Source organism: Cololabis saira, chromosome 10 (genome assembly GCF_033807715.1).
Source record: "Cololabis saira isolate AMF1-May2022 chromosome 10, fColSai1.1, whole genome shotgun sequence".
Taxonomy (NCBI): Eukaryota; Metazoa; Chordata; class Actinopteri; order Beloniformes; family Belonidae; genus Cololabis; species Cololabis saira.
Window position 1 is genome coordinate 27,976,764 of NC_084596.1, and position 72,089 is coordinate 28,048,852.

Consider the following 72,089-nt stretch of genomic DNA (forward strand, 5'->3'; position numbering starts at 1 on the left):
ATACAATAATTATTGACTTGCAAGGCATTTGGGGTGGTCATATTGTAAAATAGCTTCATAACAGTATGAGGGAATGTTCATAATCAACATGAAATCCTAATTATGGTCTCTAAACGGTGGATGTAGCTCTCACTCTGAGATTATCCAGACCTTCAGTCTCAGAAGTTTTAATCGTCCACAAAACATCTGAACATCTGAAATGATCCACAGCTTTGCACGCAACAGCTTTTGTTTGCACAAAGAGCTTTCAGCTGGAGTTATTGTCATCTCGGGTTAGTTTTTTTTTTTAGACAACATGTGGAACTTGATGCAAGTTTACATTGTTGAGATGCTGAGCAAAGATTGAATAGTTTGCTCACACATCTTAAATATTCTTGAATTCGTAAGTTGATTCTTTATTCTATATTCTAAATTTTGAACTGAAGTTAAAAAATACATGGACAGTCAAATGTGTGTGGTCATATGGAGAGTTCAATATGTGAGGATTATCAGTTACCGTTAAAAATGTCATTCAAAGTAACATTTCTTGTTCAACATTGCGCACATGCTTGCTGCTTGCTTAGCCACGCTTCAAAGACAAAGTGAAAACAGAGATATAATTTAATGCTCTACTCTTTCCAAAATATATGTCAATTTGTCAAAAGTAAACTTATTTCTCATATAGTATTTGTATGGTATGGTATTTGAGACATAGTTTTCAATCTTATTTCTACAGTATCATTGTTTCATTTTATAACATAACTCCTAAAAGGAACTGTAGCATTAGGAAAATCGATGTAACTGTGGCATTATTGTGCTGTTATAGTTACCATCATAGCATGCAACGTTTGGTGTTGAGCTGTTTTCAGCCACAGCTTTGTTCTTACAGTCAACTAAAGCTGTTTACTCTTGTCATCATACACTCCAACAGATGACTGGAAAACTATTTTCCTCCACAGACAACAGGGTACACCAAAGTTGTTTCAATTGTGACTGTGTTTGTTTCACAATTTCCAGAACTGGGCTGAGTAAAGATACTGACTTGAACAGCTGCAGAGCTCCAACATGTTGCATTTGTCCAAACCAGATCAGCACTTCCTCTGTGACAGAAGAGGACTTTGTCAATACATTCATACATATATAGATTTGGAGAAAGCTTATAGATTCCACGGCAGCCTCCACAAGTCCCGGTACATTTGCATCAATTCAGAATTTTTCAGTGTGGAAGCTTGACCTCTTACAGGAAGCATCGTGTTTATTTGTAGTGGATTTCCATGCCATCATTCTGACGTCTTGTGAGGAGGACACTTGACTGGTTTGATTAAGAACTTTTCTCACAGACAAAAAAGATTGAGGCTATCCCGGGAGGACAAATATGAGTATCTCAAGATCTTGTTCACGAATGGCAGGAAAAAGCACCAAGAGATCAACCCTTGGTTGGTCTGTTACGTCTGTGTGCCTTACTTTTGTGGTGAGAATGATAGATGAGTTGTTAAGCAAAGATCTGGGGTTGAATGACGTTTTTTCTCAGCTGACGTTTACAGACTGTTCTGAAAGTTCTGAAATCCAGTAGCAGCTTTAAGAAAACCTGATATCCCTCTGCTATCCCTATGTGCTGTCCCTGCTCTAATAACCACCCAAAGTACTCACTGTGGATGTATTTAATGGATGTAAATTGCAGCCGAATGAATACGTTTCTGAACTTCAGGGACAGCTATGTCAGCTGCAGAAAATCATTGCGACATGATTTATCTCTAAACTTCAAAAACCATGAAAGGACAATTACTGGACACTAAATCTTCAGAGTGAAACTCTGTTGATAGGTATGCAACTTTATCTTGTCTAGCTAACATTTGACTTATTTCCACAGCTCGTGCTAGCAGATGTATACAGAACAGCCATTACTGACTTACTGAATGCATTTTTCTCAACTAAATGTGTTCTTATGAAAGTGTTATTTTTAATCTACACACTTCTCCTCAATGTGATCTGGGTCATGACCACGAACAGAGCAATAAATGAGTTGCTCTGCCATCACTTGTGTATAGACAAGCATAACTTAATTTTACTGCAGTCATAAATCTAGCAGTGTTTTATTATTTTGGCATCAGTTAGGAATTCAGTGTATTAGCAATCACTTGACTGTTTGTCACACACAGTACGTCTGACTATTCATGACTGAGTGTTTCTCATTCCAACACTTGAAGATCAATACCAAACCCACATTAAACTATACTTTAAATTAAACTCCCTGTCATGTGATAGATGTTGAGTTTGTCAACAGTGTAAAAGAACTGCTGTAAATGATCATTATTGTGCACCTGAAACAAAAACATATTCATACTGTAAAGGGTTTAAAGGTGGAGTGCTTGCTGAATTGTGTGATTTAAAACTGAGTGTGTGAAGAATGAAACATGTTATTTGGTAGTGTCTGCAAAAAGGATAACACTTTCACACTGGTGCCAATAAACCTCAGTGCATGAAACAAATAGAGCAGGACCATTGATCCTCTCGTTAAATTGACTGATGAAATTTTGGCTGTAGAGAAAATGTAAGAAATATCAAGACCTTTGAAGATACATTAACATCTCTGCAGTCACTGCAAAAAGCCTAAGCTGTTGAAAACAAGCCCTGATGTCCAATAGAACACATATGATGGCCTTGCAAGCTGCTGTTGCTTATAGTGAAGCATTATGAATACCTCCTGCTTGGATTCCTGTTGTTGTGTGGGTGTTTTACAGACATTTACCGTTGACATTCCACCTTTCAAAACAATGACTTCACCACAGATTCAGTGACACACTCAACACAGCAGATTATTACCTCTAAGTCAAAACATTCATTCCAATGCAAATGTACACATTGACAGCTGCAGTTTACATAAACAGAAGCAGAATACCTTGATGACAGCATGTCAGTGGAATGAGTGTGATGTCTGATTTCTGCTGCTGCAGGTATGAGGATGAAAACACAGAGTTCAGTCTCTGCTGGTGCATTTACCCGATTGCCTTGTCCACTTAATTGCACACCCATCTTCCTTGGATCAGAAGTGGGCCCCTTCAAGTCTTCCAAAACCTCAAGGCAGTTTGTTTACAAAGGAAAATAAATCAAAACAGGTCATTTGCTATTAGAGAAACCAACAGGAAAGGCAAGTGTTACGATTTATTTAGCAAGAAAACAATATAACACTGATTTATCTGTAAGTTGTAGGTTGGCACAGACATTTGCAGTTTTCATCTCAGCAATAAGCATTGACGTGAGATATTTCTGGAGCACTTCATTGTCTAAATTCTGCTGGCACAGGGAGCATCTTTTCTCAGGATTGTCTACATTTTCCACTTTAATCTGCAGAAGTGGTTCATTATATAAGATAATATATCCCCCATATAAAAAAAGAGCTCTGGTAATGATTATGGTTCTTTCTGACAATAACAAATGAGACTACCTGCAGCCTCCACCTTACAGTGGAGATATACGCCCCCTGCTTGTCTCAGGTGAAACAATCTCAAGGTGTCTAACAAAGCGCATTTACAGGTGGGACAGAAAAAATGCATTTAATTGCGAGGTTGATGAAAAGGCATGTTTTGCTTTCTATATCACATTATGTAGAGATTGCGATTATTTCATTATATTACGAAGTCGATTATCTTAATCGTCTCGTGAAGATATTTTGGGACGATCAAAATGTTTTGAAATCTTCTGGCTCCGCCTTGCCGGGTTGGCCGCGAGGTAGTCGGATATAAATTGCCGCTCACACACGGTATAGGTGAGACGGTCTTCAGTGTTTTGGCAGGTATGATTGAAAAAACACGCTGCATTGGAAATAGTTCAAGGACTTTCACGTCTTGACGCACAAAAAAGGCTTTCCGCGAAGAGCTCTCTTGGACTTTAAACGGATCTGTTATTCTCAACAACAAAAAAAACCTGTAAAGATGAAGCTGGAGGTGTTGCGTGGGGGCTTATATGAGATTAAAAACACCGAAGTGTCCAGTGATGCAGAGAGCAATGCACAGTCGTTTGTGTGTGCAGAGGAGGAGCTGGGGTCGGATGGAGACTGCGCGGCGCACAGCCCTCCACCTGTCAGTGCGTGCGGGGGCAGCAAGTCCAAGCCCTACACACGGAGACCCAAACCCCCGCTGTCCTACATCGCTCTCATCGCCATGGCCATCCGTGATTCTCCCTCCGGACGCCTGACTTTGGCAGATATAAACGACTACCTAATGAAGAATTTCCCGTTTTTCAGGGGCAGCTACACTGGCTGGAGAAACTCGGTGCGACATAACCTGTCCCTGAATGACTGTTTTCTCAAGGTGCTTCGGGACCCTTCCAGACCCTGGGGAAAGGACAATTACTGGATGCTCAACCCGAACAGCGAGTACACGTTCGCTGACGGGGTGTTCCGGCGTAGAAGGAAGCGCATTAACGGAAAACACAGCCGGGAGAAGGAGGTGTGCGAGCCGGCGGAGGAACCGGGGAGCTCCGGGCACCAGCCCGCTGCTGCGACCCCCGCGGCTCATCCCTCTCCCAAGTTCACAAGCTCATTTGCTATTGAGAGCATCCTCAGCAAGCCGTTTAAAAGGGACTTGAACAAAGAATATTTCCCTATATTTCCTCCCATCTCCTGGCAGCCCTACACTGAGCTGTTGGTGCGTCATTCAGAAGCCCCTACGTCATATAAAGCCTCATTTATGGTTCTGCGTTAAATCAACGCAGGGCCTACGCCGTAGGGTACGCGTTATGTAACGCAGTACCATAAATCATCATTAAGGCATCCTGTCATTTGTACCCCTGCGTGCAGAACAATTACGCTGCTGGGCTTTCAAAGATGAGCAGGAAAAAGAAAACCTTTTTTTTTTTCCTAACGTTATGTTGAAATCTTAATTTGCATTTGACTTAACTGTGGGGGTACGACTTTTATTTTAAACCACCCCGACACTGTCTTTATTTAATCCTCCATTAACTATTTGTTGTTACTGAAAAATATATAATTGACGTTGCTATTTGTTGAACAAACAAGAGAAAATGTGAATTTTGACTGTTATGCTCTCCTTTTTTTTTTCTTTTTGTAAAATGTAAAATAAAAAGCAACTCAATGACTGGCCAGTGTGTTTGTCGTGTCCTAACTTGCAGTCGTTATGGTTGTAGAGCAAAATAAGGTCACCTGAAAGCTGCTGCCAGTGTTGTAACATAATGTTTAAGTGTGTTTATTTGTCTACCATAACGTTCAACTGATTTGTTGTAAAATTACCAGGAGCTTATTCAGGCTAAATGATAATAATAGCAAGTTGGCCAAAATCATCACATGTGCAAAAGGTATACAAATGGCACATCCTACACAAACTTAACTCCAATCCAAAATAGAAAGAAGTGTCCTCAAATTGCTCCTGTTCTCTTTAGACTTTAAATCCAGCATCCCTGGATGTTGCTTGGGTACAAGTTTGATGCTGCTGATGGTCCTATAGCGCTTTTAATGTTGGCAACTGCTTAAAAAAAAAGAATTTCCAGATTGACAATGATTTGAGTTTGCTAATTCATGTGTCCAGGGATGTTATCCAGGCTCTGAGAGGTTTACTGACACTTGGACGCTGTCTGTGTGGTATGTTGGCAGCGCTGATGGAAAAAAAGCATGTTTCTCATGTCAGAGCACTAACCCTGCGCAGATCCCAAACAAATCACAACCCAGGAGTGTATAGGCTTTTAAGAAACAAGCTGCCATGGTTGCAGAAGAACACACGCGAGGCCAGAGGGAATCTTTTAAATACGTTCAAAGTCTGTCACTGTATTCCCCGGGGTTCTTGTGTTTTGGCAGTTTGTTCTCAGAATCTGACATTGATGCATTAGTCTGCTGTGCAGATGTTATATAATCGCTGCACTCTCTGGGCAGCTTTGAAACTCACCCATATTCAGAACTTGCAAAACAGGCTTCTAAAACTTTAAATTACTGTAAATTAGAGCATGGCTGCGGTTTTGCTTTTGGTGAAAAGTTCACAAAGGTGATATTGCTGTGACATGTTCAACAACGCTGCGAGGTGGACTGTCAAATAAGAGAACCAGACTCGAGGTCTACCTGACTCAGTAATGTCCAGTTACTTTCCCTTGATTTGGGTTTAATAGGCCTAAAATAGCCCTAAAATTAGAGATTAAAAGAAAACACTAATAAAAATTACGTTTATAGGCTTGCATCTCATTGCGTAAAAGATGCTCCATGGCGGGGGTGGTAGCAAAGTGAAATGTTACAGCTCTCTAGTGAGGGATGGTTTTGGAAAGTGAGTTGTGGGAGGAGATTTATCTTCCCGTGGCTGCCTACTGGACCGCGGCCAAATGGGGAGGGCGTTGTTCCTATCGAGTTCTTGGAGGGATTCGTCGGAGCGGTGATGGTGGGGTTGGGGGGGCGAGAAAGATTTGAGAACTGATAGGTGGTCGAGTTGTGTTTGGCCGGGTGGATACGCGCAGGCAAAGCCAAGGAGCTTTATCTCCCCTCTCTGTTGGGATTATTGCCAGCAATGGACAGGGAGAGAGAACCGGAGCAGCGGCTGGTGTATTTTGGTGGCCACTGTTGTAATCTCGTGGAGCCTCGCGCTGCAGGGACACTACATTTTTAAAAATGCCGTATTAAGATAACTTTGATAGTACATGAAAAGTTACCCACGTGTCATAGACGCCTTGACGTGTTGGAGTCTAATAAGAAGTGCAAATATGACGACCGAGATTCCCCAGCAACATCTGGATCTTTCCAATCCTATCATGCGCTCCGGCCAGACTGCGAGCGCAGCTCTGCTCAGCGCGCAGCCAGTGGTGGAGAGCAGCAGCAACCCAGCCAAGGGGAAAAGGGGGAATTCAGGTTTGAGGCGGCCAGAAAAGCCTCCCTACTCCTATATAGCTTTGATTGTGATGGCAATACAAAGCTCGCCATCCAAAAGGCTCACTCTAAGCGAAATATATCAGTACCTTCAGGCGCGATTCCCTTTCTTCAGAGGAACATACCAAGGATGGAAAAATTCCGTTAGACACAACCTGTCTTTGAACGAGTGTTTTATAAAGCTGCCCAAGGGGCTGGGTAGACCCGGGAAGGGCCATTACTGGACAATCGACCCAGGTAGTGAGTTTATGTTCGAAGAGGGCTCCTTTCGTCGCAGACCACGGGGATTTCGTAGGAAATGCCAAGCTCTGAAGCCAATGTACAGGATGGTGAATGGCATCGGGTTCGGTGCGTCCATGCTGCCGCAGAACTTCGATTTCCAATCTCCACCAGGCCCGTTAGCATGCCATAACAGCTACAACTTAGACTTGATGGGCAACTCGGTTCCAGGTGGGTTTGAGGGACTCGGAGGAGGGTACCACGTCCCACATATGCCATCAAGCTCCGGGACATCTTATATGGCTGCATGTCAGTCGGCCTCTAACGCAGACTACTGCCCGGACAGCAGCAGCAGCCCCCTGCAGTCTCCCCCGGCGATGGACTGTCAGTCTGCGTATGCAAATGCTGCTTCGCACTGGAGCGCACCTGGAGTGTCCTCATACATCAAACCGCAGTCTCTGGTATCAAGCAGTCCCAACTCCTCTGCTGTGTCCAATTACTCTATGGATCAGGGTTATCTGCACCATAATGCACGAGAGTCTTCTGACATTTCAGGTAGAGCCTCGCTTATATCTTGTACATAGCTTTTTCTTTTGTGTTTATACGCTTCGATTCAGTCCTAAATTCAATAAACAGGCCTCGATGTGACTAACGGATCTCAGCAAAGACACGTCACAAAACAGATGTTTCTTGTGGAAGTGATCATTTGCGGGGGAGAAAACAATGTATAAAAAAATGTTTATCTTGATTTATTTTAATTTTATTAAGCTATAAGTTGATCAGAAAAATCTATTTTGGATATGAAATATTACATCCATGAGCCTGCGGAAAAAACACAAAGAATAACATGCGATGAAAAATGAAATGAATGAAGAAAGAAAGAATGAATGACTTAATGAAAAATATACATATAAATAAATTGAGAAAACAGCTCTTTGATTTTTTATATTTCTGTGGGGGATTTTGGTTTGAGTGATTGATAATTTGCATTGTTTTGGCCGGCTCACAATTTGTTAAAATATGTTCAATGGCTTTCATTAACTATAGCTCAAGAAAAATGGCTATAAGTCACAACAAAAGTAAGCTACTAAATCCGCAAATATTATTAGAAATGAAAATAAAACTTCGCAATATAAAATTACAATACAAAGGTTATTTTTAAGGCTTTTAAAATCAGCTACATCTGCCTGCAGGATTATTGTATTAGGGCCTCTGGTATTATTGCACAGCCCCTTTCATTGTCTTAATTTCCAAAACCGGTTCATACACCAAAATAATTCAGTACCCCTATATGATTTATAAAGGTTATATGAGTCATAGTTTTGATTCAATATATCCCAAAAATGGATAATTCATCCGCAATCTTTGAATTAATCTGTTGATTTTCTTTCTTGATTCTGCTTCTCATTTTATTTTACATTCTAAAATTCAGGAAATTAAACTTTTTTGCCACGTGTGATCAAAATTCAAAATTTGAAACTTTAATAGATAATCAAACATAGTTTTTAAAATACGTTTATACTTATGTGTATGTAATGCTTTACTAATTTTCACCAACAGATGTCAAGAACGTTGTTGCTCATAATAATTTTCAACATATCACCAAACTTGTTTTGTCAGTTAGTTGTTTTTGTTTGTTTGTTTTTACAAATGTCGGATAAATAATGTATAAGACAATAGCTACATATTTATAATCATGAACATATGAGTACAGATCTTGACACTGTTTTGTAAAGGTCACCCACCGTTTTACTCAAAATATTAATTCAAACATGCATTTTAAGTAAAAGACTACTTAACATCAAATGCCATGTATTTAATTTAACGACAATGCATACAGTTTAACCGAATACATGCTGACAGTTTGTGACCTGTTTGTTTACAGTGGGATTGTCTCGATATTCCGGACACTCAGCTGCTTCTGTGCGTGACAGGAAGGAATTTGTTTTGAACTTTAACGGAATCTCTTCCCTCCATCCCAGCACCGGAAGATCTTACTATCCCCAACCTCATCACCACCACCAAAGCGTCTACCAGGACGTGAAGCCATGTGTAATGTGACAAGAAGAGGCAAACAGTTTCTATCTGAACTGAATCCGGGCGAAGATGAAGTTTTACAAAATATTTTCCTCATGAAGCACCGACTAAGTTTGACATTTAAAAAAATATACAGTTTCTTCAAATAGTGGTTATGATGTGGAAACTTATGACACTTCATATTCTCCTTACAAGTCTGACTTTATTAATAAACTACAGGCTGTCTGAAATGTATGCATACCTGAATAATTCATGCACTTACGTTTTGCAATTGTTGCTGAGTTTGTGCAACAACTGTTGTTTTGAAGGATAATTTTGTATGTGTTATGCAGGGAATACATGTTGTGTTCCAAAAATTGAATATATAGGTATTTTCTCTGAAAGAGCACATAGTACTCTTTGTTTCTTTTTTCTCTATTTTTATGCGCTGCAACAAAACCAAAACCTGTTATCCTGTATCAAATCACATAGTTTTATAAAATCACTCTTTATATATGTAAGAGATTTCCAAACTGTACAACCTGTAGATGATTTTTATCACTCCCTCTGTTTCCCTTTATTCAAAGGTCTTAGAAGTGTTGGATTTGAAAAGTTAATTGTCTGATTTGAGACAATAAGAAGCATAAAAATATGTGACAAAAAACATGTAAATGCTTTTTTTGAAATGTCAAATTAACGTATTAAACTGACACTGTCACCTCAGTGGGCATACGTCATGGAATATCACTGTGAGCACTTACATCTAATTCTCTCTCCGCAAAGCTGACTTTAGTCCAGTTTATCGATATGGAGTATATATATATATATATATATATATATATATATATATATATATATATATATATATATATATATATATATATATATATATATATATATATATATATATATATATATATATATATATATATATATATATATATAGTTCCATTTACATGTAGACTACCTTCTGTGGATCACAGCTCCGTTCCGGTCTTCCTCGGTTCTGTTGGTTTGGTCGCACTCCCATCTAGTGGTGACTCAGTTTAAGCAGGCTAAACAGAACCTGTAATAGTTTATATAGCAGAGTAGTGTTTTACTCTTACAGTATCTGTATCCGGGATATACACAAACGGGGTGTTTTCGGTTAAATATAAATGTCGTCTATCAATTACAGAAATAAACCAGAACAACATGATGACATGTTTAATTGTTCCTCTCATTCGGGCTCTCAGTCCAGGATTTAAAACCAAACATTCATTTGAGAAGATTTTCGTTCAGTCACGTGAAAATGAACCCACTTTAGCTTTTGGAAAATGATATACTTTTTTTCTGCCAGGTCGTGTGAAATGTAGTTCGAAGATGTTACAGGTGTAGAGCGACATTCCCCCACTTGTATATTCACAAGCATCCATCTCTGCTGCATTGTGCCTGTTGTTCAGCCTATTCTGCCCCTTTCCTGAAGAGTGAAGTCACGGGAGTCTGCTTCATGCAAGGCGTTTATGAAAGTTTCTGCTGTCCATGGTGCTGAAAATAGCTGTAAAATGCAACTTTACTACAAATTAAGAAATAGGCGTTTATAAAATGGCACAGTAGAATGTTGGCTGAAGTTTCACAGACTCGATGAACATGAATTGAACAACAAACAGCTGTGTTGCATTCACTCTCTTACAATGATCCCAGTTGTGAAACAAGTCAAGTCAATTTTATTTATAAAGCACACTTCACATTACAAGCATGGACTCAATGTGCTCAAAAATACATAAACAAACAAATAAACAAAATTACAAGTTTACAATAACAGAAATAGATAACGAGTATGACAAGAGAAAAAAAAACAATAATAACAACCATAATTCCATTTTAACAAAAGTGCAATCACCCTGCATAAGTTTAGGCAAACGCCTGTGCAAAAAGGAACGTTTTTAGTCTGCTTTTGAAAGTGAGCACTGTTGGAGCAGACCTTAGTTCCTGTGGCAAGGAATTCCAGAGAGTGGGACCGTAGTGACTGAAAGCCCCACGAGCAGATAGTGTGGATTCTAGGAATGATTAGAAATACTCTTATTTGATGATCTAAGGCTTCAATAAAGCTGTTAGCTTCATTCAATGCCATCATCATGTATTTGGTTTAGGAGATGCTTTAGACACACGTGCATTCAGTCTGCCAAACCAGTTCATCCGTCATCCAGCAGCATACAAACCCCTATGTGGCAAAATAGCGTTGCAGCCACGGAGTCATAGGTACATGCGTGTGCTATAGTCGGTATAAGTGGGGCAACATTTATGTTTTTGCAGGTGATATCGGTTACTTGCCACGCACAATGTGTAAATTATCCCAGTTCCACGTTATTGATACTTTGATTTAATGAGCTGGGTGGATTATGGACGTTTTCCACACTCATATATCATTTACATATTTATGTGAAAAATTGGAGTTGGTCTCTGGCTTTTCCAACCAAAACTTTAAACCAATAATATATTTTTTTAAGAGGCATGTTAGATAAATACATGAATATAATCTAATATCTGTAGACGCCGCTATGGCTTATTATATCCGTGGTCTGATAAGGTCAGAGTTTTGATTTCAACATGTCAGCCCAGCAAAATATGTGTGTTACCGAAAAGGCAGGCGTTATCTTTGATATATTTTCCTTTGTTCATACAAAAATGAATCACAAATCTGAAAGATTTAGGTTAAAGAAAGCGTTTAATAGTTGTAGACCCTTTTGATTTTTGGGATTCGAGTAAAGAAGATTAAGTGAGGTATGGTTGTAAATCCTTTGTTAGAGTTTAAAGAAAGCAGAAATTGATGTTAAAATAAAGAAAGAAAAAAATAGTGTTCAAAACTGACTCGTAAACAGATAGCAAGGGCAAGAATAAATGTTTCCCCTCCTGTTGGGATTGTTCAAACCTGTCAGCGCATAAGCAGATCATTTTTTTAACATCGTCTTTATAAACCATTGAAATAAAAAAGCAGAAAAGAAGACGGAAATCAAATTTGTCTTTTTTGTCATGAAAAGTGAATATTGTAAGTAACAACTCTGTCTATAGTTTTAACTAAATTGACTTGATATCAAATTAAAATAACAGCTATATTAAATATCCATCCATCCATTATCTATACCCGCTTTATCCTTTGCAGGGTCACGGGGGTCTGCTGGAGCCTATCCCAGCTATTTTCAGGCGAGAGCTATAATATAATATATATAATATAATAGACAAACGTAATTCAAAAAATGTGAATAGGCATGATTTGTCTTCCTATAAGATGGAGGGGAAAAAATGTTTGATCTAATATCAAAAGAAAATGTTACACGATGAATCAAAACTTGTCGAGAAGAAGATGAGGATGCTCACTCTTAGTTCTAAACAAATTATTTCCCACCCTTGTACACCATTGGTTGTGTTAACGAAACCAAAGTATCAAATTAAGATATATCCACGTAAGAGTGAAATGAATAACAGACTCTTGCCATTTTTACATCTCTGGTGTTTTTGATCTGGTTTGGAAGGTCACAGGAAATAAATAAATAAATAAATAAATAAATAAATAAATAAATACAAATCCGTACACATTAAAACATTTAGACACAGTAATTTATTATGAAATACCTGAGTTGCTTATTCTACCTCCATTGTTGTTTATAGCAAATGAAAGTATTTTGTCTTTGGCTATGACAGAGAAAACGTTCCTTTTTTTAAAATCTTAATTGCTCCCGTCTTTCACTCGCTTTTTGCACATTTCACACATGCAGACACCGTCGATAGTTTTCCATGTCATGGCGCCTGCAGCTCTTCTCTCTCCAGTCACTAGAAGGTTGTAATACCCATATGAATCGTGAGGTGGCAGCACACTCAAATAGATGTTCTGCAACTTCACTCCGCTTCAGTGTATGGAGGACCAAAAATGACAAAATTAAAAATAAAAGCAGAAATATATATATTTTGTTTTTCCTTTTCCTTATAGATGCATTTTCATCAAGAAATATATATATAAATATATTGTTTTTCCTTTGACCATATATATGCATTGCTTGTTTTTACATTCCTTTGTCTCCTCTTTATACTTTACCTTATGCATATCTGCCTCATTATGCAAAAGAGAGGGCTTCCCTTCCTGGTCCAGCTCCTCTACTATTGGTTAATAAACAGGAACATGCAGGATTGGACAAAATTAAGATTGTTGTCCTGTTAAGGGGTTGAGATATCTTCAAGTTCCTGCTATCGTGAGACAGGTTAGTTTTACCCTGATGATGTGTTGTTGCAATAGTAATTCTTTTCAAGACTAAAACTGATAGAGGAGAGGAGATTGTGTGGTCCAGTTTAGGAAATGTGCTTTTAGCCAGTCTGCATTTTCAATCAGGGCTGCTCGTGAGTGGAACTTCGTACCAACTGAGATTAGAAACAAATCAAATTATTCTTCTTTTAAATTTTATCTAAAAAAGTGGTTAATTAGTGGCCAAGGTTGTCAACATAAAATTTCAGTGCTTAATTTCCCTGGCTTGCTCCCCTGCCTGTTGGTGTTTGTCTGATGTCACCTGTCATGTTGCCTGTTTGTCTAGTTACAATGTTGCTTTTTGAGCATGGCTTTTTATTCTGTGTTTAGTGCTTTTGTCTTGTTTGTTTTTGGCCTGTTAGTGTGTTACTGTGTCTTGTGTTATTAATGCTGATGTTACTGTTGCTGCTTCATGTTTTTTCTGTTTTCGTTTGTAGCAATTGTCTGTTGTTGAGCTTATGTTAACCTGTGTGTGAATGTATTTTAGCTTAGTCTCTTACCTTTTAATCTTTATTCTGATGTAGCCTTCTTATTCTGAAATGTTTTATTGATTATATCTTAATAATTTTTCTTTTAGGTTGACTATTTTACACCAGTCCAGGGACAGCAGATGCAAAATAGCCTTTTTGGCTAATTCTGGCATATTTTACATTTGTTTAAATGTATTATTAATGTGCATTGTCCCTGATAACTAAACATTTAAATAAATAAAATAATAATATTGATCTCCAGATTTATAGTTACTGGCTTGTTGGTTTTATAATGTCCCTTTGACTAACTCTACATAACATTAATACATCATTTTAGAAATGCACCCATTAGCCAATATTCAGTCTTCAGTGAGGGCTCAAAAGCACGAGAGCAAATTCTACATACACTTCAACGAATGTAAGGGATATTTATCCCACCCCTCCTCATTTGCATAACGAAGCCGAAATGCATTAGGTTAAGTAAAAAGAGGAGATGAGGGAATGTAAAGAGAAGGAATGCATAAGGAATAGGATAATGAAAAGGATATACAGGAGTACAAATATATTTCTTGATGAAAATGCATGTATAAGAAAAAGGAAAAACAATATATATACAGTACAGACCAAAAGTTTGGACACACCTTCTCATTCAAACAAATAGGGATGTGTGTCTAAACTTTTGGTCTGTACTGTAGCCTATATATCCATCCATATACCCGCTTTATCCTTTGCGGGGTCACGGGGTCTGCTGGAGCCTATCCCAGACAGTCCACATATAGAGACAAACAACTAGAAACACTCACACTCACGGGAAGTTTAGAATAATCAATTAACCTAATAGCATGTTTTTGGACTGTGGGAGGAAGCCGGAGTTGGAGGGAACCCACGCAAGCACGAGGAGAACATGCAAACTCCACACAGAAAGCCAGGGAGTTGAACCGGGAACCTTCTCGCTGTGAGGCCACCGTGCTGCCCTTACTGTATATATTTCTGCTTTTATTTTTAATCTATAGGCTAGTATTAGTATTATTATTTTTGGTCATCAATCAGTGGAGCTAATTAAATACAATATTTTGAAATTAAACTGCAGAGCAGTAAAAAATAAAAATATAATTCAACATATAGGTGTACGAACATGTTCGTTACGTAGAAAAATAATAATAGCAAGTAAATAATTAAATAAATACATGTTGGGCATTATATAACAGATAAGTTACAAGACATTCTTGGTGTATTTGAAGTTATTTGACTGGGCATTTTTATTAAATGAACATGATATTAAAAGTTAGAAAAAAATTAAAGACTTAACTTTAATACATTTCAGAAATAATCTGTATGCAAAAATTTGAAAAGTGCGACGTGAATATGTCCTGCCTGAATTACAATGCTGTACCTCCTCAGTCCACCAGAGGGAGCCAAGTTCATAATTATGACGGTAGACCTCACATCTCCTTCATTCTCCTCTATTTCAGATTTACTTCAACAATGCCACTGCTGAGTTTGATTTTATTCTGGGTCACCTTTTTTGTGTTAGAATGTGATTGTTTGAGGCTTATATTTTCTTATTTGATATTTATATAAAAGTCAATATTTAATGAAACTTTAGTGTTGCTTTTGTGCTACTTATGTTAATAGTTCCTTTTTGTGGTTACTTGCTGTGATGCCACTGGATTTGAAAGAAAAGTTTGAAGTTGCAGTTTAAAATAATCAAACAAAAAGGCTATAAAATGAACATAACATGGCTTTAATGCTACTCGAATTATGAAATGAATTACATTCTAGAGGAGAACGTGTTGCAACGCCGTTGCATTTTTTTTATTGTATTTTTTGTGTTATTAATAATTAATTATAATTTTTGCGGTTAAAAGAATAGCTAACACTTAAATAGTAAGCCTTGTTTAGCGCGTTCATTTGAGTTTGGCTGTGCTTTTTCATTGTGCTTCAGTGCTGAATACTTGAACTAATGAGGAGTTAAAGAGGGCTGGGTGGGCAGACCGTAGTATTAAGTAAAAGGCCCGTAGTGAATTGTACAAACAGCCGAGGGCGGTGGAAAAAGTTCATGCCCAGGTCCATGTAAGGAGAAACCGGCGGAGCGCTGCAGGCCACTGCACGGACGTGTAATTAAGACGACCTGCGGAGGATTACAGCGATATTGGGACTGTAACTTTGCCTCGCAATGATCATTAACAATTTCATGCGTCGTCGCTCCTGAGCTCCAACAGCAGAGAGCCGCTCATGGGGGAGTTGTTCAAGCTTTTTTGTGTTTTAATCAAAAGTCTTAAAAATAATAATAATAAATAATAAAAAAATAAAAATTGCTAGCCTCCAGGCATCAGCATTGTTTCCTACAAATATGGACTGCTGGATAAAAAGAACAAACAAACAAAAAAATAACAACCTCTGATACTTTAAAATGAATTTTACAATTACATTGCTATTTAAGGAGTGACTTGTGAAAAGAAAAAAAAATGTATCTTCAGTCTTTATTCACTTCTGGGCCTTTAACAGCCAAAAGAGAAACATTCCCAAGATATTCCAACATTTTGATGCAAACACCCCTGAAGGGCCTACTGGTCCCATTTGCTTCCGTGATGTGTTAAGATGCTTTTCTTGAATAAACTCACACATTTACCGCCTGTTTCAGCCCAAACTGTTTTTAATTCCCATTGTAATGAAATCACACTCAGCCGCCCTCTGCAAATACCGGGAGCCCCCTTTTCCTGCTTTGATCTCACCCTGATCCGCTGCTGGTGTTGACTTTTTTTAGCTACTCTCTGGACGTGTCAAAATGCACGTAAACCACACCATTTGGTTTGAAAAGGTGTTTCTTTCTCATTCTAGTTAAAATCAAACACGATTGATTACTCTTAATTATTTTTAAATCTCCTTTTTTTATTGAAAAAAATAATAAGCTAATTAAAGGCATTGTGAAATCAATTTATAACATATAGCCTATGAATTCAAAAACATAAGATGAAATTATTTAAACTCTCTGTAAATAACTGTAAATGTGAAATGAGTGAAATCTGCGATGTGTTTTTCCTCTTAAATCCACTGCTCGTCTAGTGATAGTGGATGCAGTGATCAGGAATCCGCGTTCACTGATTTGACGGCCCGCTTGTAAGTTGCTCTGTCACGTCTGAAGGCTGATTTATAGTTCCGCGTTACACCAACGCAGATCCTATGGCGTAGTCTCGGCGTAGGGTGCGCGTCGCCGCGTAACCCTACGCCGTAGGCTCTGCGTCGATATAACGCAGAACCATAAATCAGGCTTGAGGGTTTTGGCAAGAGGAGGCTGGGAGTTACCGACACCTCCTCCAGCTCTGCAGAGCCCCGAGTGCAGCCCGGCGGCTCCGCCATCCCCGGCCTCTGATTGGTCGACCTGTGCACTTTCGTGGGCGGGGCTTGCCTGGCAGCAAAAAAAAAGGGGGAAAGAATTTAACTGCGCACAAGTCCTGTGCGGTGACGGATGTCCAAAGTCCCAGAACTTTTTCAATGCGCGTTTCATATGCTCTCAATGATGGGGACAGCTTGAACACGGCACACAGCGCTGCTACCGGGAAGACTTTTCTCTCCCTCTTTTTCTCTTGAAGCTCCAGCGAGGAAAGTGTGACTTTAGTGCGCCCCAGCCCCTCAGAGGAGAGGGAGACTCTCTGCGTAATTTTTGGAGCTCCACTTTTTTGCGCCCCGGCCGGATCCATCCAAGTGAAGACATGCAGGCTCGCTACTCCGTGTCCAGTCCCAACTCGCTGGGCGTCGTGCCATACATCGGCAGCGACCCGAGCTACTACCGGGCCGCGGCCGGCGGGGGATACACGGGCATGCCGGCCCCCATGAACATGTACTCCCACGCCGCGCACGACCAGTACCCGGCCAGCATGGCCCGCGCGTACGGACCCTACACCCCGCAGCCGCAGCCCAAGGATATGGTCAAGCCTCCCTACAGCTACATCGCCCTCATCACCATGGCTATCCAGAACTCACCTGACAAGAAGGTGACCCTGAATGGGATTTACCAGTTTATCATGGAGAGGTTTCCATTTTACCGAGACAACAAGCAAGGCTGGCAGAACAGCATCAGACACAATCTGTCTCTGAACGAGTGCTTTGTCAAAGTCCCCCGCGATGATAAAAAGCCCGGTAAGGGCAGCTACTGGACCTTGGACCCGGACTCTTATAATATGTTTGAGAACGGGAGCTTCCTGAGGAGGAGGCGGCGGTTCAAGAAGAAGGACGCGCTGAAAGAGAAGGAGGAGCGGCTGCAGAAAGACCAGCCGCCGCGGCAGCAGCAGCAGGCTGGCCGGGAGCAGTCCGAGCAGCCGGTGCAGGGCTCCCAACCCGTCCGGATCCAGGATATTAAGACTGAGAACGGGACGGTCACGCCGCCGCAGGCCAACTCTCCTTCTCTCAGCGCCGTGCCCAAAATCGAGAGTCCGGACAGCAGCAGCATGTCCAGCGGGAGCCCTCACAGCATCCCCTCCGGCAGGTCCATAGGCATGGACAACTCCGAGCACCAGCACCAGCAGCACCACGCACAGGCCTCCACGCAGGGCTTCAGCGTGGACAACATCATGACTTCACTCCGGGGATCTCCACAAGGGGCCTCGGAGCTCAGCTCCGGTCTCTCCGCCTCCTCCAGGACAGGTATAACTCCATCTTTGTCCTTAAACTATTCACCGAATCAGACATCCGTCTATAGTTCACCCTGTAATCAGAGCTCCATCTCCACTACCTCCAACGCCACCTATCATTGTAACATGCAAGCCATGAGCCTTTACGCTGGGGACAGGTCCAGCCACTTGGCACCGAGCACCACCGTGGACGAAACGTTGCCAGATTACTCAGTCACAACCACCTCATCCTCCCTGACCCACGCTAATCTAAATTCCGGAGGGCAGGAGGGCCACCATCCCCACCAGGGGAGGCTGGCCTCATGGTACCTCAACCAGGCCGGAGACCTGAGCCACCTGGGCGCAACTTACCCAGCGCAGCAGCAGAACTTCCATTCGGTCCGAGAGATGTTTGAATCCCAGAGAATTGGCTTGAATAACTCCCCTGTAAATGGGAATAACAGCTGTCAGATGTCATTCCCCCCGAGCCAATCCATCTATCGCACTTCTGGAGCTTTCGTATATGACTGCAGCAAGTTCTGACCAAAAGAAATAAATTCCCCCCGCGATGTTTGAACTCTGTCATTAGAAAGAAATTCATCCTTTTACTCCTCCTACCTGTCCAGAGCATATGGACTATTAACAGACAAAAAAACAAAAGACAGAAAAGACTTGATCTTGGTTTTTCTAAACAACAGTGTTACTGCAAATAACACGTAAGTGTCTCTTTTTTTTTTTTGCTTTTGTGGCGTCATGAGATTATGCTGAAGATGTGTCACTTTTTCTTGAACGTGTAAATTGCATATAGTAATTTATTTCTAAACTGTAGCCGGATATTATGGACCAAACACCTCAAAGTGTTTCTAAATTGAATTGCCTTAATTGTCCTTAAAATTGTTCCATTAACAAAGAAAAAAAAAAGAAGAAGAGAACGTGTATATCACCGTACTATTTTAAAGATTCTTCATTTGTTGAAACGTTTTTTGAAGGATTTGTTTGTTTGTTTAATAAATTGTCATTTTATGTGAGTTAAAGTCACGCCTCATTTCTTGAAGACTTTAACAGGTTAGTTGTATTTTTTTTTACACTCAGTCTGGTCCACGTTAGGCTTGTGTGTAAACAGCTGGACTCTTTAATTTGTTTAAAGGCAGGTTTATTGAAATAATCTGACCTCCTAAAAATAAAAAAAAGAGAAAAGATGACTCAATTTTCTGCAAAGATTCAGGCCTTTTTTTCTCATGGGATTATTTTTAGGCCAATTATTGTTATTATCATTATTATTACATCGCAGGTTGTGCGCGTATTCAATAACAAAGCGCATGTAAAGGATATATCACATCATATAATCTGCATATAAATCTGTGTTTTCAGTGTTTTATCAGGCTTTATAACAGACGATTTGAAACCAAGCCTGAGCCACAGAGCTGAGAAACAGCCTCCACACAGCACAACTTTGTTTTGGACTGCGTCGTGTGTTTACTGGCGCATACTGCTGCTTACTTCACATCATACCGCACGTGCCAAAGATATTCCCGTTGTCACTTTAGTTTTGATGTTTGAATCCTGTCCGGTGATGACGACATAGATGCAGGCGATGTGCTTTATTCATGTTTTATAGTGCGCAAGATTTTTTTTTTTCGTTTTTCTTTTTTTGGTTGTGGATTTAAATCATAATTGTATCTTTAATGTATCTTTATATATATGTATATTTAAATATATATATATATATATATATATATATATATATATATATATATATATATATATATATATATATATATATATATATATATATATATATGTACACACACATTAAGATTTGTAAAGGTTTTATTGGTTGCCTTAGCTGCATTGATATTATATTACCTCTTTTGAATTACTTAAAAGGCAAATCCTAAGTAACCTCGTAGCATCACAATTTACTGAAAAATTCTAATACGTATTCAACCCAGAGAGATATTGTTGTTTGTCACCCATCTATTGCAAGCCTTATTAATTAAACAGTACAAAATAGTACAGTTGTACCTGTATGAGTCTTTGTTTTTTTTAAAAATAATAATCAATAATAATAATAATAATAATAATAATAATAATAATAATAATAATAATAATAATAATAGTCATTAAGTCAAAGTCATTATAATAGATGCATTTACACAAAAGTAGCCATACTTGGAGAATAATGTTAGCTGTTTATAAAAATAAATGCTTACTCGTTGGTACATACATGTAATAACATTTACACTTCCCATTTATGATTTGCACATGTTAATTCCAAACTTTGCTCTCTGCTTTCACATGAAAAACATTTTCGAGGATATTTTTTTCAAAAGTTCCTGTCAGACAGGGAGGCTGGAACGACAACATTTCGTCCCAGAAAATAAAACAAACTGCCTGTAATATAAAAGCATCTTGTAAAACTGTTTTAAAACGGTTTCCAGTGAGCTTTAAACAGGACAAGGGCACTATAAGAAGAAAATGTCTCGTGTGTTGATGCTGATCACGTTACTTTCACTGCACGCAATCGATCCTTAAAGCTAAATCTGTATACGTTTTGTTTAGGTTTTTCTATTTTTGTTTGTAAAGGAAACAAAAATCACTGCAGTAAGTTACTTAACCGTGCGCGTCTTCTAGTTCACCACTTCTCCATAATCAGACTCATAAAAGTCATTAGATACTTTCCGAAGTGTAGGCCTAATAAACAAACGTCGTGTTAGTCAAAAGATTGATGGCGCTCTCACAGAATGGACCAGGTCAGGAAGGAATAAAATTCAATCAGAGAGCTGGAATCGTTTTTCATGAGACGGAAAAGGCAGAGAGGCAGACGGGGGTCAAAGAGGAGGATGTCGGCCGCCAGAACTCCATCAACAATAAAACAGCACAAAGCACAAACAAAGCCACGGAGAAGGAGGACCACGAGAGTAGATATGATTTAAATTTCTTAAAGCTGTAAATATGGTTAAGAGAATGTTTCTGAAACGATCCACATGTGGTGACCGGGGGAATAAAAACGGGTATACTTTTCGTACTAAACTGATACTGTAATTAGCAGTGGGCCGACAGTTTCCTCTGTGGGGTCTGGGACTCAATCAGTCCCGAGGGTTGCCACAACAAAATCGAGTACAAATTTAATTTTACTTTAATTTCCTCTTTTCAGGAACGGGGCAAGAATGAATGATGTTTTAGTTTCTTCTTTGTGCTTACAGCTATATATCCCATGCGAGAGGGTTGAGATATTTCCCACTAAAAGCACGCACCAATCAGATGGGGCTCGGGGTTAACTCTAATTAAATGGGACCAAACGTGTTTTTAGGGCTTGGTAGGCGCAGACATTTGGGGACCACCATTTGAGCCTGCAGTGTGGAAGCTTTGCTCTGCGTCTTCCTGCAACGTTCCGCTACATTCCTGAAAATGCTCAACTTCCCTCAACTCTTTGGGTCAAATAGCAAAGACAAAAGCCGCTGTTGCGGTCCTGTCTTTCATATGCACGGAATCGGGACCGCGTAGGCTTATTTAATAGCGATTACAAAGTAAAATGTCTGCAGAAGCGGATTCACTGCGGGGTTTCGTGCCAGGGCTCGCTCGGTGTGACTTTCTGAAGCTCTACTTTAGTGAGAGAAGTGGCCTTTTACAGTTTAGAGCCCAAAGTCAAGAAATGTGGGCAGTATAAACTCACTTGGCAATCTGAAAATACAATGATAGCATTCATTAACAAAATGTTGAGTCCTGTTATATCTGGAACTGCAAACAATGCAGAATAAACTCATTGCGTCCATGACGGACACAATGGCGCATAACTCAAACTGAAGGTTTGGAAATAAAACTGCAAACGTTCATTTTTACATTTTCTAATTATTTTAATTTTGCAAGTTGTAAATGCTTGTTCAGGGAATTTAGAGTTGAACTTTAGATCACTTACACATGACGGACACACTATATATTTAGCCGAAATATTCATTGAAAGACATTAAATAAAAGAAGACGACCCGCTCCATGCCCATATGGCATTTCATTTTTACTTTTTTTTCTTTTTTATTCGAATTCCTGATCCAGATTTTATAATATTTGCAATGTTTGAACCTGGGTGTGCCTACATTTTTCAATTACCGTATTAGCAGCATCAGCTCTCCTCCCAAGAAAGTTTCTGAATGCACAGTTGTGATGCATAAGTTCACATACGCGTGTTTAAGTAACTCCGTGTTCCCTCAAGTTTACAGGGGGAGGGTTGGGAGAGACAGACTATGAAAGTATAAATGAACTAAAAGCCCAGTGAGCCCCTGCAGACTGCGTGCACCTGTATGGCTGAGTGACCGCAGCTCCGCTCAGTGTATGGAAAATGCTGTGTTTCAGCTCTCGCTTGCTCCAAGCCACATCTGTTTCCAATTAGGAGCTCATAGACGCGAATTCTGTCTACTCTGCTGCGGCCAAACGAATGAAAGGTTGGAGGTCCAACACTTGTCTCTCAGAGGGAAAAATAACCACCGCATGCAGCCTCTTCTCCTGCAGGTCTCATTTTAAAGATAAATTATAATTTTCAGGGAATGAATTCCTTCGGCCGCATCGGAACATGCAAGACCTGCAGATTAGTGTTGCGTAAAAAGAGTTTCTGAACTGATGCTGAAACCATACAGCATCTTTAATTACATAAGAAAAAAAAGCCCTTACAGACTTCATAACTATATACTGGGATGGGGACAATGGGGTAGTGTGAATTTGAACCAGGGGGAACGGCCGACCTGCGAGTAACCCCGCAGCCTTTGCGAGATACCTCGAAAAGGAACAGAGATGCCTTCAAGTTGCACAAAAACCTGCTTTACTGCAGCTGAAGCTTGTGGTTTTTTCCAATTATAGCAGATTTCACACCCGAACAGCGGACGCGAATGTTGAGATTATACGACTGTTTTAATGTGTTTTAATGTAAAACGTCCATAAAACTAATTTGCAGCTGTTGCAGCCGTCAGTAATAAAATCAGATACCAATATTTTTTTTCTCTGTTAATATATCCATTACTTTTGTTTTACCAAATAAATTACAGCAGGGCAGATATGTTGGAGAAATGTGTGAATCTATTGAGAAAAATATGCAGATTCCCCTGATGATCTTCGTGGGCTTTCTAAGTAGCCGAAGTATAAGGCATTGTGGTGTTCTGAGCTAATACTAAACTCTAAACAGAATAATTAGGTCTAATCCATATTGTAAAATTACATGACGCAAACTTGGAAACATACAATGAAACATGTCTCTTTTTCTTTTAATTACGTTGAAAAAACTTTTCACATGGCACACGAAATAAGCCACGTTTTGCAGTGTAACTAAGCGAATATATTCTTACAATGGGCGACAGTGTGATTAATTATCGGCTAATGTGGGCTATTTCTGAGTACCTGGGTGCATAAATGGTGGGTATATATACGTCCAAACTGAATAGCAAATGCAGTTTCAGTCCTGCTGGAGCAGAGTGAGCTGAACAAACTTGAACTCTGTGTCACTTCAAAGCTGTCCAGCTACTGCTATTTGAGCCACAGTAGCAGTTGTCTGTGTCTTTCGCGGGTCCCATCTCATTTTATAGTGCAAGTCGGCCACTGGGCCGTGACAAGACGAAACCCTCTGAGAAACTGCTGCAGGCCGCGACAGAAGCGATCTGTTCTGCAGGAGAATATACTGCTGATAGATGTGGAATCGTTTTGTTTGTTGTAATTGTATTCTCTTTATCTACAATCATTACACGAGAAGACGTAAAAATAAATAAATACAGTTTTTTTTATAAAAAGACGCTAATATAATTGCAATGGCTGATTAAAATAATGATAATAATAAAAACGATGTATATATATATATATATATATATATATATATATATATATATATATATATATATATATATATATATATATATATATATATATATATATATATATATATATATAAATATATATATGTGTATATATGTATGTTGTTACCAGACTTCCCCTTGCTCCTCTTATCTTTTAAACCCAGTGAGGAAGGCTGGTGTGTCTGGACCAAAAGAAAAGGAGACAATGCTGGAAGTGACCCTTCTCACCTCCTGAGTCCTATAAAGTTCCTCCTTTAAAGGAGCAAAGAGTGTCACAGCAATCACAGGGAGAGACAGTGATGAATTGGGCTGCAGGGTAAAAGCCACCACTGCTTAAAATAGAAACAGAAAAATCACAGAAGAAAACAAGCTCGAAAATCTTATTTCATGGGAGGTCAGTGTGTGTGTGTGTGTGTGTGTGTGTGTGTGTGTGTGTGTGTGTGTGTGTGTGTGTGTGTGTGTGTGTGTGTGTGTGTGTGTGTGTCAGCTAAAGTCTCAAAAGTTCCTATTGGGAATTCATATTTTGCAGACACTATGTAATGCGCTCCTTTGTGTATTTGGAGATTATTAAAAAAAAATCTTTTAGGATTGTGTTTTGAATGAATAGTCATAAAAACGGCCTGCTGCAGACCTCCTCTCAAATTGTTTCAGAAGACGGTTACACTTTCAGCAGAAATTCCCGTATCACATCGAAGCCAATGCTGACAACAGCTTTCTGCTCCATGGGGCATTAAAACCAAACCAATCCAATGCATTGTAGCCAATGTATTAAAACAAATACTTCTGCAGATCAAAAAAGAGACAACAAAATCCAGTATCCAGAAATGGCCATTGGAGGGTAATGACATTGTCTGATTAAAAAAGGGTTGATAATTCAGAGCTACTACAATTAATCAGTGTCAACAATAAGCAAAATGCAGTCCAGTTCTCTCCTCCTCCTCCTCCTCCTCCTCCTCCTCCTCCTCCTCCTCCTCCTCCTCCTCCTCCTCCTCCTCCTCCTCCTCCTCCTCAGTCTTTTCTTGCCTTTACAGTATTGCTGACAGACTAATTAAGTCACGTTCAGTTAAATGAGGTCCAGTTATCTCATCGGCAGAGTTTCAGTTGGTTAACCTTGCTGAAGCATCCACTGATGATTTCTCCCACACACTTCTGTCATTGACATGGAAATTGGTATCATGAATAAAGATAATTTGAAGCTTGAAACATGTGCAAGTATGAATTATTTATTGGTTTTACTAGTACACTGCCACTTTCTTCCACTTTGCTTCCTATTTCACCCAGATTGTGATCATTTGCTGCAGCCAGACCAGCAGGAAGCAGAAATTTACCTGCAGCTCCTTCTGACCAAGACCGCCCCCCCTGCAGTCCCCCAACCCTGTCCACACATGTAATGTGCTGCGGCGGAGAATTACTATGCCGAAGAAGGCGTAAGGTGAAACACAGGTGACGAAAAACAAACCGGTTAAAAGAAAAACACTGACCTCAGCCTCAACTGTGGCACATTTTCACAGTTTCTGAAGGCTTTCAGTTTATTTAAAACAGAACTGCAGACGGAGCAGGGCTTGGTCGTCACATAGATCCTATAGCGGCGTTAATCCTGACAAGACAGGATTTCTGTGACCTAAAAGAGCATTATGCGGCAAAAGGCAGGCGAATGAATGAAATATGACACAGCGTGCATATGTAAAGCATGGCAGAGGTCTTTTGGAGTGTATCACGAATGTCAGCTGTCTGAGCTTGTGTCAACGAACAAACTGCCCTCTGACCTATGAGAGGAAAATCTTTCCTCTCAACGCACATTTTCAGCAGCAAGTTGTTTACTCTTTGGCCAGTTAACTAATTTTCTTTAAGTCATCCTTTCCCTGTTTTCATGCCTGGCTGCATTGTGAAGAGAATTCAAAAGGTAAACACGGAGGTGAAGAAAAGGAGGAATGGTAATCTAGAAAGAACACAAAAAGCGTAATTCTATCTGCAGACCTGGAGAGAGGAGTTGCAAAAGAAAAAGGGCAAAAGAAAATTGAACAAGGCCCTTAAGTCAGCTTCGCCATCATGAGCTTTATCTGCTGCTGGGCTTAATTCATTATCTGTGGTTCTTGTGTGAGGTGTGCGGGTGTGAGGTTGTCTCACATGTGCCGCGAAGCAGCCAGATGGTGTTTGTGTGTGATGGCGAGCAGCAGCGATACAGCAGTGGTTCGTTTCACAGATCAGCACTCATATCTCTGTTCCATCTCCAGGCTCTCTGCTCATATAAACATCCCCAGTCCACGGGCCTCTGAAGTTTCTGCCTTTGTGTTTACAGGGAGAAGTCAGGCAAATACGTGAACTTTAGGACAAAAAAGAACAAGGATGAACAATAGACGGAGAGGCTAACTGCTTGAATTAGTTCCAGGGAAACATTATACTTGTGCTCTCATGCATACACTTTCCTATGAAATAGCATTTATGATTTCATGAAAATCAAATACAAAACATTGAAAAATATTTTGTTAATCACCTCCTGGTTCACTTCTTTTTTTAAATTATTTTGTACTTTTAAATTATTTCCTTTCAGTGGCAATAAAACCTTTCAAGTTTAAATCCTGAGACAGTTTTCTACATGTACAGTTCACCCTTTGGTCTGCTTACTACACTCCACAAGCAATAGGAAACATGTTCAATTACTGGGATTCAGCGCAGACGTGGGCTAACCTCCCAAAAAAGGAGAAAAAAAAAAGAAGTCGTGTATCAAAGCTCGAGGCCTGTGTGGCAACCAAAACGAACAATTCAGGAAAAGTGAAACACTCATGTTTACACACCATTCGACCAGATGGATAAAACCGTCTTTGCAATGAAGCAAATACGTTGTAGCATTCACTTTTCAAAATTGAGCTTTGTCTGAAAATAATTTTTTAGTAAAAAATAATGACGCACGCTTCCAATCAAACCCAAACCGCCTTCCAATTCTGCGACTCCGACATCAAAGCGCACTCGGAGCAATTGTCTCCCCCGCTCCTTTTAAATTGCCCGTTTTTCAACTTTGGAAAGAAGAAAAATCCCCCTGTACATCAAAGAGGGAGACAGAGAAAGTAATTTAGCCTTATCTTAATTGAGCTGCAATTTTAATAATGATCTTACACATTGGGACCGAGGAGAAGAGGAGGAGCTGCGGGACGAGAGGCCGGTTTCCACTGCGCTCCACGGCTCTACTACGGTTAATCTCCGTTCCAGACATGTCATTGGCCGGTGATTTATGATGACCTAATGTTTTGTTTACTTCATGCTCATAACAGGCAGGCGGACTGCATAGGGCATGCGGTATGGTGGAACATGAAAGAGCTGGGGCTGCTTGCAGGACTGCAGTCTCCAGCAGTTCATAGAAATAAACACATCAGTGCTTCAGCCACCTGGCACAGCACCTCCTTCAAATCGAGGACCAGGCCTTCTGGCCGCTCAGAAGCACAGAAAAGTCTGTCTGTTTCACCAGTTATCACGGCACCACCATCATTCTGTGTTGTGGAGGTTTTTCCACTTCATTTAACTAAATTAAAAAAAAAAAAAAAAAGAAAAAAATCAGATGTCCTCTTTTCATGCAGTTCTCAATAATTGCCTTACCTCCACCATATGAGGACAATATGGGGTCTTTTAAAAGTCAGTCCACTGTTTAGTTTCTGGTTGGTGCTTTTCTGGTAGAAATCGAGAGGGATTTAAACAGCAGACGGTGCATAGAGGAAGTGCTGTTACTGTTAAAGAAAACAGACAATAAAAACTTTGTGTGAGTGATTAAGTTGTTAGGATAATGTGGGTTTTTAAACACGGATTTTCTTTATTGCTAAGAATCACACCGCCTTAGCAGAATTGGATTGTATTCGTGTTCACTTGAAAAATTTCTCATCCTGCATTACTTTTCTGGGCAAAATGACTCAGATTTCTTTTCTCTGGAAGTAAGAAAGAGAAACAACTTTGGAGGGGGATTTTCTGGTCAGTAAGGCCAGAGAAACAGGGGGTCATATCTCCGCTTGCTGTGCACAGGTTTCACCTGTCTGATAAAACGCCTGACAGTTTCACATGTTCTCCTTTCAGCTACAGTAGTGGATGGTTCTCAGTAAAAATGTTTGAAAAAGAGCTTTTTAGATTCATTTATGTCAGCTGACAGAATGGTTTTTCATCCAGGTTCCACACTTAAATCAAATTAATCTTTTTTTTGTAGTAATGTAAACAATACATTTTGTGCTCTGCATATTGTCATCTAAATTATGAACAGTCCACTTGACAAGGCTCTTTACAGTTACTGACATACCTGAATTGACATTAAATGGCTCTGAAGTTGATCATTACATCACACCTTTTGGCATGGTTTTATTTGGAAAGCCCTGCACTGTTATAGCAGAAAATAAAATGGTTAGAGTTGCTTGAGTTCAGTTATTTTTTGTTAAACTTGGGCAGAAAGCTTACAGTTTTGGTGTATATGGCCACTTCCCAGCAGTGATGTTTGTTGTATGAAGAGTAAAAACCCGAACAAGAACAAATAAGACATATCTGGAATAAAAATGACCTACATTTAACATCACCTAAATGTTGTATTTATTGTTACAATCCCTCTAAATTCAGTAAGCTAGTGTATAAGGAGCTAGGACCCGAGAAAATGTTTTCCCTGATTTTGTATGTCTTTTCACATTAATGTAATGCTTATGAACATGTTTTTGAATTGTGCTGCTCCATCAAGTTCAAATCTATTAAACCCTTAAGCAAAGAAAATACCAAGCTTTAAATCATTTTACGTTCAGCCAGGGAGTGTTGCTGTTTGTAAAACCTACTGTTGGTTTATCTCACCAATGTGCAGCCGTGCTTAATAAAAGCAACACAGCTTGAACAAATGTGTTTGTTTCATTCACTTGTGTGATTAACTTAATTATTTATTCAAGCACCACATCATCTGTCACCAATGATTCACAGACTAATGAGGTTTGAGTAACATATTTGGACCCCAAAAAAATGAAAATGCTCTCATATTTGACTATTTTAAAAAGTTTAGTTTCAGCAATTTTTTCTTTAAATATCCATATGGTTCTCTGGGTCCGTATGAAGGATCTACAGAGGAGAGAAATGTCATATGCCATCCGACATATGTAAACGACAGTTAAGCCTGAATAGGGGAATTAAAGCTAAAGTAACTTTAATGTCATTGATGGCCACATTGACCCAAATAAATCTCTGGCTTTAATTAACTCTTTCAAAATGAGTCAATACATCTCATTAGAAAGTCATTCAACAAACTTCTGCCTTTTGTTATATCTTCAGTTTGTCAAAAAACAGATAAAATAACTTATATTTCTAAAATGTTATATTTCTCTTGCTATATTAAATAATATTATCAAACAATTTGAGGAATATGCAGGAACTTTACAGCATAAAGAGCTGTTTTATTTGTTTAGGGATTCTGTACATTCAACTAATCACTGTACACGTACATCACCTGGTCCAATAACCATGTAGATACATCATTTTAACCATTGAGGATACCGCCACATCACAGTTAGGAATGTTCTGATACTAAATTATGAATTAAAACAACAACAAAAAAATCCAGAAAAGTATACAATCATTTTTCCGAGTTACAGTTGGCCATGGTACCTGCAGTCCAGGCCAAAAAGAGAAAGGAATCATCCTCTCAGTTAGTCTCACGGTTGTTGGTACTTAACATTTGTGTGTCTTTTTTGTCTGCTATATTCATCCTCAATCAAACTGCACCAGAGTTAGTTTGGATGCAGATTGAGACCCACCTGTCTCTGTGCTATCAGACCGCATGTTTGGGGAGCACCAAGGTTTCAAAGTTCATATTTCTATCCTCAGTAACGGCACAATATCACCAAAGTCCACTTTAATTAATCCAAACCTTTTATGCATATTTCATTTTTATACTTACGTTTGTCTTTTTTTCCATTCTTTTTCCAATATCATTTAGTGTTACTCACCAAACCCACATGGTTGGGTTTAGTCATCAAACTCTGTCTCAACATCTGCCTCATGTTAGAAAACTCCATTAACCAGGAAGCCAGAGTGACGTGCACAACTGACGTCAAATTTGGCTCAGGCATGAGTTGGGCACTAAGATCCACAACTTGACAATTGAAAAAGAAAAAAATTGACATTCTCCTGAATCTATACAAATAAAATAAGTTTTTATTCAGTGCTTATCAAACATCAAACACATCAACAAACGCTCTCACAACATACGTCACCAAATATTGTAAACTTCAGCTGTTTAATTTTATATGTTTCAATTGTTTATAATACAGCCTGGGGGCCATGCCTACAACTCAGCATGATGGAGATGTCACTTATGTAAATATTTTTCTTCTTCCAGTCTGGCCATTCAAAATTCAATTTGCAAATCCCATCAGATAGGAATTTCCTCCTTCTGCACCAGCAAAAAAGAGAAGGCGACTGCTACATTCTTATCTTATCACCAGCAACAATCTTGTATCACATCGTGCCCATACAGGGAAAAACAAAATCTTAATGTTTTCTTGAGTTTTTTGTGTTTCTTTTTACTTAAATATTACACATACTAAAAATGTATATGCAGCTTGTGAGGTCATCAACTCAGTTTGTTATATATTAACTCTTTATCCAGAAAAGGAGAATAATCAAAAACCCCTCTTTTGCGCTTAGTACTCTCTCGACTTGTCCTCCCTCTCTTGTCTCTCCTGGCATGGTGACATGCATGATAAGGCCAGCGAAGCTGTGAGCTGTGTCTGGGTCTGCACAGGAAGCAGAGGCGAATCAGTTGTGTAGTCCATTAACGACAACTCTGCTGCTGCCAGAGCCTAGAACAATGGCCACATACTCCCTCTGGCATTGGGAAAATCTTAGTCAGCCTGCAATCTCACTTGCACTGACAGAGGAGATAAGGTTAAGAGGAAAATGAAAGAAAGCAATCTACAATTTGCATTTACTCGCATGCATGTAGAAACATTATGTTACAATCTTTGGTTGAACTAATCTGTACCTGAAAGTTACCAGGCACCACAGTTGGTTTAAAATTTCACTTACAGACTGGAGAGGGATTCAAAAGGTCTCAACTTTGGTTAGAAATGAGTGATGTGTCCTGCAGAAATCCCTATGCACCAGAGTTGGCTGTCCTCTGTGCATCAGTAAAATGTACACATTCCTGCCATGTCTTTCTTTACAAAGCAGGAAACCTAACCCCAGTTACCCCAAATGCAGAGTAAAGGCTAGAAACACTATGAAAACAAGCAAAACATAGAGACTTGTTAATGTAATGCCACATCATACATTATTGTGGTGGAAGTGTTTTTTACTGCGAACATAAATACATTCCACTCTCACATTGCACATACAAGGAATAAAAAGCAATCAATAATGTAGTAACTAGTGTAAATAATGTCACCTGAAGCAGCTGTAACGATGAGAGATTCAATTGCTTCCGTACAGAAATGCATTCTGGCTTCGACATAGAGGGGACCATGTGGGTTAGAAAGGGCTTTTTACGGTGATGGAAATTATGGAGACATGAAACCATTTGTGCCCCACTGACACACACACACACACACACACACACACACACACACACACACACACACCCTTGAAACCCGTCTCGTGGACAGGACATTGTAAGTGCCGTCCTAAGAACTAATTCCCTCACTGAAAGGGAAGTTGGTCCTTCAGGTTGTTGAATGACATCATCCCAGCAGAAGTGACACCATTTATCACTGACGACTGCGCATGGAGACATTCATAACATCCTGACAGGAAAATCTTGTGCAAAATAATCACTTGGTCTTTGATAACAACTTGGCTTCCTCCCTTGGTCACCATTTGAAAGTGTCCTGTTCTCATGAGTTATTACACAATACATAGAAAAAATAAAATTATATTGAATTTGTAGCCGAATGTATCTGTGTTTGTGTGATCTTAAATAAAGCAATGCACATTCCTTGATAGTGTGGTGTGAATAACTGATTTTGATCAGGGGATCACTGTTACATAGGAATTCTTGGATATTTGCTCAAACAAAGGGTTAAGTTTATTATTTGATGACTCTATCTCATCTTCCATGGAAACCCAGTCATTAATATAATACAAGACAAGAAAACTTTCCCAGAACCGACTCATTGAGTCCAAAGGTTAGTCAGCCTTTTCCCGTCCCAGAGTCTTCAGCAGCTATTTTGTAAGCGACCTGCACTCGCTTTCCTTTTTGTACCGAAGTGAGTGGAGCTTTTGTCATATGTCAGAGGACCATGGACTGCAGCCAAGCCTGTCCGTTGGTCTTCCTATTTTGACACCCTGAAGCACCTGCCCTCACTGAAGCATGGCAGGGAGCACAGAGAGAACAATAGAAAAAGGGCCTCTTTCCAACCACTCCTCTCTGGCTGATCTCACTCTGACTGCCTGTCACTCAAACCTATTAAAGGTCAGTGTAGCTTGCTAGCCATCAACCCTCAGGAGGACACATCCTAATGGACCCTGCCAGTTCAACACTCACTTTTTCCTATCCACTACCTCTCTTTTTACTATCCAAGGTCATAATAGGGGGATATCCCAGAAGGAAATGCCTGAGGTCTGAAGGAGGTGCTTGCGCTTTCTATCTCCCCCCATTACTTTTAGTATTGTCCTGGGTGTTATCATTCTTATGTAATGGAGTGCTGGGTGCTGATAACAGAACGTAAGAACCAATCCCAGAGCCCTCTGTTCCTACATATTTACCTCACTTCTTTTGGTGGCAGAGAGTAAAGAAATGGTAATCTGGCAGTGATAATTGTGGGGATCTGGCAAATAGCGAGACTCTCTATGCAGTGGCAATATAAATGGTATATCAACATATATATGGATGGTATATACATTTTAAACTGTATATATGTAGTCTACATGGTCTCAACATTCCCAATAAAAGTTTGAGGGACTGTGGAGGGTTCACACACAGTTGCCTCCCAAAAGTAAAATATTATAAATCTTTCTAAGTCTGAACTAGCAAAACAAGTAATTGCACTTGGCAAACTTGGAGTAAACAAGGAAATTGTCCTCAGCAGGCTTCTTCTGTTTGAATCTTTATATAATGTCGGTGGTTTCACGGGTGTGTCTGTTTCACTTCAAACAGCAAAACCAGAACTTCAAGTACGGCAATAAATCAAAATATGTGTGCTGACTTTTCAATCTGAGGAATCTTATAACAGTTGGCAAAAATAATTTTAACGTTAATCTTTTTTTAACTGTCTTAAACTAATTAATTAGTATCCAGCCAGCAACACATAGTACATCTAATTGTAAATGTTACAATTAAAAATAAATAAAGGGGTTGTTTACTTTCACTTTCTTAAGAAGCAGAGAAAAGAAGTTAATCAGAAGCCAAAATAATGTGAAACTTCAGAGACATGCGCACAAGTATGGGTGTATATTTGTTTGTATGTGTGTGTATGTGTCTGTGTTCATCCATATCAGCCATGACATTCCAACCCGTAGCTCCGGTACAAGAGATGATTTAAGTCTCTCCCTCTTGATAAATGCATACTTTCTCTGTGGTAAAATGAGGGGTTCAGGAGGGGAAATATGAGGCACCTGAAGCAGTGAAACTAAGTAGACGGGGTCATCATGGGGATATTTACACAGCACCTAGTTTGTCTCTGATGCTGTGAAGACAGATAAATCTCTTTTTTTATTGCAATTCCATCATCAAGTGCGGGAGATAGAGAGCCTGCTGCCATGGTGATGATGATTCACCCCTATCACACAGACCTCAAGTACAGGGAGTTACGTCTGACTGCCTGCCTACCTTATCCATCAAGAGCCAATACAACAGGCCTTTATTTGTATCATCCTTTTGGCTGAAATGGGGTGTTAACCATGGGGGCAGCTAGTGACATATGTAAAACATGTTCAATTAATATTTCTCTAGTTGTGAAATTGTCCAACAATGCAGGAAAAGGAATAGGAACATTAAAAAAATGAAAAAATAAGTATGGTATATATTTAAAAAAACAAACTCAGAGGGGCTTCAATAACAATTGCTTTCTAAAAAATAAATAAAAAAAAACAATAATATTCCTGAAGGAAAATGCAAAAGTGCTAATTGCTAATAAGCTTTGAGGTAGTGTTTTTTTTAAGGATTACATAATTTTCTGGGTCTTCATTGCTCTTGTCCCACCTGTTTGTAAATGTGTTGCTGGCATCAGTCTGAAAATGTGCTTATATTTGCTATGGTTTTCTTTCTCCTGCAATTCAAAACAGGAATACAGTTTCTAAATCTGAAGTGGTGACATATTGTAACTGTGTAATACTTGAATATAGGTTTTAATGTATTTGCAAATATTTGCTTCCTGTTTTTTTCTGACATTTTATGCAGCATGTAAGAGGTGAATTTTAAACCCCATCAATTATGTCTATTATTTGCAAATGGGATTGTGGCCTCAGCAGCTTAGCAAAGTTCTGGTTTTAACAATAGGAGCAGAGAAAAAGAAATGCAAACTGTATAATGACCTAGCACTGGCTCCGGGCAAGCTTCAACATAAGCTTGGTCATCATCTGACTAAAGCTCCTGTCTCTGTTAAAAGTGAATGTGTACAACAAGTCAGACGCTCCTCCTGGTGCACTGACAGCTTTACGAGGTCTGTTTGCTCATAACTTGCTCGCCAAGACAATCGGCAAGAAAATCTTTCACTTTAGGTGACAATTTGTAAACATATGTGTTCATTTATTCCTCGTTCGTCGAAGTAAGCACGATGTTTGAATTCTGCGCAATCTGAACAATAATGATCACTTTGAAAATATGACAAAAGTGAAAAATAAAAAGGAACTGGTATTTTGAGCAGAGTCATAAACCATGTGAACGGAGGAGATGATAGCAGGTCGCCTGCCTCAACCATGGCAGCTGTCAACCTTGGCTCGTGGTTCCCTTCTTTGGGTCAGAGGTCATCCAGCTGTGATTCCCCCTCCACCCCCTTCTTCTGAAACAGCAGATGTGGTTGGACCACCGTGGTGAGGGCCTGACCACATCTGGCTCTGATTACAGCCAGACAATCCAGCTTTATCAGCTCCATCCATTTCACTGAGCTCTGCTACGTTCTTTCTCCCAGAGGTGATGTGTGACACATTCTCAACTCACCAATATCAGCTTTAAATTGTGATTTATATGAATTTTAGCCACCAAAACCGGGGGTATATGTTGCTGAAGTTACACAATCCTTGTAATATTTAATTAAAAAAAACCACAACGACTACATTTAAGAAAACACTTCATGTCTCTTTTTGTAGTAAATCTTTATGTTCTCTTGACCCTTTTTTACCTAAACTCTTCTCTTAAAAAAGTGATAAATCTCGGGTTTTCAAACAACAGTAATGACTAATGACTTAATGATATATCACTGTCTCTGAGGTCTGCTGCTGAACCACCATCAGTTAGTTCCCATTAGTTCGCTGGCACTTGAACGTGTACGTTCGCTCGACAAATCATTAACCTGCACAAATACCATCTTCATTTGGATGAGCGGTCATATGTTTAGGGTTAGAAATATGTCACACTTGCAGAAAGAAATCCCAACATCCATAAACAGGGTAGTTTGAGAAAGGATTGTGTTGCATACAGGGATCATTGGCTGCAGTTTATTTTCCCAGGGTGCCTTTCCCATTATCCCCACCCATTTGCCTGTGAAATGTCCACACCTCTAATTCCTGTGGTCATATCGGGATGTCTCAAATCACATTTAAAAAAAAACAATTGACAGAGGAGAACAGTGTTCACAATAATGAAAATATGTACCTGAAATAAAATCTTTAAAGAAAAAGTCACGAATACTATGTGAGGCAAAGAAGCTTGGTGCTTGTTTTAATCATACTGAGAGTAGTCACTTTGACAGTCGTCTCTGTGATGATGTTGTAGCCTGCCAGCTCAGTTATTAACACATCGACATTTCATGCAGTGTCACATTCATACCATGCCTCCTGTGACCTGCTGTCCACATCACATCTAACCTTAATGGGAGAAGTTGTCAGGGTGGTTATCACAAAGCTTTAAACCTTTCGCGACTTCTGTAACTGGCCATCATCACCCACTTTAACCCCACTCAACCCTAACAGCAGGCCAGAACTGAACCACTCTCTGCAGGCGACCACATGTCAGGGGTCCCCGTGCAGTCCACTCGCAGGGACACAGACATGTGCACTAAAGCTGTCACCGCCCTCTTCTGATGCCAGCGCTGGCATCTTCCTCACGAACGTCCCTTCTGTCCCACTTTTTAAACTTTTATTTCCACTGCTTTTTTTAATGTCTTTAAATGCGGAGGGTCTGCAACGGATATGGCGAGGGGAAGGGGGTTTGCCTCATACTGATACACACAGTCTGTGGCCCTGTTTATACCTCCGCTGCTCCGTTTGTTACAAGGACTTGGTTTCCAGTTTTGCAGGTAAGACTACTGACTTGTGGATCCAACCACCAAAGAGGGACATGGTGGAGATCTGTTGATGTTTTGCCACGAGAACAAATCAGTTGAATGCTAATTAGTGAGGTCCAGTTGCAAAGCCCCCTCCCCCAATGATGGGGAATCTGTCAATCAATGAAGAAGGTGTCTCAATTCTTCATTAATGTTAAGGTGATAACAAAGTAATTTAAACTCAGAAGCAATTTATTTTTTAACTTTTTCATATGAGCAGAAAACTAGGAGCATAAAGTAGCAAAAGCACAAATGAGTTTGATGAGATCACCTTCAAATTACAGTTGACCCTATGGAAAATGTATTTTTAGGAAAACCTTGAGTTTTGGGAAATATTAATTTCTGCTTTAAGGGGGACAGTTAGAAGAAATGGGCACTGACTGTTCAGGTCAGTAACTCAGTCCAAGAATTACAATTTGTTTTTGTACTTCAGGTTTTGTACAAACTAAAGAAATGAGATATTTTATGTGAGCTGGCAGGCAGATTCTGTCAAGCAACATTTTCCTGTTTCCACGTTTTCACTTAAACTAAGGTGGCCAGGTGCTGGCTTTTAACATATATTTGCGATTAAAATACAGGCAGGGTGTCCGAACCTCTTTGCATCAGAAAAACCTGAATCTAATTATATTTCACAAAACAAATTCTTCCAAGACTGCATAACATCAAATGCATTTGCTAAACCTAAACGTTAGTCTGTGGGCCGGGTGATATTTAAAGCCAAACCTATTTGAGAAGACTGCAGACCTGTATGTTCCTGACTTACCTGGGACAACGTGAAAGTTAATTTGAGTCAAACTAACAATGAATTATAATGGAAAATCAAATCATATGTCATGCCAACTGGTTGAGGAGTTTACAACTTTTTTGGGGTCATCAAAGTCACCCAGTTGGTTAAACCTCAGACATGTGTGAGAGTGTTTTCTTTTGGGGGAGGAGTAAAGCTCCAGCGGACTGCAGGGAGCTAATTAGAAGCTATTCTCTAACTCAGGGCCAAATGGAGTAATTATCTGGCCGAGTGAGTAGATAATTCCCTCCCATTCATCTCCCACTGTCAGGGTCCCACTACCCACCAACTTGGGCTGAGGAGTGGATGCGGGGGCTTGTTGACACCTATTTCTTTCCCTCTCCTATGGTCTATTATGCAACTCTCTTTTGTAGAAAACTCTGTTCGTTAAGGATGACCTGATAATTTCTCCCATGGCTGTCACATACCATTGCTTTGCTCAGAAAAGGATTTATAACCATACAGCTCATGTTCAACAAATGAGTCTGCTGAATACTGGAGGGCAAGCAGTCATTAAGAGGATGATTAATGCAGTAGCCTCATAGACCTTCGTCTAAAAAGAGGAAGGAAAAAAAATGCCACCACATATGTACTAAATGAATGAGAAGTAAACCTTAGGTTCACAAAGTGAAAAAAGAAAAGAAAAGCCATCTTATGTAATAAAAGCATTCCTTAAAGTATGTAATGAATTTGTTACTGACTTTTGTTCTTTAGATGCTACTGTGGCCTATGTGGGAAGTTTATGTTTTGCATTTGGGAAGGTGGAGGCCTTTGAAACCTATTTTACATCTCAAAGCAGATCCAAGGTTAGCAGGAAAGTTCATGCTGTTGACAGAAGAAGCTGTTTATTGCAATGAAGATATCTCTTGTAACAAATACAAAAATGCCATCCTTTCAACAAGTTTTCTGCACTGCAAAGAGGTGTTGAGAAAACAGGGCCAAAAGACTTCCCTCATGCAGAACAAAGTATGCGATTTGCAGACGACACGTGAGCTTGTGCCGTCACCTCACAGCAAGAAGGCTGAGGCCTTTTTGTGTGGAGTTTGCATCTTCTCCCTCCAGCTTCCTCCCACAGTCCAAATACATGCATGAAAGTTAAGTATTTCTTGATTGACCATTGGTGTGTTTGTCTCTGTATGGTGGATTCAATTACTGGGTGTGCCCTACCTTTTGCTCGGTGACAGCCTCCTCCCTCTTCCCGAAAGTGAGACCTGTAAAAATCTGACTTGAGAAATAATTTATGTTCCACTTAAATATAAGGTTTTCTTGAACATGTTTCTAGCTTCACCATGTTTAAGCCTTCTGTTGTGCTTGCATTGGCTGCTTCTGGGTGATAACAAAATATCACAAATTATTGCATAACAATTGGGAAAAATGTGCAATTCATTTGAACAATTGCAAGGAATTTGGGATTTTCACCATCTACAAAGTATGGCACCAAAAAAATAAATAAATTGTTGAGAAATCTCTGTACACATGGGATACAGCAGAAATGAATGTCTTGGTTATTTGAAAAGAAATCTTTTTTCAGACAGCAATATTGACATCACTGCATGAATGGTGTAATAATGTAAAATGGTGTAATAATGTACTTCTAAAAACAGCTGCCAGTGAGCAAATAAAAAAACAAAAAGAAAAGAAAAAACACAGCAGTCATTTCTGATGAAATGTCATGTGATATGACAATTTGTTTATTTCTTTTTGGAAATAATGCACATTCAACATACTTTGCTTCATGTGTGTTGTTTTTATACTGTGAAAGACTTTATTACACATTTCTCAAATAACAGCATTTAAACTTTAACACTGTCATTGGAAAGGGTGTTACAAACACTTTTTCATCAGAAAATTGAAACTTAAATAGACCAAAAGCAGATGATACATAATTGATAATGTCTTTGTATTCTTATTTTAATGCATCCATCTGCAAAAACCAGCAGAATTTGGTGAGGCCTCTGTTTCCACGTCTCTCTCTTCCGCCACCAGAGAGTGGTCACAGAGGAAGAGGAGGAGGAGGGAAATTTCAGGAATGTCTGGTACGGGTCTGGGCGCCACTAATGAAATATTCAATCACTGAAGATGGGGAGAACTCAGGAGACTGCACCAGGCCTCCCCTGTCCTCCCACCAACAGAAATAAATGTCCCGTCACATCTCAGTAATCTGTGCTCTGAGATCACCTCACAGCCAAAGGTCTGTGCGACAGAGCTACTTTTGAAAGCTGTGCATTCTCTGTCCCCTTCTACAGTTTTCTCGCTCACTTCCCCTTCTTCCATTGCAGCTGAGGTAACCAAACAGGGTGAAAGGAAAGGTTGGAAGAATGCATATGTCCTTGGAATTAGTAGAACTCCTGGGACGAAGCTTTCTGGGTGGGAATACATTGGCAGCTGCTAAATATTTCCCTCTTGGGTTTACAAGATTAATGCATACCCTCTGGGGTTTTGGGGTTCTGAACCACTGGGTTGTGTTGGGGGCACCGTGCATGGACCAAGACTGAGTCAAGTCAGGTCCACACACTGTGAGGAGCTCACGGCTTTGCAAACGGAGAAAAACGTGCAGGCTACTTAAGCTACATGGGACCTGGAAACTACTGAGAAACAAAATTATGTTCCCATTCAGATTTTATAACGTCTTTGATAGCTATTTTTCTTTTATAATTTCTTTCTTAGTATTGCTCTGTTTTTTTCCACTGTTGTCCTCTTTCTATGTTCTAACTAACATCAAGCATAAACACCTCATCTGTATGAATGAATACAATTACAAAGTAATTCTACACTTTTATAAATCAATCTGCAGTTAAACATGCTTCAAGCTAAACATTTGCACCTGCCATGAAGCTGGAATGTCTTCTTACTCAAATCCCCCAGTAACAAATCTTCTGTGGCCCATTTTGTCAGAACTCAGCACCCTGGCAGGTATCACAGCAGTACTTTGAGTGAAACCTCCAGACCTCAGCTGCTCAGGCAATCAGCGTTGTCTTTTTTTCTTCCTTTCTTTCTGTCTTTCCTTTTAATTGGTGTAACTGTAGCTGTTCACACACACATACACACACACACACACACACACGTTTGTTTGTTCTCTGAGAGTTTGTGCAGTTTGTGGTGTGTGAACATGTTGATTCATGCATTTATCATATTTATGTGGCTTAAATCCAACTGCCTCAGGCTCAAAATGTCACCAAGATGGAAAAAATAAATACCAGCGAAATAAAAAGTGACTGACATGTCATCAGCTCTTTGACTTCTGTATGTGTACTCAGGCCACATATATCTATTTAACCAAATGTATTTTGATTAGGTGAACAAATGTAGGAAGATAAATGCTACAACGGCCGGGCCCCTTGCATAAGATGTATATTTATCTTGGCACCATGAAGTACTTTATTATACTGATCCTGAGCGTTTTTCATGTGTAAACAGTATCTGAGATTATGTAGAAACATTTTAGGATTATGTAAAGGAGCAATTAGTCAGCAAAGTTGTTGGCTATGTGGTCTGCATGGACACAGCTCAAATTGGCTGTACTCAACAAGCCCTTTCATCTGGTATTAATTGAAATATTTCATTCATGTTTCTCTCTTCTCACAAGTGTGTTTGTCTGTCTTTCTGACAGGTGTTGAAATAAGAAAGCTACTGCTCATTCTGATCCTGTGTGTGATAGTTCCTTCATTGAGTCAGTCTTTTTATTTTACGTGTTTTTTTGCTTTATTTGAATTTCCACTGGCTCTTGACGCAATGTGGAATTGAAGAATTAATGAGGACTTAGGCCCAGTCTGTTGCAGCCTTTCCTGTTAGAAGTGCCTACAAAGGTGCCCAAGCAGACCAAATCCTTGCTTGATTTCTCCATATGAACTCATTTCCTTTTGGTAGTTCTTGGGTTCATAGTAATGTAACCTGAGGAGAGCATGGACAGAGGGCCTCCAGGGGATGAAAGCATCCAAATGCCTGAGAATTAACCCCTCGGGTCAACTGCATTATCCACCTCTATTTATAGTTAAACTTTAATTTTTACTGGGTGAAAAAAGGCAAAAAAACAGGATTACAGGGGTCACAGAAAAAGATTTGCAGTTAATTAAATCAATCGCAGAGTCTGACAAAATCTTTGGCTTTTCCCCTCAATATTCTGTCCAGTCACTGACAGGTAATTAGATTACAGATTAAATTTCCTAATAAAGTATCGTCAGAACGGTGGCCTTGAGATACAAAACTCAACTTGGGCAAAATGCAACATCGAAACCAAAATCACTAGACTAGACATCTAACATCTAACATAATCATTCAGAATTGTTGGGCCAATGGCAGTTGATTGGGGTGTGGCTAGTGTAGAAGCACTTTAGTACTTAAATAATGTTGACTGTTACTGTGGTCAAAGTTGAATTTGATTGCAGTGCCAAAGCAAGTACGTCTTCAACTGATTCACAGTTAAACTGACCGGAAACACAAAATACAAAGCTAAAGTTGATGGTTGAAGTTTATAATGCAGAGTGCACCTTTACCAATTTTGAGATTTAGGTCATTTTTAAAACTGCGTACAACATTAGCAGTGCATGCTAATGTTACCAAAATATAGTATGCACAGCGTGGACAACTGCATAGTCTGCAGTATGTGAATATTCAGGTGTTGAGCTATCCCATCCATGCATCCATTTTCTATACCCACTTTATCCTTTCAAGGGTCATGTGGGTCTGCTGGAGCCTATCCCAGCTCATTACAGGCGAGAGGCAGAGGTCCATCCTGGACAGGTCGCCAGTCTATCGCAGGATGGTGAGCTACTTCCAGGTAAATTGATGAATCCAGTGATGAATCCAGTCATGAAATTTACAATGTGACAGACACTTTTATTGTCCATCCTTGGGTGCTAAACAGTTTAAACAATCAATTCAATCAATTAATAAAAAAATAAAATAATCAATCAATTATTTTAAAAATCTTTTTTAGTTTTTGAGGAATGTTTGTTATCCCTACAGAAGCAATTTGTTTTACGGGCAGTCTTTCTCTTACTTTTTGCTTTTATTTTATTAATTTAATTAATCTTTTTGAGGGTAGGCAAATAATAAGCTTTGCTTCAGCCTACCCCTTTTTCGGTCTAGATGTTATTTGTTTATTTGTATACTGGAAACTTTTTTGTTTTCTTTGAACAATTGAACGTTTTCTTGTTGTCAGTTTTATTCTTGGTTTTTTATTTATTTTTTTTTTGTGTCATGACTGAAAATAAACTAAACTAAACTAAACTCCATGGGATTGGGGTTGTTGTGAGAACAAATGTATCAAAATTAAAGATGCTGCAAATAAATTATTATTTTCTTTAATTATTTTTGTATTTAGATTATTTGTGTAGAAGTAGATTAACTCAAGGCACAGATGTCTCTTTTTTGGATCAGAAGAGATTTTCACTTTAATGAGATGTTTTCTGTTTGATCATATTCATGACCAAGTGGTCATCTCCTTCTATTACTCTGTTATTCTTTTCAATGCTTTTAACCGCAGCCCCCGGCATTCATGCTAACCTCTGCCTATAGCACAAAGGGAGGCTCTGTGAGGTGTTCACCTAACTCACCACCCAGCTCCTCCGCTCTCACCCTGGCCAGACTCTCTCCCCCAGTGTGGCTGATGTGCTCCATTTGCTGGATGATGAACTGGGAGGGATGAATCAAAAGTTCACAAACCTCTCTTGTTCCTGTGGTGGGGAGTCCAACTTGACCCCACTGAGCTTTCTCAGGGGCCACCTCCAGTGTGCCTCTGCTTGCTGCCGGCCCTCCTCCTAGCACTACAATTTGTCCCCCTCATTTAAGCCCAGCCACGCCTCTACTGTTCTAATGCCATAACTGCTCTCAACTGTGCCTGAGCTGCTATTTCCTCGCCGGGGATGGGGGGAAAGGATTGAACGTTGGGTATGTGACGGGAGAGGCTTTTTATGAGGTTAAAATAGTTCATTCAAGCAGAAGAGCAACCATGCAATCTTTTTATGTCTCCCACAATTCAGTTGTCTGCTCAAGTAATCTGTCAGTGACTGAGCACATTTTGGCACCCCCCCCCCTCCTTCTCACGGCAGCAGCAGGAGCATCACCCACCCACCAAACGCTGCACGTGAGCACAGCCCTCTGTTACCCCCCCTTGTGAACACACTCCACTACAGCCCAGAGGAATTCATTTTCTAATTTTCCTTGACTGAGAAAACAATACACATGCCTTAACAATGTTGACATCTCTAATGCCTTTAAACGCAGTAGTAATGAAGCTTTGATTGGTAGTAAGTGGATACATGCACATTACAAACACACACAGGGTTCAGCTCCTTCACTATACTGGAATCTTTCTGACCTCTACAGAATAACTATATTACAGATAAACTAAAGTGAATTGCAGGAATGTTATCAGTTTGTAAACTGCAACTTCTGCAAATAAATGAAGCGTTACAATCCAAAATACCACGGAAATGACACTTTACATCCATCAATCCATTGGTTATCTATACCAGCTTCTTCCCATTGATGATCACAGAGGTCTGCCAAAGCCTATCTCAGCTGTTTTCAGGTGAAAGGCAGGGTACACTCTAGATGAAACAACATTATAAACAAAACATAAAAATAAAAATAGAGCTAATGACAGAGTTGCTTCTCCGGGTTTTTTCTTCTTTTTTTCCTGTGAATTTTTGGTTTGTGGTTATTCACTAACTATGGAGTAACACATTTAAACTTTATATGTGATTTATTCTCATTGCAATAAAGGTCAGACAGGACTGACGCACATGACTGAGGACAATCATTGTTAAATGTGACTAGATTTAAAATGCTGCTTCTCATCGTAGCAGGGATTTGAGTTTTAAGTAGAAAAGAGGAAAAACAAAGGAGAGCTGCCTTATTGTAACACAACCAAAAATAAGAAATGTCAATAAGAAAATAGTATGCAAATACAAATGATACAATCTGATCAGTCATATATATATATATATATATATATATATATATATATATATATATATATATATATATATATATATATATATATATATATATATATATATATATATATATATATATATATATATATATATATATGCATAGCATTCGTTTTTTCTTTACTGACCAGATGCCTGACTGTCCAAAAGACTGACAAAAAAAGGGTTGTGAGAGACAGAATTCCAACTCTGGAGCAACTAAAATGCAACACCACTGATGGCCACCAGGTGCATGCGTCAGAAAACCTCTGCACTCAAAGAATCCCATTCTGAATGTGCCAACTTCTCAAATGAGGTACAGAGTAAACAGATTTTTTCACCACAAGTAATTTTGGTTTCATTTGCTAGATTCAATATTTGTCCAGTGACATTTCAAGCATCACTTCCACAGTCCTGTCTCCTGTCCAAATATGGTCACTTCTGGTTTTGAAGAAGCATGCTTGCTACTACCAAAAGGTGAACTTAGGTGAGTGAATTTCACAAAGGCTGCATCCACTTCTTATAAACCTTCTTTTGGGAGGACCCAGTGCACCTGGTGAGCTCTATTAATTTAAGAGAGTGATGAATGTATGTCACTTGTTTGTTTTTTTTAAAGCCTGATCAGCTCTCATGAATGAACCAGAGCGCAAGTAACACTTTGACACTTTGACAACTTCAAAATGATAGATATGCTATTCAGAAGTTACATTCAGGTCCTGACAAGTCCTTTCGCAAATGCATTCATTAACCAGTTTGTTTCCCTTGAACACCTCTCTCTGTTATACAGGCTAATTGTTAGCCAAGTTAACCGCAGCAGCAACTTTGTTACCTCAGCTGAGTGATTTTCAGCTGGTTTTCGCCTGAGACCATTTAATGCTTTGATAATGCTTTTTTCACCAAATGAAGACATTTTAGTAGTTTTACCTAAGCATGCCAGACCATTTCATGCATAGATAAACTAATAAAAACAAAACAAACAAAAAACACTAACATTTTATGAGTATTTGAAACCAGTTCAGCTACAGATTTTTATGACGGTGCACTATTCTTGTTGTTGTTTGTTTGAAGCTTGTCAGTCAGAGGTGAGTCGATTATAAATCCTTGTCCGTTGCACCATCTCAATATTAAGAACTGAAAACCTTAACATTGTCAGGTTGTTGTCTAATCATATTGGATTATTATACATGATGCAAGAGACCAGGAAGCTTAAAATAAATACGGAGAAGATGGGAAATGCCTTAATATGAATTAAATATACAGTAAAAGAGAGTTTTTGTAGCACGTTTGTGTGAATGGGCAAATCTCAAAAGCACTTTTTAAAACGCTTTGAGAACCCACACAGGGTTGATTACGTTCGGCTGTAAAAGTGCACACGATTTACAAATGTTTGCAATTATACCAATTATGATACCATTATATTTGGGCTTAAAAAAGCCAGCTTCCTGTATTTTCTGTTTATATCTTACAGAGACTGGAAAAGAAATGTGGATGTCATTATAACTTTAATAAAACAACAAGAGTGGTCTTATTCACAGTACTGTATGTTCCTATTACTGTACAGATGTTAAAATGAGATTTGGTTTTTCCTTTTATATTGCAAAGGGGATGTTTATATTTGTAGATGGCATAGGCCCTCCTCCTCACAGTCTGCCATGTTGCATTGTGATGTGTTCACTGTGGCCCAAAATGGACAAACCAAAACATGAGGGGGCTTTGGATGCTTTACATATTTTTTACAGCCACAGTAGTTTCTCCCAAAGGCTTGGAGGGTTGAAGCTGGGGGTACTCATTTAGTTGCAGTCTGCATATTTGCCACTAGATATCACTAAATCTTAAACAGTGCTCCTCTAATCATCTGGTAATTTCAAAGGATCTGCCCAACCATGTTACAAACCCCACAAACATTCTCCTGCTTTGTGATACAGGACGGTGTCTGAGAAACATATGCCATCATTCCCATGTCCATGAGTCAAATCGTAGCCCTAGCAGTTGATGCCGTACAAAGTTGTCTGTTTCTGGGACACCAGGCATTGAGTGAGTTATGCCTTGTTTGGCAGCCACAAGGCGGCAAGGAAGGCAGTCTAATCCTGGAAACAGATGAGTTGTAGTTCAGTGGCCCACGTACACAGAATAAGAAGGAAAAAAAAGAAGCTTCAATCATTCCCATGACTCTTATTCTGGGTAGCGAGCATGGTGTCTACAGTTTCCCAGGCTCCTCCTAAAAAATGACACATTCTCAGACCAGATGCTTCAGACAGCCAGTACAGAGCTGTGATTATTAGCAGGGTCCTCTATTTGCCAGAGAGAGAAGTCTATTTTTAACCAGAGATGAAGTTTGGATATCCCTTCACCCCTTGAGAGCTCCAAGAACCACTGCCAGATATTGTTTCAGCTCAGTCAAGGGGTTCCTGGAGGGCAGAGCAGCCAGACACCACTATATCATTATAGGCAATGCTACATTTATTTCATTTCACTACACATAACCCATGGCTGAAAGTAAAAAGGAATGGGCTAACGCTGAGTGAGAAAGCCTTACGGCTAGTCTGAAGCTATGTGAAGACTTGTGACTGCCTTGTTGTTCCTTTGCAGGCTGGCAGGGATTTCCAGAGGGACTCAGGGACGCTATATTTCCCATACATTCCTACATGTTTGGAGAGGGTTCTGCAGTGGGGGCTTGTCAAGCGCAAGCTGCAGATGACAGGCCAGGATTTAGAGCAGAATGAGGGTTGTCAAAGCTCCACTGTATTAGATCTGATGAAGGAAGACAAACTCTTAAAGACAGGACAACGTACTGTCTGCTGCACAGAACCTGCAGGAATCGTTGGAGCTTGCTTGTTCTGGATTGGGAAGTTATTTGGAAACCAAAGCAATGTTTTCATGTGATTCTTTATCGCCTCTCTGATGTGCTTGTCAGGCTACAGCTGCTTGATGACATGAAAACAAATGCTGCTGCACACATGTTAATTGCAAATGTGGGTTTTGAAAACGTCTGCATCACATGTACTTTTCCCAAATATATCTGATTTCAGAACCGTGATTAAACACTCACAAGTCCAACTACGGTTATGAGATTACTAGATCATTAAATTTGACTACTGTCTTTGTCCTAGTAAAGAAGCATAGGAAATTATGTGATCTATTGATCAATGGATTTCAGATTCTGGTGCAATACATGGAAATAAGTTATCTTTTTAGTTCATTAGTATCGATCTTCCTCCAGTTGACTCAACATGTCACACACCAAAGCCGATGATGAGCAACATCAACAATAATGAGTTATTATTGGGTTGGTTATTATTTGTTTTTATCAACTTTATCTTGCTCTTTATACCAGCTTCTGCAATTACTTCCAAGGCAATGATAGGCAAGGCAAAGGTACTAGGTCAGCTTGATTCTTATTTTATATTACATGTATTACTCCTACGTATACATGTAGGAGTAATTAAATTCTCAACTATACTATCAGACTGTAAGTTTAAATTTGGTATTCAAATATCTTTTCAGTCAAAATAGGTCATTCATATGCATTTTGAACGTCTGAGATTTTAATTCCTTTGAGAACTGTGTGCTTTTTGCACAGTAGGGGGAGTGATAGTGACTTCAGTCGGGCATCAGACAAAATGCCTTCACAGTGTGTCAATTAAATTGTTGTTTGACCACAAAATGTGCTGTGCCAAAATGGTTAAGCTGTAAAATTCATGCTAAGAGTTCCTTCAAGAGTGGGCTTTGAAGTGACAAGAAAAAACGGAAAAAATAGAAGCAAGAAATAAACTCACCAAAATCCCAAATATGATACTCCATAAAACTAAAGATTTCACAGAACCCAGAAATATTTCAATACCAATAGAACAGTAAAAATAGCAATATCAATATTTCATGAATGCAAATGACATTTACTCTTGGTGATGTCACCAAATCAGAATTTATTATTATTTTTTTAATCATTTTTATAACCACTACTTGTAATTTTGTGTCTGGGCTTTGGCCTCATCTCGCTCCACATATAACACCTACACTGAGGATTTGGGAGTGATGAACAGCAACTTAATCCTCCATAAACAAGGAATCTGAATGTAACTGAAGAGTGTAGTTGTGGATGTAAATGAACTCTTCACAATTTGGAGTGTACAAAGTGAGAGACCGCAATGCATGTGTGCTATGATAACGCCAGCTGTCATGAAGCCATTCCCAACGAGTACTGGGGCACAAAGGGACAAACGATCTAGTGAGAAAAAATCCTGTCACAGACCAAGATGCCAGCCATGGTAAGGAATCCAATCAACCAATGAAAACATGTCATGTCTTCTTGAGAGTGATAAGTAACACCTTAACCACCAAATAACAAGGAATCCTAGTTGGGATGAAGATGTCGAGAGGAATTTCCAGAATGAAGGCTGACGTTAAACTGCTATGTGAGACCGAGACAGCATCCATATAAGGCAGTCTCTAAAAAATACAATTGGAAAATGAAAGAATATGATTACGAACATTAAAACCTTAGTACCCATTCAGCAATGTATTTTTGTGAAATTGCAAGGTTTGTGCAGCTGAGATTCCTTTGGATAAATTGTAACTCAGCTTTTAAGTTCGCAGAAGATGACCTCCAGCCAGGATAGATTTCAGAGTAGAGGTGAGGAAGTGAAATGCTCAGTAAGCAGTCCACTCCCTCGTACAAACTTTCAAAGCCTTTACAGGGACCACGTTATACTCATGAATCAAGCCAGAACCACAATTCTCAGAGTTGAGAGGTGGGACATCACTGGGATGAGGAGTGACCCGGTGATGCTGAAGCATCAAAACCCTTGACTTTCTTGTAAGTAGATTTAAGATGGTCTTTCATTAAACATTTCTCTCTTGTGCTTTTCTTTGGCAAATTGCATTTTTTTCCTCCCTCAGGACCACTACATAAGTGCTTGCTTACAATGTTTCTTCCTCATTCATCCTCATCATCATGCAGCAGCAGTTCAGGGCTCTTTAGTCATTTAAGACAGTTGTTATAGCATCTAAGACAGGGTTGATGAACAATGTGATGAACAGTGACCAGCACCAAAGGTATTTGTCAGAATCTTAGTTGACTGCTAAATATTTCAGCTGTTTAAACAGTTTAGGACAGGTACAGATTATGCAAATTCTTTCTGAGCGCATGTAAGTGACAAACCTGATACACGACATCGTTACAACAGAGCCTTTCTGCCAAGCAGCTTGTAAGAATTCTCTGTTCTCCACAGATTCCTGCAGGCGCCAGCCGCTGCTGGAAATTGCAAGGGGAGGAGAGCATAGAAGAGAAGGACTATTTTAGGAGTTTGCCTAAAAATATTTCATAATAATGGAATAAATGAGTGTACAAAGGTCAATGTGAGTGTATGCCTGAGACTGTAAAAGGGCTGGAAAATGTATGTATGTTTTTGCCTTTTTGCGCCCTCTGTGAGGAAGGTCTATGGAAAGAACATGCAAAGTCCTCTCATTCTTTTCCTCTCTTAGGCTTGCTCTGCCTCATCATTCAATCAGTCTTTCCCTCATCTCCCCATCTCTCCAGGGGAGGAAGGTCTCAGAGTTTCTCAGGAATGTTGACTTCTCTGTGCCTTGGTCCCTTGGGGAACGTTGGTAGGGGTCTTGACCCTTCTCCTCCTGCATCCCTGGAGCCTATCAGCTAACTAAGTTAGCATGAGATAACTTTCTCCTCCTGGCCCCATATTGCAGCCTCTCACCCTTCCCTCCTTTTTCGTTTCCTTCACCCTGGGCTAATACGAGGCAGGAGCTTCACTAGAAGCAGCAGAACATCCATCACATTACTGTCTAATCTCTGCCTGTGGCAAAATCTGTCTTTCAACCCCTGTCCTTCTCATGGACAATCAGCGCTGATGAAACCTCCCTTCCTAATCGGTTATTTAGCCATCCGTCACTTTTATTGTGTATTTAATTTATATTACAACTAAAGTGCAAACACAAACACTTTGCTTAAGAGAAAAAGTTGTTTTGCTGCAAGTCACAGAACACAGCCAGAAATCTCTTTTTGTATACTTCAAACATATTTACAATGTTCGTTTCTATCCATTATTATCTATTTATTTATGCATTTACATCAACAGTCAGTAATCCATATTAACATCTCCACATCTGAAACACATACAGATGAACTTTGGAGTTATTCTGTCAGCTCAAAGACTAACATACATGGTTGCTAATGTTTCAGTTAACACCACTGATTAGGGCTGTGCGATTAATCGATTTTAAATCTAAATCGGATTTATTAATCAAAATCGATGTTAAAAAAGGAAAATCGGAAAATCGATTTTCCTTTTTTGCAGCTGGCTGCATTACAGACAGAGCTCGTCTAGTCATCTTTGTTTGGTCAAGAAAATTGTAAATGTTGTCACTTTACTAAACTCAAGGAGGATTTACAGTATCTTTCAATTACACTTCATTCCCAATAGGGAAATTTGTTTGCTATTTTTCTTTAAAAATAAAGATAAAATATTTTAAACAATTTATTCCATTGTCTTTTGTAGTTTTACCAAAAAAATCGAAATCGAAATCGAAAATCGGGTTTTCATAGAAAAAAATCTGGATTTTATTTTTGTCCAAAATCGCCCAGCCCTACCACTGATCCTTGTTATGTGAGTATAATGTTGATAAAAAGTCTGTAATTATTTTGAGAACCATCCATCGATCCACTGTCTATACCAGCTTATTACTATTCAGGGTCCCAGTGATCCGCTGGAGCCTACCCCAGTGCTCCTCAGGTGACAGGCAGAAGTACACCCTGACAGGTTGCCATCCATCCATCCATCCGTCCATCACAGGGCCACATATAGAAAAACAAACACACACACTCACATTCACCCATATGGAAATTTAGAATCACCAGTTAACCTCACATACACGTTTTTGGACTGCGGAGGGAAGCCAGACAACCTAGAGACAACTCAGAAAAGCACAACATGCAAAATCCACACAGACATGCCCCTGCTGGGAGTCAAACCAAGGACCTTCTTTCTGTGAGGCAATAGTGGTAACCACCCAGCCACCTTGCTGCCACCACAATTTATGTCTTTCCATCAAAAGAAACCACCAGACACATCATTTTAACACAATCTCCCTGTTGTTATTCTCATAAAACAAAATACCATTTTCCTTTAGTCATTTTAGCTCAGTTACATGAGCTATATTCCTTCTGAGGAGTGCTCCGTGCTAGAAAAAAGCTACAAAGGAAACCTGGAAGCAGACACGTTTACGCACTGTATGTGCGCCGAAAATGCAGATCAGTTCTGTGATTTGAAGTAAGAACAGAACAAAAAATGGTGAGTTATCAGCTTGTGTTCTCACAAACAAAGTCTTTGTCTCCTGTTCCCCACATGTGGTTTAGGTTCCGTTTACATAGCACTGACAGCAGATGCTAGACCACATGAATCTTTTGTTTATTACATCTGCTATTTGTATTTTTCTTTTCAAGAAATTATAATTGTCCTTTTTGTTTATCATTGGACAAGTCTTTCATAAAAATATTTTTTTCAAGGGAATTCATAAAACATGCAATAAACAGTTTGATTAGATCTTTTTTTTTAAATTTCTATGACTATTGCAAGATCAGGCAGTAATGTTGTCATTGCTACCTGCAACTGTCTATTCTTCAACCTTAAAACAAGTTATCGTGTTGAAAAGAAAACACTTTAATACAATGCAGCCACTGTCCTCTAGAGCTGCATGACTGACCCATGCTGTAACCCTTTCATGTTATCCGGACCATTTTTATCAGCACCATGAATGAAGAGGATTCTGATCTGCCTGATATTTGTTGTGTATTTTCTCAAGCTTGCTTAATTCTGTGTGAGGTCAGTAACCCTGTCATTTTCTCCCACTCACTGGTAAGTATTGTCTGGCTCGGATGCTGGTCCACCTCATGTTCTCCTCACCCGTTTACATTGCCCGGGGTGCTGCTTGAACTTAGGGACACACTTTGTCCCTTAGTGGGAGAACTTGGAACCCAGAGGAAATGGGCTGCTTCCCAAGGTCGAGACAAGCAGTGCTGGAGAAAAACATGAGGACTGGCTTAACAGAGGAAACGCAAAGACTACGTTGGCCAAGAGAGAAATGGACAAATGCTGCTCAAAATGTGTCACTGCAGAAGGATACTGAAGAATGTGTTTGGTGCCACCGTGGTGACTTTTTCAATTGCTTGAGGGTGCAGTTGGCTCAATTAGAAGGTCAGGACTGGAATGTAGAGTTTCAAATCAAAGCAGCATCTATGAACTTTTAACCCAAAATCTGGATCTGGTTACGCAGTTGGATGTTTATGTTTTCATTTATTTATTTTTCTGCGATCATATGTTAGCACATCCCTTTTGTTCCATGCTAAATATGAAACCACAAAATACCGGCTATTTGTTATTTATGATTTCCATTCTGCAAGTCCAAGACAAAGTAATTGGACAAGTCCATGCTTTTGCTTAAAATGGGCCGCGCAGTGTTCCTCCCCCTCTCCGTGAACCATTTATTGCTCGTCTCTTAAATGAACTAGCTGCCTGCAGACGATATTACTCATAACTCCAGTCACTGCCAAGTCTTGGTATGAGGGCCATTAAGGTGCTTAAAGTCAGCCATTCATATTTGTGCTGGATCGCCTTTCTCTATTTTAAATATCCCCCTGAAATTTTTAATGAAATATAGCCTCAGCATTTTCTCAGAGTGCACTGCATCATGCCATACCGTCCAACATTACAGGCATCATTCAGCACCTTCAGTATTGTATAGCCACCTTTTTCCGTCGTTTTTCTGCAGGTATCACCTTATTTTTACACTTTTGACAAGCGGAAATTGAGATTTATGTAAGCTGGAACTTTAGTCAATCTGTGTCATTAACCAATAATGCCATCATAAATATACGCATGCTTGGAGCGCTTTTTGTCTGACATTGTGTATTTGTATATTTAAAGTCGCAACAAACTCAAAATCCAAAATAATACAACCCTGTCACTTGGTTTTTGGGCTGCCTTGGTCCATCTGAACACTGGAATCGACCAGCCTGTCTTTCTGAGATGTTCCAAGACCCAAACGAAAACAGGCATTTGAGCTTTTGCAGTGGATGCTCCAAACCTGTGGAACAGTTAACCCCTCGAAACACATATGGCTCAGGTTTATGAAATATTCAGATTGCTGCTTTAGATTCATCTGACCGTTTTATCATTTACACCGAGCTGAAAGGTTTTCCACTTTATTGTTCATTTTTTTCTCATTCTTATTTAGTGGGTTTTATGTCTACATCTTTAATTGTATTTATTGCCTTATTGTTTTTAAATGTTACATTTTATTTGATGGTAAAGCCCTTTGGTGAACATCGGTTTTTTTTACATTATATATAAATGAATTTAACTTTTTACAATAACTAACCTAATGTAAGAAAGAAAAGAGCTAATAATGCCTGACTAGTGCTTTGTTTAATATCTATTTACTGTGATGAGCAAAAGTTGGAATATGTTAATTCTGATGTCCTCTCTATCATTGAATGCACCAGCATTCAATGATAGACCTGGCATTATAAAGACACATTTGAAATAATCCAGTGTTTACGATAAAGAAAGAAAAAAGAAAGATATTTGTATTTTTGTGTATGAGCTATTGGAATATATTCAGTCAAATTAGTACATTTCTACTGGAGGTGTTTTTAAAATGTTTTTTTTTTCTTTCTTTTGGTAATTGATGTAGCCAAAGCTACTATGTTGTTGATTTTTGTACTTTAAAGAGTATAAATCAAACTATGTATATACGGACCCCTGCATATATAGAAGCATTGCAATTATAGTTGGAGTTATTATACACACACATGTGCGCGCACACACACGCACACACACACACACACACACACACACACACACACACACACACACACACACACACACACACACACACACACACACACACACACACACACACACACACACACACACACACACACACACACACACACACCACCACACACACTGGAAAATACCAGCAGAGCGCCCTCACGTCCACCCAACCTATATGTGATGAGGGAATTACAATGTGATTTTGACTGGCCTGACCTTTCCGTTAAGTTTCTATATGTGGTGTGGTGTTTTAATAACCCTTACCAGTTCAACAGTTCAAGCATGACTTTTGACTAGACTGTGTCTGAAGTTGGGTAAATACCAACTGTCCCAGGCCAAACAGCAGATGAAAGAAATGTAAGCATTTGAGAATAAAATCTCTAGACCTTCTTTATTAAGTATTTGTCTGACTTTTTCTTTTTTTTTTTTGGTGTGTGGTGGGGTGAGGTGGTTTGATATGAGTGCTTGCGTGACTTCAGGACATCCACTCTAATGGTAAAAATGTGTCTAGAGGTAGGATTACTGAGTTTAACTTATTTCCAATTGTACATTTCTATGAAACTTCAAATTGGAGAACAGATCTAAAAAATGACACTCTTTTCATAGCCTCATTACGCTTCCGACCTCGTGAAAAAAATTGCATTGTTTTTTCACAGTTTCTTCTTCTTTCAAGGAAATTACTCGAATCCTTCACAAAAGGTGAGTTCTTGTTCTTTTTGATTTGCAGACTTCATCTATAACTGCACTGCATCAAAGCCTGTGCCTCCCTTTTCTGTCAGAAGTCACTGTTATGGTTGCCTTCTGGACCAGAAAAACAAAAAGAAACCGCCTGAGCAAGACAAAACATAATGAAGGGAAAAACAATTTCCCTGTCTACATGTAAACCGGAAAATTGAGTTTCTGGGTATCTTCATCCTGGAGGGAGTTTTCCAAGATATCAGCTTACGTTGACCTAAAACTCTGTTTGTGTATGGAACGTAAAAACCAAAATATCCCAATTCATGTGGGCAGAAGGCTTGCTCTAATCTCTTAACCAGGTGATTTCACTTATAATCTCCTTTTTCATACACAATGACCATTATAATCTTGAACAGAGACATGATTTGAAGAGCACTTTTGTAAATGTATACCATATCTCAGCATTTGAACAACATTCAGCTGCTTAGAGTTAAAGGGATTTAGCGAAAATGGTTTTTCTGTGTGCTCAAGGATGGGCCCCTTGGGTGTGCTTTACCCTGAAGACTATGTGAGGCCAGATAATCATCCACGTGACATAAGTTAAACTAGACCCCAGTGGCCTTGGAGCCACAGGGTTAAATGCAGTTGTGACAATGTGGATAACTGACTCCTACGCATAATGTGCTGCTGATTGAGTTAAATCATTTTCCCCAAACTATTTTGGTCTGAATTTGAGGGAAACTGCCTACAAGAATCACACAAAAGGCGCCAACAAATACAAAGCACACCAAAGTATGAAAGAGTTAGCTTTCTAAGCAAGTGTCAATCACAACACACATACGCACATTTGTAAATTTTGCATGAAAGTTGATCAACTCTGAGAAAGGAAAGCAGACACACACTAATACATGCTCACATTTAGATGCTCCGGTGCAACTTATAGTGATTTTATTTTATTTTTTTTTGTTTCACTCAATCCTTAAGTTTAAACTACAAGGCTTTTCTTGTTTTACCTTGATCAAGTATTCTGAGGTTTTTTTTAAGCTATAAAATGTTACCAGTTTGGGTGATATCCATAGTGGCCTTGTTTTTACTCGCCTGCATTTTTTTTTGTCTATTCAGCTTCAACAATTTGCTCACCCTCTCTGTTTAAAAACCAATTTGTGGATGTTAGTTGTTTTAAGTTCCAATGATTTTGTCTTTAAGTGGATCACTGTAATGGCAACCTGATGCAGAGTGTAACAGAAAATAAATCCCCCTTTTTTTAGAGATACTTAAATACTTAGTAATCATATGTGGAAGACACTTATTTTCTCTTTACTCAATATTTCTGCATAGCAGTGCATAGTTTGGCTGTGGTTCAGAAGGTACACATGTCTGTCAACCAGGGATTTTGGCTTTAATTACTAACCCAGGTTTTCTTCACGAGGAACAGAGTGTTCACACATGGTGGTAGTGGTTCTCTTGAGGAAACTCTGCAAAAGTGAAATCCATATGAAAGAAACAGCACACATCGTTATGCACAATGTACGAATATTCTTAAAGCAACAGAATTTTTGCTTGGATGTTTGGGAAGTTTTTTTTGTTTTTTTTTAAGAAATGAGGTTTCAGATCTGGTGATCAGAGAATATGAGACCTGAGACCAATAAGAGCTATGATAAAAAGTAACTTATTTTTGTTGCACTGTGGGTCATTCTCAGTGTTCTCTAAGCTTTTAAAAAGCCCATTTAAAGGAACAGGACACAAAAAGATCCAAAACAGGAGTGTTTAAGCTTTTACACAAATGTGTCCGAGAGATCATTTACATTCTTTGGTTATGAGAAAATACGTGTCATTTGTCGTCATTACAAACTTGCTTCAGAGACAGCTGATGATTACTTTATTTAGGATAGGACAAGGAACAGGAGAGTACACTGACGTTCATGGGCTATAATGTAAACGAGATCAATATCTTGTATATTTATGCTTGAATTCGGTACTCAATTGTGAAAAGATTGTTTTACAAATTGAAAAATGAAGGTCAGGTGCAGAGTCTGGTAGTAATACTCACCTCCTGTAGTGGAAACTGCACACCACAGTATGTGGTCCACGCACACACACACACACAAACATACACACACACACACACACACACACACACAAACACAGTTTCCAGTTTTCTCAGCGGGTCTGATCTCGGTGCATCAGACTTTGGCACAGCTCAGCTGTCATATTGTCTACCTCGGTCAGGGGGGTGGGAGTTTGTTTTACTCAACTCTACCAGTAGCTGATAACATAGTGAAAGGGGGTTATGAATGCCCAAATCCTGTCTACTGATGTATTTTCTTTATCACATATTTAAGAAGGTTTCAAGGGTTTAAAGCTTTCAGATTGTCTGAAGAGAAGGGAGATGACGTCCTGACATGGGTTGTGCTGCTATTACCCTCTGTCCTAGGAGAATAAAAAAACATCTTGTTTTCATTATTGGAGGGTTGAAAAAGGCAGAGTAAGAAGGAGGTGGAATGAAGGTAGCAGTTTAATGTGTATGTTTTATCTGATTCTGTATATTTCTGTCTATATACACTAAAAGTGTGGCATATCATCCACAGAGGAACCATTAACATTAGACCCGTGAGGAGATGGTTCATGGACTGCAAGGACAAAGACTGAAATTCCTGATGATATCCAGATGACAAATTTCACCCTTTGCACAGAGCTATCTGTTGCCAAGGAACTGTGGTTTGCTGTAATTCTGCTGTAGCATCATATCTTGTTTCTTTTGTGACAACTTCTCGTTTTAAGCAATTGCAGAACAGCGTTGTGAACAATCATGGAAACATTGCATTTAAACCCTGCAAAATGCACACAAACTTCTGTTCACCACACCCACGTACCCCTCTTTCTGCAAGTCAGTTATTAACCGCTGACCTTCACTCAGGCCTCTCTCTGTAGAGTCGATTTCCCAGACTGTAAGAAAAGTCACGTAGTCTAGATGCACATTTCAAAACGTATTCAGCTCCTAAGTAATTTAAATATAATTTAAAGTTTTTGCTGGATGATAACACAAACCACATAAATACTTGTGAAATGAATGAGAGACTGCTCCTGGGGGGTCACCGGTAGACAAGTACGTGTGAACAGGAGGACACATCTGGATACCTTATTCCAACTCGCCATCTGAGGAAATGAACAAGCAGCTGAATGCAGGTGACTGCAGGTGTACCAGCTGTACTTTCTCAGCACACACTGTTTGATACTGACCAGCTTTTTTCTTTTTCTTTTTTTTTTTCTTTCTAATGTGTGAAATTTTTATAACTTGGAGATAAGAAAATAAGCCACTGATGAGTTTGTTGCAGTGGACATGTTAACTCTGACGATTGAGCTTATTAGGTCAGGCCAGCCACTGGAGAAATCAATAAAAAGTATATCCAACAGAAGACATTTGATCAACAAAGAGTTTAATGGTACTTTTTCATCCATTTTTTCAATTTTAAGTATTGTTCACCTTTTTTATCTAGGAAACTACTGCAGTAGTTCTTCTTTTAAAGACATGATGTAACTTCCATCCATGATCTGCACCAGCTTATTCCGATTCAGGGTCAAAAGGGTCTGCTGTAGCCTATCACAGCTCTAGTTAGCCAGAAGGCAGGAGTATAGCAGGTACTGGTCACCAGTCCATCATAAGGCCACACAGACAAACAACCACACATGCACTTATTACTATGGGCAACTTAAAATCACCTATCAACCTGGTATTCATGTTTTTGGACAGTGGAAGGAAGCTCGAAAATAAAGAAATAAAAAACATGCAAGCACAGGGAGAACCTTCAAACTCCACACAGAAAGATCTCTGTCAGGAGTTGAACCAGGAACCTCATTGCTGTGAGATAATAGTCCAGTATTTCTGAGTAAAATCATGTATCTCTCACTAGAAGAATGAGTTGTAAAGTGTTGAACATCTGAAAACACAAAAAACACAAACAAACAATGGTTTCCTACCTGAGACTCCCTACCGTTTCCAACAACAAAGGAGGTAACAGCGTTTCCTCTCCTTCCTATGGCTTAGCTTTATCGCTTCACATGTGTGTTTATAAATGGCACTATCTATTCATACACAAGGCTGCACATTTTTGTGACACAAAATGTGCAGCCTTCCTGAAAATATTTGTTCTCTCTCCATATCACACACAGACACATCTTTTGTCACTGTCATAATATTGATTCTAACATCAGTGCCATTGTAATGGTGTACTGTGCCACCAAAAGCCCATGTTTGATCTCCACCTAGTTGGGTGTGGAGGTGACTGTACAGTCATCAAATCAATGAATATCAATGTAATCAATAATACATTTTTAGATGCTTATTTTCATATAAAATAAATATTTTAGAGAGCTGGAAAATTATGGGCAGCATAAAAAAAAGATTTTGAAATATAAATCTAGTGAACACTGCAGAAAGAATCTTGAAAAAACAGTTTTAACAGTAGTTTTAAGAGCCGGCTCCGAAGGCAGCATGACAGCCGTCTTCGTCCTCTCAAGGCTCTTTGATCTCAGCAGCAAGCACGTGTAGTGGAAGTGTCGGAAACAGGTGCTTTGTGGCTCAGGGAGCAGTCCCTTTTTGATATCCTTTATAAGAAACAGACGGTAAGTACCGGGCGTGTCCATAAACACAGCAAGTGCAAGTCTGCAGAGACCTCTGCTATGCAGTTCCTGTGTAAGATTATCGAATGAGGGACAGAGTATTTCTAATTCTTTCTCACTCCAACTCTGGGGGGATATGATGTTAATAACCTCCTATTAAAAAAGCGAAAATCATGGAGACCTAATGGTTACATCTGCTAATTTAAACATCATTTGAATTTGTTGCTCCTGTCCACAAAAACAAGAGTATTTATCAAAAGAAATGCAAAACCATAAAATATTCTTTACATTAATACATTAGTTAATTATTTCATTTAGACATACAATAAAGATTGAGAGAGCCGCGGTAGTTCCATTTATCTTCCCCACTCCATTGGAGCATGTTATGGTCAATGGGCCACATCTGGTCTTCTGTGTTGAAACCAATGCAGAAGTAACACAAGTTGCAGTTCTTCAACTGACCCCTAGGGGCTGGCTGCAAAAGCAAATCTATCTCCTTTGACACTTCATCATTGCACCACAGAGTAGGTTTGTCTGCCATTTTTCTCTGTACCAAAGTTTAGTTGTAAAGTAAATATCGTGGTCACTGTTGCCGGGTTTTAAATGAAGGAGATGTGAAGGAGTTGCTCTCAAGACTCCTCAGAGGATTTACTCTCTGGCTAATCAGTGGCCTGCAACCTAGTGATGTTACATTTCCAGCTCGATTCAGCTCAGTTAGAACCCCGGCTAAGTAGGTGCGAATAAAGGAGGTACTAACTGGCTAGTTAGTACCTCCACTAGGTGACCACTAGTCACCTAGTGGAAAACCCTTCAAACACAGTAGAGATGAGCGGGGCCGAGCCAAGTAGGTACGACTGGAAATTACCTATTGCTGGTGTAGCCTGGTAGTTCTATTTTGTCCTCTGTGGGGGAGCATGTATTTCCAGTGGATATTTTCAAAGTTATTTACATCCTAAGCTGAAACCTGTTGTGCCATGTAGATGCCATCCTGCCCTTTCCACAGATCTATCATTTGCTGGAGTGTGTCATGTGACACAAGAGCTCTCAGTTTCCATCTCAGAAGGCACATTTATGGAAACAAGAGCATTAAGCACATTTGTGATATACGTTATGAAAAAATGCTTATAAAATGGATATTTGATATACATTGAGATACATTGAGAGTTTTAAGCCATTTATGAGATGTATAATCACCAATCGTAATATCTGAAGAAAGTCGGGAAAAACAATAAAAGGTTGTTCAGATTCCTCATGAGTCAGTCTGAATCATGAACAGTTTAGGAGTTATATGAATGTGATAGTATTCATGGACCTTTGGTGGCTGTAACCAGATATATCTTTATTCGTGAACTAGTGTGAGGTTTCTGGTCACAGGAGCATCATCCCTGAAGAAATAAAAATTGTTCTTTGCCATATGTATGTACATTACTGGCCTTGGATATCCCAGAATATGAATGAACTGGGCACCAAAGACAAGTCTTCCTGTTAGTGAAGATGCAAAATCCTGTTTTGCACAATAAGAAATACAACGTAAACACAACTCAATTTTGATTAAATAGTCCCTGTGGCTTTTTTTTCTCTTTTGATATGACAGACTCAGTTTATCATAATATCAAAGCAATTCTCAAACTTCCTTGGGTCTGAGGAGAATGTTTTTCTTAATTCATTCATGTAAACAGGTGTAGAGGTGAGACGAGCAATAAAATGAAGTTAGAAAAAGCCTGCAGTAAAGAAACAGTGAGTAAAACAAAAATATAAAATAAGTATGCATGCAATAAAGAGTGAACAAAATGAAAATGTTTAAAAAAGAGAAAAGTTGTCATCAAACTATTTTAGCTACCAACATTAGTTGAATCTGTCTTAGTGAAATAATCAAATTGACACCTTTTTTTCCTAATCGACGATGTACTGAAGTGAACTCATCTTTTTTTCTTGTTGGTGTGAGATAAGAGCATAAAAAGGTGAGACTCAGCAACTAGGATCACTTAGCGTTAACAGCACAACACAAACAGTGTAACTTATCACGTGCAGTTGAGATGCACAGGTTTCCAGCGTTTGGAACCACAGGCTTTCTGCTTCAGTCTCTCAGCAGATCCAGTGGCATGCTGGGCCATGAATTTCATGACTCCTTCTAGGTAGTTTTCAGATCGTCTCAGATTTCGTGTTGTAAATTCTCCTGCACGCGCTCTCCTCCAATGGTGTCACGCAACACGCTCACATCCTCCTTGCAGCACAATGTGACAAGTGAATAATTTAACACATTTATTTGGTGATAAATATAAAAGTAACAGTGGATTGCACAGCCATTCACTCTGCACAAATCAATTTGAACGATCCCTTTCCAAAACATTGTATATACTAGAAGAGAAAATCCCATAAGTACATGTGCATCAGGGCCATGTGCAAAGATCAGTAGCCAAACGTTTTGCTTGTTAATTTTCCTCTTTGCGTCTTTACTAAACACAGACAAATAATGTATTACTACAACAAGGGAACAGGCGTAAATTGTAAAAGTCCTAATATAGATAGACTTATTACTGTAGCATGACAGTTTTGTCATAACAGTTCATGTTGACCTTCACAAACTTACTGCGGTGAAACACCGTTGGTGATAGACACAAGTTAATAAACCACTTTTCAAACTGATTAAATTATTGATCAGCTATTGTGACAAAACACTTTTATTGTTAATCACACACGCAGCAATGTGGGTAACTGTCAGTTTTCAAGCATTATCTTTCACCTCGTCTGATTTTTTTGTTGTCAGTGAATGTTCTTTTTTTTTAAATATTATTATGTACAGCACTTTGGTCAGTGATATCTGTTTAAATGTGCTTTATAAATAAATTGTACTTACTTACTACATGCACGTCTTGCTGTCCTTTCTGTGTGCGTGCAGGCAAACAGGCTGCAGCTGCATCTCAAACTGCTTAGCAGCAGAGAACATTTAGCAGAGCTCTTTCATTTGGCCCAGGTGCTATGGAAAAATGCTTAAGCACTGAACCTTATTATCCCAAGCAAATCCCTAGAATTACATAGTCTGGATATTGGTATTGTTTTTTTATTTAACGACAAGATCTATGCAACTCCTATAAAAAGCAGATCGAATTGGAATTGAGACCCATGCATGTTTGTCAGATAATGTGACTGCAAGCCGTTCAGATCTGTGTGGCTAAAAATGTAAATGTTACTATGTCCTATTTAATCGTGGCTGTTCAAAAGATAACTGTACTCATCAAGGAGTTGCACTGATGTTTTTGCATGCCATCACATTTATGGAATATACTCTCCTCATCCAAATGTAGGTCAGTTTTTAACCAGATCATGACCTGTATTAATCAATGTCATTTATTTTTCCAGATTTATTAGTGCCGCCACAACTAGCAAGGGGTGACAGACTTTGTGGTGCTTTTTAAAAGTTACAGACACAACCCACATGATCATTTGAATTGGTTGAATTTTTGTTAACCTTGAAAGAGCCTTTTACTAGTACTACTACTTGTACTTTGACTAGTCCAAGTAATTTACCCACGAAACTTTAAACTTCTGTAAAAAAAAAAAACGTTTAGGCAAAATAGTCAAAATTCTCAGCTAGACATATAGACAAGATAAATTCTTACAAGTATCATAATGTTGGGCAGCAACATGGTTAATGTACCATGGCTTATTGGTTAGCACTGTTGCCTCACGTCAAGGAGGTTCCTGGTTCGACTCCCTGGCCCGGCGGGGGTCTTTCTGTGTGGAGTTTGCATGTGCTTCCGTGGGTTCCTTCCGGTTACTCCGGCTTCCTCCCACAGTCCAAAAACATGCATAGTAGGTTAATTGATGATTTTTTAATTGCCCGTGAGTGTGAGGTACAGTACCATGGCTTAGTGGTTAGCACTGTTGCCTCACATCAAGGAGGTTCCTGGTTTGACTCCCTGGCCCGGCGGGAGTCTTTCTGTGTGGAGTTTGCATGTTCTCCCTGTGCTTCCGTGGTTTCCTTCCGGTTACTCCGGCTTCCCCAGCCCACAGTCCAAAAACATGCATAGTAGGTTCATTGATGATTTTTAGATTGAGTGTGTCTGGTTGTTTGTATGTACGTGTCCCTGCGATAGACTGGCGACCTGTCCAGGGTGAATCCCTGCCTCTCACTTGTAATGTGCTGGGATAGGCTCCAGCAGGCCCCCGTGACCCTGCAAAGGATAAAGCGGGTATAGAAAATGGATGGATCATAATGTTGTACTTTTCAAATAATGTAGAATGACTTTTGCAGCCTGACTGTTGTATAGTTATATTCGCCTATAAGTTAAGGGAGGAAATTTAGGTATAGTAACAATAGAGATGACAATGAATGTATGTTGTGAAATTGTACTTATTTTTTTGTTTTTTTTTGATTAACCAGCACTATAGTATACCAAAGTACCTTTAAACAGCAAAATACATCATCGACAAACTGCTAATACACTTGGGGCCTGATTTACTAAAGGTTTGCGTGCGTAAAAACGTGTGCAAACTTGACATCACCCGCAAAGCAATGTGCAAGCTGATCTACTAACAGCGTGCAAAGAGGACTGCGCCTCTCAAATGAGCAAAATAGCACACGCTATTCATTTAGTACTTTTGCCCTAATGAATAATCAATATGGGACGTACCCGCCAGAAAGCGCTAAATACTGGAAGGGGAAAATGCAAATTGGTCCGTTTACCACACGCAATGAGATTTACCAAGCCTGAAAGTTTTTGCGGGGATTGTGATTGCGTCTGTATTTAATACGTTCGAAAGGAAGGTGCTAATCTCCACATGCAAAAGGAGAAATATTTTATTTGAATGTTAAATCGAGTATTATTCAGCAAAAGGTTGCCACAGGAGGCACATTCATTTTTTTATTTGTGATAATAAATAAATCACGTGTTTTCATGGAGAAAAAAGTGTTTCTCATTGTGCGCCTATACTTGTTCTACAGTTGTCATACCCCGGTGTTGTGCCGTATTCAGCACCCCTGCCGTGAAAAGCACCCCCTCGTCTGACAAAAATGATATTCTCATTCTGTGTCACGTTCTGTTTAGCGTCCAGTTTTGTGTTAATGATTCATGTTTAAATGCGCTCATGGATTCCACAATAGTCATACTTTCCCACAATCACAGTCACAGATAACAAAAATCGGGTAAATGGTTATTGATGTCATTAATTAATAGCCTGCTTACTGTGTTGTCTTCCATAATATTTGTCAATATATATAATATAAACTCCTAAGTATGTGTTTGTGTGATTGTGTATATAAATATATTGAAGTGTCAGTGTGTTGTTTTTTTTCTTGGTCTACTTATCATTGAATATACGAGGGGGTGCTTTTCACGGCAGGGGTGCTGAATACGGCACAACAATTTGCCTCTTCCACTAATATCTCTAACTCCAACTCGTCAAATTTCATTTTGCGCTTGCGACTATATCCTGCTTTCCATCCAGACTCTCCATGGCGCAAAGTTTGCGCCGCAAACCGTAAGACACGCAACACCTCATTTAAATACTGAGGTTTGCACCTGTTATCAATTGCGCACGCAATCTTAGTCGATCACCCGCAAAACACACAACAACAGCACGTGCAAACTTTTTCAGTGCACACGCAATTTAGTACTCTTTATTTAGGATCTTAGTAAATCGGGCCCTTGGTGTAAGCTTGAAAAAACAACCATGACTTTGTAAAAGTACAATGATGCTGTCATCTTTAAAATGTCCTGTATTTGGGGTCATCTGAGTAATATGCAGCACCGTGTGGCTAACTTTGCACGATTCAAACTGTCCTGCAGCATAGGGACACAAATGAATGTTTTAAGTGTATGTAAAGCAACATCATTTTGAACACGTCTTAAATACTCTCATCTGTTCCCGAGAGCGACCTTCCAGGATAGATTTCCCGTCAGAAGTCTCCTCCTCCATGGACATCAAGGCAGAATGTGTCACTTCTTTGTTCCCCCTGGGACAGGCAGAGGCCAGAACTACTGACACGCCCGACCTCCACTCAAATGATGCTGGCACAATAAAAATAAATCACCTCTGATGAAGTGTTAATCCGCTTTGACAAAGCATCTCGCCTCTGAATTAAGATGTCATTTTTTATTGCCAAAGTGACACCTGTTTAAAATAAGCGGCCTGGAATGACTTATGTGGCTGTTATTCTTGTCAGTGAGCAGTTCCTTCAAAGAAAGTGAAGAGAATCATTGGGGCTGATATGAATGCCCTAGCATTTTTTCATATCATTAAAAAATGGACGGAATTACCTCAAAAGGCAGTGTTATGAGATCTCGCTAAATAAATTAATTAATTCATTGGCACAGCTAAGTTGGAATTTTCTTTAATATTTCTAGATACATCAATCCCCACATATCCATAAATATTCATATGTCATAATAAAGTTGTATATTAACTGTAAAAATGAAATGCATCCAAGAAATTCCTCCAGTGATTGTATTTACTCTACTAGGCATCACACGACTCAATCAGTTTTGGTAGTCTGTATTACAGCTGTACAGCACATTTATTCTCCATCTCGCAGATGTGAACATGCAAGCACACAAAGACTGCTGCCACCAGCACCACCGAACAATCAGTTTCTGTAGAGCTGAATGCTTCAGCCCCGTAGCTGTCAGAGTAAACTGAAGGGAGTTTGAGCATGCACTCCAGATGTGAGGCAGTGTGCCCACCCTCTCAGCCTAATCAGATTGATTAGGGTTTGTAATCTGGCGGGCAAGCACTGGACTCTGCACTCCATAATTCTGAGTAGTGAGAACTCACAAGATGGCTAGATGTTACACAGTCCAGAGCAGCTTACGCCTGCCTGCTCGTCCACTGCACTGACATGAGAACAGTAAGGTGGAGCAGGGTTAAGACTACGGTATTGTGTGTCTGTTTTAAATCAAAACCGCAGACTTGAAAAGTCCCAGTCACATTGGGCATTCTCAGACCGGTCTTAAGCATATTTTTATTTTGTTTTTTTGATGTGATATTATGCCTTTTCAACGTGACTTCCTTCCATCGGATGAAACTGCCCACAAACTTCAAATAAAAGCAGTCGGCATATAAGAGTGGAGCCATGCTTATAAACAGGCGCAGCAACAGGAGGTCTTATTCAGCTCCGGCCTGAATTTCAGAGTTTGAATCCAACCCATTGAAATGATTTGAGAGGGATGTGGGAACCGAGATACTGGCGCTGACAAGCTCAGTCAATGATCAGAAAAGGAAATACTGCTCTCAATGACCTTACTGTTACCCTTACCGTTTCTGTATAAGCCTCCTCTTTCTGATACTGGTATGGGTCTGAAACATCCAATTCAGTCCCATCCCAGGAACTAGCCTTGCTCTCATTTCCTGTCTGCGCAACAGCCGTCTCCTGTTTAAATTATACCCCCGTGGCTCCTCAGTTCTCTTACACATAGCTCTGCTCTCTCCTGCTGTCTTTCTCTCTCCTGACTTCTCCACCCATGTCAGCTACCTTGCAAGCCAGTTTCTTTAAAAAATATTTTTTTTATAAAGACCAAAATGTATTAACAGGAGAAATCACTGCTCGATGACACTCAAAGTTTAGAGAACAGATGATGAAGAACAAATGTTTTGTTTTGGCTTCAAAATAACAAAATTATAACTGCTTTCCTCTTTCATATTCTTTTAGTATTTGCTTCTCATGAATCTCAGTATAGATGATCATTTTAATTAAAGTATAGTTTATATTCTGTTATGAAAACAAAATAAAAAGGCAAAATGAGTCAAACTGATGCCTTGCTGACATTTTGTAGGCCCTGGAGCATGTTGTCCAGTAACAAAATACTGTTTAAGCTTTCAGTTGTTCATGCATCCAAATCTTCTCTGTCTGGCCTGTTTCATGCAGCTGCCCCTATACTGCATATTCAAATGTCATTACCAAAGGCTTTCTGCATAGGCATTGTCATCATCTTTCAGAAAGCAGGCCCACAGCAGGAGCAGCACTACATAAACAAGGAGAACCGTATGAAAAATAATCAACTACGAAAAAATAAAAAGGCCAATTTTGGAACGTGTGAAGAGACTGTGGTGAAAACCCAACACACTGGGGGCTTCCATGTTTTCAACCACAGCTTGTCTGAGCACAGATGTTATCACACAATTTCACTACACATTTATGGAAACCTCTATGAGATGGACATTGTTACTTTAACAAGGCATGATGTGGCTTTTAATGAAACTATGTGAGTTTCTTAAGTCTGGGCTTCCCAGCCAATTCCCTGTATAGCAGTTAAAACAGAATTTATTGTGCTCGTTTACATTTCAATGCACGTTTCTGTGAAATCAGGGAAAACCATGGGTCTATTTTTCTTCTCTCTGAGCAAGGAGAAATATGGAGAAAAATATAGCCAGTATTTTACATCTCCTTTATATACCTGACACACTTAACCTGCTCCACACTGCCACACTGCAGCACATTTCTGCAGTAATCCACACACAATCAACATGAGACATATTCTGTGGCATGGCAATCATTTGATACGCAAACCTACAGTGCCTCGTCTCCTTCACAGATAAATCATGTACAATTATCATAATTTGTAGAACAAACACTGAAAAGTTTATGTCTGAATGTCATGATATTTTGTCTAAGAAGTGTGTTTACTGCCGATTTATGTGCACATGTGTATATACATTTGCCTCCAGAGATGGCTCTACATATATATTGGTTCAGTAGGGTTGATGTAAAGAATTAGATGGATTCTCGTGTGTGGGACAAAAGATTTGAGCAAACACATCGCAGTCAGGCAACATATGCAATTTAAGACCCACCCTGCAAACCAGTCTAAATGCTTAAAAAGATGGCATCTAGACTTCTTTTCTTCTACTCTGAAGTTGTTTAAATCTTACATCTGCCTTATTCAATTCTAACTACATGTAACCAGTGGTGAGTTTACAGTCTAATCTTTCCAACATCACTGTGTAAATGATTTAAATCCCACTGGTCCACCTACGCGTGGGTGGTTGTCTCCTCCCAATTATTTACCTTCATAATCAACATATGATACATTTTTTAATAATTTTTTATTTAAATTTTTTAATTTGATATTTTTTACCAGTTTAACATGGATGACTTCCTTTATTCCAGATTACCCACCGTTCTTGTCCACAGTATGTACATAAATGTCCTCAAGTATCCCTTACTCTTTAGATGCAAATAGATTACTTGGTCTTGACTTAGTGGCTGTCCTGTATTGTGCCATATGTTGAGTTGTTGTTTAGTCTGTGCTATGTAAAAGTCATTATGCTCTTCACTGCATTAAACTGGACGTACAACACAGCTCAGTGTGTTTTTCTATGTTTAATCCCCAGAGTGAACAAGCATTTCTCTGAGGGGTTGTTAGATTTCAAGTGGGCCAAGATGTTGTGTCTGGGAATATTTCCAGTTTTCTCAGCAACTCATGGTACAGATAAAATGACAATATTTTATGTATTTATCTATGTATTTATTTATTTATTTATTTATTTATTTATTTATTTATTTATTTATTTATTTATTAGGGCCCGAACCGTAACGTGCACCCAGATGTGTTATACATCAAAATGTGCGTCTTCATCTTGCGACGACGCGCATTACTTTTCTCTTTCAAAAGCATTACCGTGGCGATGATAGATGCCAAAAAGCGTGCCCCCCCCTTCATCTGATTGGTCCATATTTGATAGTTCCCCAAAAGTCACCAAATTTTTCACGTAAGCCAGGCCTGGTGATAAATTTGATATTTCATGGTTTGCAATAATGGGCGTGGCAAAATGGCTCAACAGCGCCCCCTAGAAAACTTTGTGCCTCAAGCCCCACAATACGGTTTGACGTACATGCACGGAAATCGGTACACACCTGTATCAGGTTGCAACTTAAAGAAAAGTCTCTTGGCGCCATGGCCGAAGCCGAACAGGAAGTCGGCCATTTTCAATTAATCGTGTAATTTTGCCGCAATTTATGCCATGTCTTCGGCCATTAATACGGCCCGAACCGTAACGCGCACTCAGGTGTGTTATACATCAAAATGTGTGTCTCGATCCTGCGACGACGCGCATTACTTTTCTCAGTCAAAAGCATTACCGTGGCGACGATAGATGCCAAAAAAGCGCGCCCCCACTTCATCTGGTTGGTCCATATTTGATAGTTCCTACTTTCTGCCATAACTTTTGAATGGTTTGATATCAAGACTCGTGGGGGGTGTCATCGGACTCGGTATTGAGTACTTGACCTTCATTGGCATGAATTAGCCCCGCTCCTTCTTCTGATTGGTCAATATTTGATAGTCCCTATTCTCTGCCATAACTTTTGAATGGTTTGACATAAAGACTCATCGGTGGTGTCATCGGACTCGGTATTGAGTACTTGACCTTTCATTGGCCTTAATTAGCCCCGCCCATTCTTCTGATTGGTCAATATTTGATAGTCCCTTTTTCCTGCTATAACCTTTGAATGGTTTGACATAGAGAGTCGTGGGTGGTGTCATCGGACTTGGTTTTGACTCCTTTACCTTAATTGGTGCAAATAAGCCCCGCCCCTTCTTCTGATTGCTCGATATGTGATAGTTCCGATTTTCTGCATTAACTTTTGAATGTTTGACATAAAGACTCGTGGGTGGTGTCATCGGACTCGGTTTTGAGTCCTTGACTTTCATTAGCATGAATTAGCCCCGCCCCTTTTGCTGATTGGTCGATATTTGATAGATCCTATTTTCTGCCATAACTTTTGAATGGTATGACATACAGAGTCGTGGGTGGTGTCACTGGACTCAGTTTTGAGTCCTTGAACATAATTGCTGCAAATTAGACCCGCCCCTTCATCTGATTGGTTGATATCTGATAGTTTCTACTTTCTGCCATAACCTTTAAATGGTTTGATATAGAGAGTCGTGGCTGGTGTCATCCGCTAAATGTCCAGGCCTGAAGACATCTACATGCAAGTCATACAAGGGCTTCCAATGCAGCACGCCTGAACGTGCACAAAGGTGCGAGGGCCCGTTCATCGCTGCTTGCAGCTTTAATTAATTTTTTTTTCTCTTGAAATTTCTAGGCTGGGTGATAATGGCCTAGCTCAGATGTTTACAGGTTTGGAGTGCTTTCTCAATCCAATGGCGAAGATTTTTGATGATAGACAGTTTGTGTTCCAGTGGCTAACACAAATTAAAAATATTGGTCTGTTCACGTAGGTCTATAGTATATGTCTGTTTGTTTCCCTTACTCTAAAATTGTGCAAATCGAAAATGTAGCGGGGAAGGTGGATTGGTGTGGCATCTGCAGTGATGCCGACTTTGCAACATATGTCATGGTGAAGAAAGAGCTGAGTTGAAAGGTGAAGTTCTCGAATTACCAGTCGGTCTACATTCCTACCCTCACCTATGGTTACGGGCTGTGGGTTGTGACCAAAAGAACGAGATTGTGGAGACAAGCAGCGGAAATGAGCTTCCTCTGCAGGGTGTCCGGGCTCTCCCTTAGAGATAGGGTGAGAAGTTCGGTCATCCGGGAGGGGCTCAAAGTAGAGCCGCTGCTCCTCTGCATCAAGAGGAGCCAGATGAGGTGGCTCTGGCATCTGGTGAGGATGCCTTCTGGACATTTCCCTGGTGGGGTCTTCCGGGCAAGTTCCACTGGGAGAGTCCCTGGGGACGACCCAGAACACACTGGAGGGACTATGTAGCTCAGTTGGCCTTGGATCGCTTTGGGATCCCCCAGATAAGCTAGATGAAGTGGCTGAGGAGAAGGAAGTCTGGGCTTCCCTGCTTAGCCTACTATCCCCGCCACCTGACCCTGAATAAGCGGATGAAGAAGGAGAGACATATGAAAGTATAGAAGCTATTTTATAACGTGAAACATTTTACAGTTTAATTTTGTGGATATTTTGAAATACTACAACAAAAGTGTAATGTTTTGCATCAAAATTAAAATGGAAATTTGGCTAATGTTGAAACTTTTCCCCTTGTTAATATTCACAGTAGCACAGTTGAAAAATGGTCAATATTTTACTCTTCACATCCACACCATTAAACATATTGATCTTGTCCACTGACTTGTCCAATTAAGGCCTCTACTTCTTAGGTTTAAATTTTTGACAGATATAACAACACAAGGTCAAAAAAAAACAAAAAAAAAACACGTCAATAAAAAAAACAAAAAAAAAACATGCCACCCAATGTATGGCTAGAATTCAGATGGACATCCAAGGACTATTTATACCTAAAAACATCCTCAAGCAAAACCTGGTTCACCACACTCAGTGCTATATGCAAATCTAAATCAAGCTATTGGCAACAATCTAGCTAAGAATTAAACTGGAGTTTCAGAGAAATCTGAGTGTTTTTGCTATTTTGGATTAGCCCAACCCACTGACTAGAGAGGGATAGATTGTAAAGTAGAAGGACATCGTCTGGTGATTTGTTGAACTCTATCATGTCAAAGACATCTGCAGAGTGGCAGAATTTCATAAAAATAGACAATGGAAAAAAAAGTTGAATGCAAACAGTTTGGATATCACAGCTCCACATCAAACATGGTATCACCTGAAAACCGTAAGCCAA

At 39.4% G+C, this 72,089-nt stretch overlaps 3 protein-coding genes across 4 annotated transcripts; all 3 read left to right on the plus strand.

The window, feature by feature from the left end:
* The first annotated feature begins 3,758 nt into the window (after window positions 1–3,758).
* foxq1a (forkhead box Q1a) lies at window positions 3,759–5,076 on the plus strand. Its single transcript, XM_061731134.1, has one exon. It carries the CDS (start codon window positions 3,912–3,914, stop codon window positions 4,680–4,682), a length of 771 nt encoding a protein of 256 aa, XP_061587118.1. The 5' UTR covers window positions 3,759–3,911; the 3' UTR covers window positions 4,683–5,076.
* A 1,333-nt stretch (window positions 5,077–6,409) lies between these two features.
* On the plus strand, window positions 6,410–9,954 carry foxf2a (forkhead box F2a). Of its 2 annotated transcripts, none has more exons than XM_061731135.1 (2): window positions 6,410–7,612; window positions 8,943–9,954. In XM_061731135.1, exons 1-2 carry the CDS (start codon window positions 6,613–6,615, stop codon window positions 9,116–9,118), a joined length of 1,176 nt encoding a protein of 391 aa, XP_061587119.1. In that variant the 5' UTR covers window positions 6,410–6,612; the 3' UTR covers window positions 9,119–9,954. The 2 variants fall into 2 exon arrangements, with proteins under 2 accessions (XP_061587119.1, XP_061587120.1); XM_061731136.1 differs by having other exon boundaries at window positions 9,040–9,954.
* Window positions 9,955–17,285: 7,331 nt separating this feature from the next.
* foxc1a (forkhead box C1a) lies at window positions 17,286–19,463 on the plus strand. Its single transcript, XM_061732378.1, has one exon. It carries the CDS (start codon window positions 17,533–17,535, stop codon window positions 18,970–18,972), a length of 1,440 nt encoding a protein of 479 aa, XP_061588362.1. The 5' UTR covers window positions 17,286–17,532; the 3' UTR covers window positions 18,973–19,463.
* The last annotated feature ends 52,626 nt before the right edge of the window (window positions 19,464–72,089 follow it).

Coding starts and splice junctions, on each gene's coding strand:
- foxf2a (XM_061731135.1), top strand. CDS start 6,613: ATGAAAAGTTACCCACGTGTCATAGACGCCTTGACGTGTTGGAGTCTA. Junction 7,613..8,942: donor AGAGTCTTCTGACATTTCAG/GTAGAGCCTCGC, acceptor GTTTGTTTACAG/TGGGATTGTCTCGATATTCC.
- foxq1a (XM_061731134.1), top strand. CDS start 3,912: ATGAAGCTGGAGGTGTTGCGTGGGGGCTTATATGAGATTAAAAACACC.
- foxc1a (XM_061732378.1), top strand. CDS start 17,533: ATGCAGGCTCGCTACTCCGTGTCCAGTCCCAACTCGCTGGGCGTCGTG.